Source organism: Chrysemys picta, chromosome 3 (assembly GCF_011386835.1).
Source record: "Chrysemys picta bellii isolate R12L10 chromosome 3, ASM1138683v2, whole genome shotgun sequence".
Lineage (NCBI taxonomy): Eukaryota > Metazoa > Chordata > Testudines > Emydidae > Chrysemys > Chrysemys picta.
Window position 1 is genome coordinate 201,227,776 of NC_088793.1, and position 72,089 is coordinate 201,299,864.

The following is a 72,089-nucleotide window of genomic DNA, read 5'->3' on the forward strand; positions in this document are numbered from 1 at the left end:
GGCCCTGTAGGGTTGTTTCCTTTAGGAGGAGAAATGGATGATACAAGTCAGATATATATTTTTGTCCAATCCTGTTTATTTACAAAGAACAAAGTCCTGTTTGCCTGAACACAGTAGAAACAAGCAACAACAGAAAGTTTCCTTGCTCACTATTTCCAAGTCCAGCCCTCCAGTCAGTCCTGTGCCCTAAGGAGCTCTGTCTCTCTCATCCCTCTTGGGGCCACACTCATGACTGCTTCTCTCACTGCCTGCTGGCTCTCCTTCCTTTTTTTGCCCCTCTCACACATACAGCTGGCCAAACAGTTCCCTAGTTTCGGCATTTGCAATCAGGGAATTCCTCCACCCCAAGGTTTAGCTGCTGAACAGGCCTTGCCATGCAGCTCATTGCTTTGGGCAGTGGCTTCTTTGTTTCTGACTATCTCACTGCATCAAGGGGCTTAACTGCTCCTGCCATTTAGCCTGAAAGAGGGTACTTAGCACACCCATCTTGTAGGTTAAAGTTAACTTCTCCAGCAGTGCCACAGTAGATAACTATTAGGTAGGGATTTTCAAAGCTGCCTAGAAGATTTGAACTCTGTAATTGATTTGAATATGAAATGAATATCCTGTTTTGAAAATCTCAGCCTCAGTTATCATGATTGTTTGTACTACATTAGAAACCCCAGCCCCATTGTGCTAGGCACTGTGCATGCATATAGAAGGGGACAGACCCAGCCCAAAACATCTACAATCTAAGTAGACAAGACAGACAATGTAGTAGAAAGAATGTATTATTGCCGATGGAGATATAGATTGTTTACTAGAGAAGTCTCTGTTCCAATAGCCAAAGGGGCATTCTAAGACAGTGGAAATCAGAAGGTGTGAAATATAAAGATTCATCATTAGAGGACCCCGAGAACGCGGTTAGTATTGCCTTACTTGGCGAAACTACTGACCAACTACAGCTAATTCTGGAAAAGCTGCGCAAATTCTGGAAAAACTGCCGAATGCATGGGACTTAAGATCAATGGTGCTAAAAGCCACGCTATGCACACCGCCTATACAATGGAAGTGAATGGCCTGCTGGTGCTGCATGCAGATGCCAATGCATTGAATTGGTGAATAGTTTTATGTATGTGGGTAGTCAGTTCACAGCAGCAGGTTCTATAACCAAAGAAGTTCACACATCGGATTGGTCCTGCATCAACGACATCTTTAAAGGCCTGTGGTGGGCGGCGGGATGTCTGTGTGACAACTGGGATATCAGTGTTTAATGCAGTCATGATGACAATTCTGTTACATGGAATAGAACCATGGCTGTTAGAAACAGCGGAGGAGAGGAAACTAAACAGTTTTTTTTTCAGTGTCAAAAGTTACAGCATATTCTTAACATCCATTGATTTGACATTGTCACAAATGAGGAGATACTTAGACAGTCCTGGAAAGCTGCAGTCTTGCTCCAGTTGAGAACAAGTGATTGCCATGGTGGGGTCATGTCCAACGTGCAGAAGGTACGCTTCTACAGAAGGTTTATACAACTGAGTTTGAAGGAAGTCGCTCAGAAGGCCGACCACGAATGAGGTTGGAAGATGCAATTTTGAGGGAATTAAAGCAGCCTAAATCCTCCCAAGCTGACTTTTGCTGTAGGAAGAAGACTTGCGAGTGACCATTCAAGATAGAAGTCCATTCTGTGCAGCACCACTGCTACATCGTAGCTACGTGAATCTGCTGCTAATGAACAAGCGTTCATATTAACCATATCAGAATAGATTCAAACCCAGGTAAGCAAGTTCTTTTAGTACCCTCCTCTCCACAGCCATCTTTATAACTGATGAGGTTCAACAAGGACAAGTGCAGAGTCCTGCACTTAGGACGGAAGAATCCCATGAACTGCTACAGACTAGGGACTGAGTGGTTAGGCAGCAGTTCTAAAGAAAAGGACCTAGGGGTTACAGTGGACGAGAAGCTGGATATAAGTCAACAGTGTGCCCCTGTTGACAAGAAGGCTAATGGCATTTTGGGCTGTATAAGTAGGAGCATTGCCAGCAGATCGAGGGACATGATCGTTCCCCTCTATTTGGCATTGGTGAGGCCTCATCTGGAGTACTGTGTCCAGTTTTGGGCCCCACTCTACCAGAAGGATGTGGAAAAATTAGAAAGAGTCCAGCAGAGGGCAATAAAAATGATTAGGGGGCTGAAGCACATGACTTATGAGGAGAGGCTGAGGGAACTGGGATTATTTAGTCTGCAGAAGAGAAGAATGAGGGGGGATTTGATAGTTGCTTTCAGCTACCTGAAGGGGAGTTCCAAAGAGGATGGATCTAGACTGTTCTCAGTGGTAGCAGATGACAGAACAAGGAGTAATGGTCTCAAGTTGCTGTGGGGGAGGTTTAGGTTGGATATTAGGAAAAACTTTTTCACTAGGAGGGTGGTGAAGCACTGGAATGGGTTGCCTAGGGAGGTGGTGGAATCTCCTTCCTTAGAGGTTTTTAAGGTCAGGCTTGACAAAGCCCGGGCTGGGATGATTTAATTGGGGATTGGTCCTGCTTTGAGCAGGGGGTTGGACTAGATGACCTCCTGAGGTCCCTTCCAACCCTGGTATTCTATGATTCTATGAGCTGCACCCTGCCTAAGGCCCACTGACTTTCATCAGCTGACAGTCTCAAAAGAAAAAGTGGGCTTGTGGCTAAAGCAGAGGTTAGTGCTTGCAAGTTCCGCCCCAACTCTATCAGAAATAGGGGGTGTGATCTTGCGCTAGTTGCTTAGCAGCCCCATGCCTCAGTTTCCCAATGTCTATGATGGATTTAGTATGCCTGGCAGGGATGTTGATGCTCCGTTTATATTTGCAAAGGACTTTGGGAACCTCAAAAGGTGATATGGAAGCACAACATAATATTATTTTGTAGATTAGCTCCAAGTGGAAGATGAAATTATGCTTTTTGTGATTATATTTATGAAAAGTGAGATTCATTCTGTCCTGAACAGTTAATGAGAAAGCTTGATGTAATGAATGTGGTGAAGAAGCGAACCTGAGAAGCACTCTCTCAGTGCTTTGTGGGCTGTCTAATTTTCTTCTCAAAACCACTGAATTTTGCAGCGTTCCAACCAATACTTTTGGAAAAAGCCGCCTGGAGGAAATGGAATATACCGCAGCTAGATTTGCCGGGTATGAGATAATATGAAAATAACATTGCTTTGAGGGTACAAGAGGGTTTATTGGCACCCTGTTCAATAGTAACAATACTTTGCATTTATAGAGCATTATATACTATACTTCATGCTGACAGGGAGCCTGATTCTCTGTTATGTTATGGCTGCTTTACACGGCTCGGCCGCATAAAGGAGTCTTCAAGTGGGAATAAATTACGTTTACACTCACTACCAGAGTGGTGAAAAGGGGCCTTAATGTAAACGAAGAGTAGCTTCCTTAGCTGATCAATCACCACAACACCCTGTGAGGTGGATGGCTAAGCCACAGATGGGAAAACTGAGGCAGAGAGGTGAAATTACTCACCTAAGGCCATACAGCAAGGTCGTGGCAGCAGCTTGGGGCCTCCTGATTCTCAAATCTGACTCACTCCCCCAAAAGAAGTTTTTTTTTCTCATAACACAAGAACTAGGGGGTCACCAAATGAAATTAATAAGCAGCAGGTTTAAAACAAACAAACGGAAGTATTTCTTCACACAACGCACAGTCAAGCTGTGGAACTCTTTGCCAGAGGATGTTGTGAAGGGTTAAAAAAAGAACTAGATAAATTCATGGAGGATAGGTCCATCAATGGCTATGAGCCAGGATGGGCAGGGATGGTGTCTCTAGCCTCTGTTTGCCAGAAGCTGGGAATGAGCGACAGGGGATGGATCACTTGATCACCTGTTCTTTTCATTCCCTCTGAGGCATTGGCCACTATCGGAAGACAGGATACTGGGCTAGATTGCTAGTGTATTGCCCTCTGACTCCAACCACTCTTCCCCTTGGCCACTCCCCCAGCCCATTCAGGAAAACCCCCTGGCTTTACGCTGCCTGTGGATTCCCTCCTGCAACAAGTGAACCACCAGCTGTTGTTTTAGGGCAGCTTTCTATGTCCTTTTGCCAAAGGAACCGACCAGAGGAGCTAGCTAACAGAGGAATTTTGTGAGGAAGTTTAGAGGGGGAATGGGAGGGGGGGGCTAGATATACTTCATTAACACTCTTTAAACTTAAGGAAATAAACACCCCCTGATAAAAACAAAACAACAACAAAGGAAAGAGTTGTGGGAGTAAAAAGAGAATGCAGGCAGAAGTCCAGCAACAGAGCAGGGGCTATCCAGGTTATTGCACTGAATTCAGCATGTATGATTACCTGCCTTATGGGTTTGTGTGCATTCAGTACAAGGAGCTCCTGGCCCTCAGAGACCATGTATGGGCTTTGGAGACCAGAGTGGCTGAACTGGAGGAGCCAAGGGAGACAGAGAGGTACAAAGATGAAACTTTCCGGGACACAGTAGAACGGTCCCACCCTCGGTCTGACAGCCTCTGTGCTGTTGAAGAGGATGAAAGTCTCAGGGAAGGAGACCATCAAACTGGAGCAGAGAGAAACCATCCCATAGTTGGGACCCTTCTTCCAGATGACCATCAGGTATCCTCTTGCACTGAGGATACCTCCCAGGGGAGGGAACTCCAGTTATTAGGAAGAGAGAGGTGTTAATGGGGGATTCGATCATTAGAAACATAGCTGGGTTTGCGATGACTGGGAGAACGGCATGGTGACTTGCCTGCCTGGTGTGAAGGTTGCAGATCTCTCAAAACATCTAGACAGACTTATGTGTGGTCCTGGGGAGGAGCCAGTAGTCGTGGTGCATGTAGGTACCAATGACATAGGGAAGGATAGAAGAGAGGCCAAATTTAGGCTGCTAGGTAAGAGATTGAAATCCAGGACCTCCATGGTAGCATTCTCTGAAATGCTTCCAGTTCATGCGCAGGGCCAGACAGACAGGCAGAACTGCAGAGTCTCAAGGCATGATGAGACGATGGAGTGAGGAAGAGAGGTTTAGATTTATTAGGAACTGGGGAACTTTTGGGGAAAGGGGGAGCCTATACAGGAAGGATGGGCTTCACCTAACCCAAAATGGAACTGGGTTGCTGGCATGTAAAATTAAAAAGGTCATAGAGTAGTTTTTAAACTAAGGGCCATTTCTTTTACACCTCATGACTTGTACTCACTTAAAATCTCTCTCTTTGTAGATGATAAACGTGTTTTATTGTTTTATCTAATCAAGTTGAAGTGTCTGGCTAATTCCATTTGGGGTAACAAGTTGTGTGTATATTATTCTCTTAAAGGAATAACGGACTCGGTATATCCGCACTGTCCAGAGGAGGGCTGGACAGCACAGGACATACGTTTCTGCAGGAAAATTTGGGACTAGGAGTGGGTTGGGGTCACCCTGTGATAATTGTGAAGGCTGGTAAGAGCCAAGGTGTGGCTGTCTGGCTGCAACACACACAGACATAGCTGGGAGTGACTTACATGCTGGAGGCTGCTCATGAGCTATCCAGCAGGAAAATCGCAAGCTGGAGTTGTTAGAAGCCGGCAATGTCAGGGCATGACAGAGAAAAGACAAGAGGAAGAGGGTGTTTCAAGGGAGACTACAGCAACACCGAGCCTAGAGACTATATCGTACTAGAGGAGGGCGGATTGTTAAAAGACATTCACCAGAAGATCCAGACTCAATGAAACATAAAACATGATGGCAGTGGGAATCTCCTCCTAGACAGCAGGAGAGACCATTCAGAGCTGCACTACAGAGATAAGGACACTTCTGTCAGTACACAGTTTGTTTTACAAGACAGGGCTGATAACAGAAAATGGAGGGGCTGAAGTCTCCAGGCACATGAAACCTGCAGGTTAAGTGTGGAAGAGCTGGAAAGAGGAATTTAACCTCTAGTAGATATCGCTATGGCAGATAAAGGAGATGCTGTGAAAATAAAACGTTTTTGGTACCCGACTGGAGAAAGGGGGAGAGAGATAAGTGAGCCTCTGTGCATAGAAATTCCCCAAGCTCAATGCACCTTAGCAAATGGCCTGTTTTGATACTCACTGTAACCCCAGGAAGAATGAACTGGTGGAAAGATACAATTTCTTTACTTGGGATCAAACAGCTGGGGAGAGTATAGCTCAGCAGAGCACCAACTTAAAAGCGCTGGCAGCCAGCTGCAATTTTGGAAATATTAAAGATAGGAGACTGGATAGTGTGTGGGATGTGAGCTTTGCAAAGCCAAGAGTGGTTGCCGAGGGAAGCTGACTTCACTTTGGAGAAAAGCTTGGAGATATGCAGGCCTGCAGAGCTGTCCAAAGAGAGGCCTAGACGTGTGGAAGGGAAGTCAGCGGAAACGGTCCATGCAATACATAAGAGAAGTCAAAACCAGATACAACATCAGTAGATGGCAACAGTGCGGACACATGCAATTACTGTGGGAGAAGACATAAGATAGAAAGAGAAGTGCCTGGCTTATGGGGGGAAATGCCATATCTGTGACAAATTTAATCATTTTGCAACCAAGTATTTGTCCAGAAGGAAGAAAAACAAATTCAAGGTACACACAGTAACCAAAGAGAGCAACAGTGAGTATGAGGACATTATGTGGGTGACTGAATAGTGGTAAACACAGCACAAGAAGACCCTAGGAAGCACTAGAAACTGTTATATGCAGCCATGTTACTTGGGAGGAAAGTGATACGATTTCAATTAGATTGTGGAGCAAAGTTGTAACATTATCCTGATCAGTCCAGTGAACCCAGACATACAGTTGGAAGAGACTAACCTGCTGTAAACAATGTAGAAGCTTACCGCTTTAACGCCGATGGGGGAAATGTAAAATTAAATTAAGAAATCCAAGGTATAGAAGAAATAAAAACTGGACTTTGTGGTCAAAGATGATGAGACAGCAGTCCTGCTTCTGGACAGCAAGACTGCCCCAGCCATGAACGTGATAGAAGTACAGTTCCAGAACATAATGAAAGTGGATAGCAGGGTGACACATTGGATGAAATTACCTGGGATCAGGAGATGATATGGAGGGAGTATAGAGATGTGCTTCAGAGAGACAAACGGCTAGACTGTGTTTATAAAATAGAGATTGACACCAGTGTAAATTGCGAAAAAGTACCCATTGCATTACTACAGCCACTGAAAGACAAACTGCAGAGCCTACAGAATCATGGAATTATACCGCCTATTGAGAAGATCACAGACTGGATAAGCAGCCTTGCGGTGGTAAGAAAGCCATCCAGAAAATTGAGAATATGTATAGACAACAAAACTTTGAAATGGAACCATTTCCCTCTGCCTCCAATTGAGGACATATTACCAGGTCCGTCTAAAGCGAAACTCATTACAGTGTGCAATGTAAAAAATGGATTCTGGGACATGGAACTGGAGGAAGAGTCCAGTTACTTGACAACCTTTGCAACTCCATTTGGGAGATACCGATGATTAAGGATGCCAATGAGAATCAGTCTGGCACCAGAACAGATTGCCCCAAGCGCTGGAGGGCCTGATGGGGATCCGGGCAATCGCAAACGAGGTGCTGATATTGGGAGAGAGGGATGCTCCAGAACAAGCACAACAAAATCACGACTACAAATCACTACAAGTTTTGCAAAGAAAAGAACGTTCAATTGAACTTGGAGAAGTTCCCATTGAGATTAACCAAGGTGCCATATGGGCTATTCCAGGTACAGTCCTGACAAACGAGTACCTGTGTCATCTCTGCCCTGTAACCTGGGGTTCCCTTCACAGTGCTTTGTATACAGCACCTGGCTAGCCAATTATCTAGTATCGCTGTTGGGGCAGCACTTCATCCACCTACAGGGGTGAAGATCTATTCCCCGAGGCCTGGGATTCATTCTGATAAGTTGCAAAGCAGTAGGATCTGTATTCATGGTGCAATGGGCTAGTGCTGCCCATTTCTAACTGCACCACTTCCCAGTTTGAAAACCCTTTGTGATTAATATGGACAATTCATGCATGATTTGGTCACCTGGACTGAAAGCGCATGAGCATGTGGGGAAGTTGACCCTTCTTACAGTATCTTGCAAGAGAGATCATCACTCCCATTGCTGCTCAACTCAGATCCACTCACTGGAGGAGGGCAGGTTGTAGCCTTAAGACAGGGCAAAATTACAGATGGTCATAAAAAAGTTTGGGGGTCTTTTTTTACCTATGGCAGAGCTTTTCCCTAATGATAGCAGTGATTCAGACAGAAGTTCCCCCATGCATTCTTCTCATGTGTATGATTATGAGGCATAAAGGGAAAATGCTTTCTGTACACAAAGTGGCAAAGATCAAGATAACGATTTAGCCAGCTGTAGATTTTTGTTCAATTGCCGCTATTTACAACATCCCTCTGCAAAGTCTGAAGAGATAATCCTGCAATAAACACGGCTGTGTTTACACATAGGCTTTAATATGCATAATTAATACATGGTTCCCCACCCTACCCCCCAGGCATTGCTAAGACAGTGAAGCTTGATGATTCACACTCTTCCTGGGACAAGGAACAAGCTGGAATCCACCCTTCATCCTGAACTTGTCAATGAGCATTCAAGCAGCGGTAATGAACGCAGTTGGAGAATGAGCATAGGCATCTTTATTTGTAATGCAAAAGGTGAAAATCAAGCAGGACTGCTGACAAACACGTATTTTCATGTTTGTCCTGATTCGGGTGAAAACAAATGGCGAAATATCAGAATTTCCCAATTTTCAACCCGCTGTATTAATGCCATTTCTTTCTCTCAGCCAAAACCATGGGCCAAATTCTGCTCTTAAGAACGTCCTTGCCACCCATTGACTTCACTAGGGCAGCAGGGATGAAACTGAAAACAAAGTTTGGTCTCATGTTTGAAGAATCCCTTCCTACATTCTCGGCAATGCCCCAAGTTGTTAAAAGTGAAATTCCTTTAAAAAAAGTTTTTTCCCCATCAGCACTGTATATTTGTGTTTATTGTGTGTTTACCTCCATGCACTTTGTTCAGCTTGTGCAGTGAAACTAGGCCATGCTATTTCCAATCATGTTCATGTCTGGCATTGCATAGTAACACAGGGATTGCCAGACTGCATCAGACCCAAAGTCCAGCTGGTCCAATGTCTGTGTCCGACAGTCAGGGGTGAAAGTGAGCCCGTATGGGCCAGTACTCCGTACCGGTAAGAACCCGCACCGGCCCATACCCAGCCCACGCAGCGCTTTAATGTCCCTGCCCCTTTTGCCCCCTCCGGCGCTGAGAGAGCAGCTGCCCTGGGGCCAGCGATTCAAAGGGGCCCGGGGCTCTGGACGCCGCTGCCGCTGCCAGAGCAGCGGTGTCCGGAGCTCTGGCCTCTTTAAATCAACACGGGAGCCCCAGGTGGCGTGGGTCAAGGGCTGGCTGGGGGATGCTGACCCCAACCCCGCCCCTTCTGCCCGAGGCCACGCCCCTTCCGGGGGCCGGAGCCACCCTCACCCCATGCCAGTAGGTGTCGCCAGTTACTTTCACCCCTGCTGACAGTGGCCAGATGAAGCAGCTCTGTAGCAGACAGTTATGGGGGTACCCTGCGCCCTGGGAAAGTTTCCTCCCAACTCTCAATAGTTACAGGTTGGTGTCATAGGTGCTGGAACTGCGGGTGCTGCTGCACCCCCTGGCTTGAAGTGGGATCCATTATACACAGGGTTTCCAGTTTGGTTCAGCGGCTCTCAGCACCCCCACTATACACATTGTTCCAGCCCCCCTGGTCGGCTTATGCCCTGAAGAATGAAAGTTTATATCCCTTCTAAAACTCTTGTTTATTTTTTAAAATATTTACTGTTATTCCTCTGGATTTTCTTGTGCTCCATAAAAACGTATCTATCTCTTAACCATTCCTGCTAAGCTCTTGGCCTCAGTGCGATCGTATGACAGTGAATTCCGCAGTCTAATTCTGTGTGGTAGGACAAAGCATTTCATTGTGTTGAATGTCCCCTCGTTCTTGCCATATGAGAATGGGAATGCCTATTCAGCCTATCTACCTTCTCTACCCTAGTCATTATTTTATATGTTTTTATGTTATCACCTTTTATTCCTCTCCTTTCTAAGGTCGTGTCTACACTAGAAAGTTGTATTGCTTTAACTAACCTCTTATGTGGCTGCAGTTACACTGGTTTAAAAGTGCATTGAAGCACCATACAGAATAAGCTATGTTGATATAAGCTCTTTTATATTGGTGTAAGGGCATAGATCTTTCAGTGGTATAACTCTTCATGTAAAAAAAAAAAAACCACCCTAACCAAAATAGTAACAGCAAAACTTTTAAATGAGGACCAAGCTTAAGGCAAGTCCCAAGTCTTTTTGTTCTCTCTTCATATGACAATTTTCCCAAGACCCTAATACTTCTTATCACCCATCTCCAAACCCCTCCTGTTTCTGCTATCGCTGTGTTTGTACAGTGCGGCAGTTTAGGCTGTAAACGGGGGAACATTTTAGTCCAAAAACTATTTTATAGAAATATGACTAGTGGAAATGTATTTTAGGTTTTGTCAAACCATTCTTTTTAGAGAAACCTCCTATTTATGCTTGAACCGGTAATGAGCCATCAATTTTATTTGTAATAAACAGCTTGCTACCTTTTATTTGTGAAGGGAAGGTTTATATGTGTATATGTATACCTTTTAAAAGTTTATAAGAAGGTACATACATACAGAAGCCCTGCCTCTGGAGACTAACAGAAGCAAAAATCTAGAGCTAAAGAAATGTACAAAAACAGCTATCCGCAATTAACACTATCACTGATGACCAGACTTCTTAATAAAGCCCTGAAGTGTCCACAACTTAGAGGAGTTACTAATGAACCTTATCTTTCCGTCTGATAATGATAAGGAGCCAAAGGAGGAGGTGGAGGGGAATTTGACCACCCACAGAAAGAATACCATTATCAAAGTGCAACTTACGCCCCGAAGCTAGCTTACTTTCAGGAGTGGCACGTCTTGGCACTTTGTCTGCTGTGCTCAGGTAAAGAGAAGGGAAGGAGGAGGAGGAGAATATACCAGCTGACATTTCAAGCAAGCAAATAAGCACATTTGTGCTGCCAAGCCTCTTCAGGATGTCAGGTTGTATAATGCTTCCACTCTAACATGTCATCCAAATGTCACTTGTATCTTTAGTAGCGCCTGGACCCCCAGGAGACTGAAGTGCTCACGGCTTTTTCTTTTCTTTTCTTTTTTAAAGGAAGAGTAAGTCACATCAAAGCAGGAGCTCACCTGGAAATTCTCCTTTAAGGTTCTATAGACAGGTCATGCACAATAGAATTGAAAGAATGCTAGCTGGGGGCTTTAGTGAAGGCAGACCGAGGAGGGGCTTAGGCAGTGGAGGAAGTGAGTCATCAGCCTTGTCAGTTTCTATTTAACCAAAACAGAGGAATGGCAGAAAAAGCTACTTAATTCCCACTCAAGGTGCCATCGGTTTCATCTGCCTCGTAGAACATCAAGTAAGCTAAATCGAGTGAAAAAGCGAACACATCCTTGCTTAGCAAAAGGCCAGAACTCAACCATCCATGACTTGCTCTTGCATAACAAGAGAAGTCAGTGTTAAGAACTTGCTAGGTGCTTCTGAGGGAGGGTGGGAGGAAAGCATGAACAATGCTTGGAGAGCATGTACAATTGAGAAGGCCAGTAAACCTATTAGTACCTGCCTAGGAATCCCCTAATATCTTACATCATCTCTTGGGGGGAACTGACACTGTTATGAAGCATTATAGTCAAAGCTGTGATAACTTTAGCTATAACAACATGCAACAATGGACAAGTCTGATGGTAAAACTTTGCATGGTCCTCAAAGCATTGACTGTACGAGCATTGATACAGCTTGCTTCTCCTATAGAAATTACTAATGGCCAATGTTCTCTTGCTGTGTGGTCTCTAGCTAGCTCACACCGTATAGGCCCATGTTTTGAGCCCCAAGTTGCCACAAGAAACTGTGTGGGAAAAGAACAATCCCAAAGAAAAGCAATGAGATCAATATTATATGCTAACTTAAGCAAATAGTCATTTCAGTGAAGAAGAAAAGACCTGCTGCAGACACGGGAGCTAAGGAATATAAAGTAGGACTCATGCATGAAAACATCTAGGGGTAAGTTTTCAACTGGGTACATGGGAATTAAACTGTATGCCTCCAGTTAAGACCAGCATAGCTGAATCCCAGTGTTTTCTGCCCAAAGCATCATAGTACTATTGCTGCTTACCTAATTTCAGCTAAAACAGCATCCAGAGAAGGGTAGGAAATTTGATAGCACCTCAGCAGTGGAGAAGAGGGAAAGTAATTCCTCAGGCCTTCAGCCAAGTCTGAAAAAGGATTTTGTTCTAGACGGCTAAACAGCCAAAGGGTGAGTCGAAACAGGCATGAAGTAACTTACCTAAGGTCACGCAGGAACAGAACCCACGTCTCCTTATTCCTAGCTCAGTGCTCTGTCTATTAGATCCTGCCATCTTCAATCTTGTGTGAAATGTAGATTCATAGAGTCTAAGGCCAGAAGGGACCATTATGATCATCCCGTCTGATCTCCTGTATAACACAGGTCCTAGAACTTCCTAGAGCAGATCTTTTAGAAGAACATCCATGTAATGATGTCATGACAAATGGGAGGGCATCTTAGCAAACAACACATCAGCAGAGCTAGCTGAAATAATCCTTGTGAACATTGTCCATTACAAATGGAGCCCCTTTTGTTGATTAGTGAATTCTTCATGAACCCATCCTTATTCAAGTAAACATATTTGTTATTTGAAGATCAGAAATAATCGGCTTAGCCTCTTACTGAAGCATATTTCAACATTAGAGTGGGTCAAAATTGCCAACTTGTGGGAAATTGTTCTTTTTAATTATATTTTTCAGCATTTCCCAAGATATTTTCCCCAATATTTTATGACACCCATTCCCCTCATCTCCCCATTTTGATAAAACTTTTTGGGGTTATGGCAAAAATTTCAACCAAAATGGAAATGTTCCATGCAAATGTTCAATTTTTTTTTAAACTGCTTTGTTTTAAAAGTTTCAATGAAAGTTTTTTGATTAACTTCACACACTGAGAGGTCAGAGAGTTTCCCACCTAGGCATCTATTAATAATTTTAGGCAAAAGAGAAATTGAGAATATTTTGTGCATTTTAGTGTGTCAAGTTTTACTCTTAGACAAAGGACACCAATGTATCAAAAGCATTATTCAGAAGTACCTAGTGAAAAGAGTATACTAATTAGTGCACAAAAAGGATGACCAGGAAATAAGAATCGTGATGAAAATTCCTGTAGAAGAAATACCTAGTCCAGAGGAAGATTATATCTTGCTGCTAACATTTTTGAAAACTTTAATGAATGGGCGGTCAGTTAGAGGGGGAAACAAACTTAATTTGTTATGTCTATTAGATCCTTTATAGACCTCCGCAAACCCAGCAGTTGTGAGTATATTGCAGGTCAAAAGAAAATACATTTTTCACTGGTCTACTTTCAAGTTAATCTAATCCCAAAGGAAAATGCACTTATTGCATTTCTGTAATTCTTCACCCTTAAGAAACGTCGGTGAAAATGGAACGAAACTCTGCTTCATCTCTCTAATTAACATCTTATGACCAAACCAGAAAAAGGAACAGAGAAGGGTGGGAGTTGAAATACCCAACCTAGCCAGGTAATTGCCAACCATCAAGAAACCTGCACCCAGTAATTGAAAAACTGTAGGCTGAAGGCTTTCGACCTGAAGAAATTATCTAAACACAGCTGCCTGGGGCTTGACCAAGAATGAACTCATCAGCATTCTACAGCACTGGACAAGGATGTAGGAGAACAATTGCATTCCCGTGCGGAAACATGGGACCGAAGGAAGATGAAAGGAATTGACGAGATAAGGAAAAGACTTAATTGTACTGTGCAAATGAAAGTAGGGCCAGGGGGCCCTTGTGTTGCCCACAGGGATACCCATCCGGAAAATCCAACTCTCAATATGGAACCCATGCGAACACAGAGTGACTCTAAAGGCCATGTAATAGGCGCATGTTCTTAAACAGTAGAAGTTCACACTTTTAGACCCACAGGCCCAGACAAGCTGAGAAGATCCATTATTACAAGTGATAGCACATGCAGGAATTTTAACTGCTGTGGACCTCTGATGCTCAGTAGAAGCTTCCAAGCCAGGGTGTATGTATAACCCATGCTATCACACAGTGCTTATTAGTCTCTCTTTAGTGGCTTGAGAATTTAAGGGATTCATGGATCCGTTATTGCCTTCGCGCTATTGGACCTGATCTACCTGTCACAAGAGACAAACATGACAGATGATGTTCAGGGCCAGGACTCAGTAATAATAATAATAATAATAATAAATAATTAATAGCACTAACAAGAAAAGAAGCAGGGAATTGTTAGAGGGATGTGCAAGGGATATGCCAAGGGAATTACCTTGTTAAAGAAATGACTGTGGATGTTTGGCTGATCTGAGTGGATCATTCAATTTTTTCCAAACAACTCAATTCAGTCTTTCAGACTGGGAACAATATTCTGATCAGGTGTAAATCTGGAGTCATTCTGTTGATTCACGGGAGTTATTCTGAATTGACACCATTTTGAACGAGATCAGAACCTGAACCTTAGTTTATATTTTTTCCTGTTTAGATATCTTCCTTTTTCCATTGTACCTAAAATCTATGACCAGCTCAAGGAATATGATGGAGCACACAACTAGCCAAAGATTGAGACCAGGGCCGGTGGAAGGCCCCCCGTGGCAGCTCCCCACCCCCCAATCAGCTTAGGCGCCGCAAGCCTGGGAGGCGGGAGAAGTGAAGCAGCCACGGCGTACTCGGGGAGAGGCGGGACAGGGGTGAGCCGGGGCAGGGAGTTGCCCTGCGTGCCGCCCCCCCCCACTTGCTGCAGGCAGCCCTCCCCGCGCTCCACTGCCCCAGCTCCCTCCGCCTAAATGCCGGCGGCGACCGGGGCGGCTGAAGATCTGGCCGCCGCGGTCGCTGCCGAAGAAAACGGCGCCCCCCAAATCCTAGTGCCCTAGGCGACCGCCCAGGTTACCTAAATGGTTGCACCGGCCCTGATGGAGACTATCGCTTTTACAGCAGTTGTGTAAATGCCAAGGTTAAGCCAAAACCTGAATCTGCCCATGGTACCACCATCAGTTTGCCCTATCAATTCAGATACTTGGCTGAGCTATGCAGACAATAGTGCGGGGAAATAACACGCTCCTTTAGATTTAGGGCATGTCTCCACTTACTGGTGATCGAAGCTGCGGCAATCGATTCCGGGGGGTCAATTTAGCGGGTCTAGTGAAGACCCGCTAAATCGACTGCAGATCACTCTCCTGTCGACTCTAGTACTCCCCTGGAACAAGAAGTGTAAGGTAAGTCGATGGGAGAGCGTCTCCCGTCGACCCAGCGCGGTGTAGACACTGCAGTAAGTGCACTTAAGCTATGTCAACTCTGGCTACGTTATTCACATAGCTGGAGTTGCATAACTTAGGTCGACTTACCCCCGTAGTGTAGACTTAATTTTTGTTTTCTGTCTGTCACTCAGAAACTGGAAGGAGATGTTGTCATTCTGCATTTTACATACTGCAGATTGTACATACTGTTTCATCTACATATTGTTAGATGAAATTCTCTGCCTGGTGCAGGAGCAGATGGGAAGCTAGTCACTATGTAGCTGCTTCATAGAGACTTTATTTTTGTTCGTTCTTTGTTGTGTTCCTTAATCAGCGGAGCCAGGTTCTCCAGTATCCTGCCAGTTGTGTAGTTAATTACACCACTGCAAATCTTCTTCCCTTTTTCCAAGTGAGCTGGTCTGAAGTTGCCAGATCAGTCTTTTGCAGGCTTGCTGTTCCAATCCTTGCTCCATATCCATTCCATCGTCCCGTACACACTCTACCCACCATTTTCATGGCCATCCTTTTGTTCTCTACTTGTGAATTCTAGTCTCAAGTGCCTCCTAAACAGGATATCTATCCTTCATACCTGCCCATACCATCACAGCATCTCCTCTTGCAGTTTCTCTCTAGCACCACAGACCTTGGTCTCACTCCTGGTGACATCATTCCACATGTGTTCCAGACATGTCACCCCCTCACTGCCATCAAACAGCTAATTTCCATGGCTTCAAGTCTTTGGCTGCCCATATCTCTGACCCGTAGAAAGAACTGGTCTTACCATGGTTTTGTATACTTGTCCTTTAAGCAGTCCAGGCATATATTTATCATAAACTACTGCACTTATCTTGCGCCAGACTTTCCCCCATGCTCAGCAGCCTTGCTCACCATTCTCTACAAAGTTTCTCCATTTGCTGCTAACCATTCTCCAAAATATTTAAATGCAGAAAGCTGATTTAGCCGCTGACCCTCAATGTGCCTCGGTTTCACACGCATCGCCTACAACGTCAATCTTTTCTTTATTCATTTTAAATCCCCAAAATGTCAACACCTTTGTTTTTCTGTTCTCGGACCATCTCTGTGTGTCTTTTGATTTTGTGCTTGCCAAAATTGTATTTGGAGTAAGTGGCTGTGGTGGGGCAACATTAGATGGTATTTGATCACTAAGGGCTTGACTCTGCAAGGTACTCTGGGGCACCCTAGCCCACACTGAGCGTAGCACTTAAACATTTGCTTTACATTAAGCATGGGAATGTGCATAAAGTTAAGCACGTGCTTAAGCACTTTGCAGGATTGGGGTCAGAGTGCAGATCTTGTAGATGCAGACCTTGCATTATCAAGTGAGATCACTTCCACTGAGAGTGCAGAAAAGAAAAAACACTTCTCACCCCATGAAGCACTCGGTCTTCAGATAGGTAGACACGTCTAATCTCTTGCCCAAATCAACAACGTAGCTAAATACATATTGTGTTTTTGTAGCTGTTTCAATCCATTCAATATTTCTGACTTGTAAATAAAGACAGTGATCTTTGCTGCAACAAAAAGGCAATAAGGAATCAAAAGCAAAAGCACTTTCTCTCGGTGTTATTGTTGCAAGTAAAAAGCAATTTCACATACAATTTGCAATAGGTGCTCTGCATGTCTCAAAGCTATTTCGCTGACTCATTACCTACAGGTTTCCTTTAAAGTTAAACAAGGCAGAACTAACACTGGTGACTCAGAAACATTAAGTTAGTTACTTTAAGTACTGCAAAGGTATTTTCCCTCTGGATTTTCCAGCATTGAGAGAACGTTTTGACTGCTTCTTTGTCTGGCAACATTAACCTGCACGAATAGCATAACAGCTAATGATTGTTTGCTTTGATGTGCAAAGATTTGTCACTCACATTAACAGGGTGGTGATATTTTTAAGCAATTTATAATAATATGCACCTAAGGCTCAGTTGATCAAAGAAATTGAGTATGTGCTTAAATCCATGTCTTTGTACAGCGCCTAGCACAAGCGGGTCTTGGTCCATAACGAGGGCTCCTAAGCACTACAATAATACAAATAAATCATCAGCAGCAGCATAATATTTAAGCACTTGCTTAACTTTAAGCACCCATTTAAATGCTTTGATGAATCTGGCCATAAAGCAGTGGGACTGTATTTTGTTGCTTATGTTTGTTTGAATGGCTTAGAAATACTCCCTGGAACCATATCCTGGGGCTGATATCTTTAATATTTACATGCCCTGTGCTACAGTGGCCACACATTCCCCCCACTCCTGAAAGCCTTTCTGCAGAAGACTGCTGCCTGATGTCAGAGCTGGGCAAAATGACCGGTGTGTATTTGCCTGCGAAAACATTCCTGTTTCCATTAAAAATGGAATCTGGGAAAAATCAATCAATCAAAGGAACATTTAAGCCGCAGGGAGAATTTGTATAATGCATTTCTACCCAACCTTTCAGTGTAAGTTATTGTTATGAGTCATTAAGTTTTCTGCACTGTTTTCACACCCCTAAAAATAACCTGTTCATTTGTTTGTGAAGCTCTTGGCACACCCTTGTAGGATAATAATAATGTTCCCATAGCTAAATGGAAAGTCAATAGCATGATCTAGAGGGGAGAGAGCGGGCACTAGCCAGGGACTCTGGAGATCTAGGTTCTATTCCCATCCTTGTGCCTGGCCTGCTGGCTGACCTTAGGTGAGCCACTTCACTGCCTTGTGCTGCAGTTTCCCCATCTGTAATATACTGATCTCCCTTGTAAAGCACTCTGATGGGAAGTGCTATATGAGCTAGGTATTATTATTTACAGAGGACGCAATGTGCAATTTATGGAGGAGTGCAAAGTCCTAGGAAAATCCCCTCCAGATGCCTGACCTGGCCTTTGGAAAAGGCACGGAAGAAACTCCTTCTTTATAAATCAGTTAACTGTGCCTAAAGTTAACCAGTTCGTCCAAAAAATGCAAGTTCTGTCATTACAATGACCAGTAAAATCATCATCATAATTGCAACGGGCAAAGCGATACAAAAATCCTATTCATTTCCAGCAGATTTCCACATTCATTGCACTATTCAGACATGACATGCTCATCACATCATGTGAATACGAACTAGTACAAACTAATAATAGTGCTGCATTTGTGTAACATTTTTTCAGCCAGAAGCATTGAATCTGTACATAAAAAGCTACTTACCCTTCTCACTCCTCTTCCACACTAACCATTTCCTCAAACGTTATAGTAACCATCAGAAATGCAGTGGGGGGAATGCCCTGGTCTCTTTAATTTCCAGCTCTAGAGAAGAATGAAAGGGACTTCAGTTTAATATGGCCCCTAAAGAACAAGTCACCTGGCAGCGTGCAGTATTTGGGGGGAGGGATAGCTCAGTGGTTTGAGCATTGGCCTGCTAAACCCAGGGTTGTGAGTTCAATCCTTGAGGGGGCCATTTGGAGATCTGGGGCAAAAATCTTTCTGGGGATTGGTCCTGCTTTGAGCAGGGGGTTGGACTAGATGACCTCCTGAGGTCCCTTCCAACCCTGATATTCTATGATCTTACCTAGGAATGCACTGCAAGATCAGCACTGACAGTCAAAAAACATACACAGGCATTGCCTACTACCAGATTCATGAATGGCCACTTCTTACACTGTGGGCATTCTTCTTTATTTCCGATTGCTAATCACGCGGGCTATATTTTCACTGCAAACAAAGGCATATTCTTACATTGACTTAACTAACTTGGGCTAGCTCTCTTGATGTAAAATCCTACTGGAGACAGGGCACTGTTGTTTTTACCTTGATGTAGATAGCTGAGGTCAGGCCCAGGTGATGGCGTATAGGATTGAGGTAGACTAGCTGCAGCCATGTCAAAACTACTGGCACAGGGAGGACAAAGCCCGTGACTCCTTTATTTGCCTTGCCCGTGGTAAGATAAACGCAAAATATAAGAGAAAGCCACACAGCCAGTAACCCCCAACCCATCCACATATGATTGTCATCAGCTATCATTAATATAAACACATGAATTCACACATATTCATACTCATAAAGTTTACCCAACCAAACATGCTTTCAAAGTAAGCCCGCGGGACCTCAGCACAACAGCGTATTTCAGTGTAAAGTACGGACATCTGCTGCAGACAGATGAAACCTACAACCGCGTTTTGTTTTAGCCGGAGCTCTTCAAGGCTTTGGCAAGACCAGCTGGCCTACAAATATAAAGGGAATTGGATGGGATCTTGTGGGACTGATGTAAAATCGTTTGCAATTAATCTTCTATAGACTACTTCAGTGACGCCTTTTCCAGCTTTATAGGCTTATTCTAATCCAAATGGAGAGTGTATCTCATGCCATAGATTGAATGTTGTCTGTAACACCTGTAAGCATTCCCTGCCAAGATCAAAAGAGTTCCCTGGTGTCAGTAAAATGGGTGATATCGTTCTCTCTTGCCAAAATCAACTGAGAAGCGAAGCTTTGCAGTCTCTGGAGAAAGGATGCTTTGGGGATAGTCTAACTACAAAAAAGGAGAGCCCATCTCACATGTCAAAATATGCAGAGAGAGAGAAAGGTGCTAATGTGGTTTGGGGGCAGATTAATTTAATCTGAATCTCCACTGCTGGAGAGACAGGCCCATAGAGAAGAAGCCAGATGAAAGTGTGATTAGGATAGCTACAGGTTTGCATTGCATTAACTTCTGCCCCTGCCTCTACTGTATTTATAGAGCCCTACAAATTTGCTGATACCTGCTTGATATCTGTGGACCATGTTTGCAGAGCGCGGCTTGGAGGCGGATACACATTTTATATCCATGCAGGGCTCTCTGTATTTATTCTCCTGCCTACCTTGCTGCCATAGAATAGGGATATATACAGTGACGGTTCTTCTCACTCCCAGACTTTGATCCCACCGGGCTGCTCAGGCCTTTGGTAATTCCACATATTTGATAACTATCCATGGTTACTTTTGAGCAAATACTGGATGAAGGCTAGGGAGGGGTTCTTTAGATGCCAGAAACTGAAGGAAGGAAGGAATTTGTCAGACATTCAAAGGAAGCGTGCTCTTTCTAAAGGAAGATCTTGCTGGACGTTCTGCTGGTTCATTGGCTGAAACAAGCGACAACATATAAACCCATTCTGGGTGGATATGAATAGCATTTTTAATAAATATATAGCAGCTTGCTATAGTGTCCTGCGCAAGTGTAAAATTTGACGGGACTCATCTGAAGTGTGAGCACCTAAAGACTTGATTTATCTCTATAGATAATTAATGTGCCCCTTAAATTTTAGTTTAGTTTTCCGTAAGTGATCTCTAAGAGGCACTTTCTACCTTAGGTACATATATGGCGCCCATCACCATAGCATCTCCCAATTCCCCTGTGAGGTGGGGCAGTGCTGTTATCCCCATTGCACAGGTGGGAAACTGAGACTTGCTCAATGTCACACAGGAAGTTTGTGATAGAGCAGGGAACTGAAGACAAGTTCCAGCTAGAGCCCTAACCACTGGACAATCCTGCCTCTCAGAGGGCCCAGGTTTCTACTACCTCCTGGCAGGAGGTGATGGTGCTTGGCCAATGTAGTTATCATTTCATATGGAGAGTAAGTGGGAAAATACCCATAACCTCTGGAGGTTGGAAATATTCCTTAGTAAAAGTCAAGGGGAGTATATTCACTGGTGGCAGGAATGGAGCCAGGTCAGGGTGTATTGACTTGGGTCAGTTGCGGGTTTGGGACAGAGCTCAGTGAGGCTGGGCTCGGCTGGGCCACGGGGCATGTTTGGGCTTGAGGATTTTGAGTGTTTTATTAAGGTCCCGTTCTGCTGCTTGGGAAAATGCTGCTGCCCCTTTAATTAGGTTTAGTTGTATGTGGTGTGTTTTTAAACTCATACTTCTGGTAATGGCTGTGGAGGGAGAACCTACAATCTTTACGGATCTGATCTGAAGCCAGTTAAAGTCAATAGAAGTCTTTCCTTTGACTTCAACGGATTTAGGATTGGGCCCTAGATTCACAGATTTTAAGCCCAGAAGGGGCCATTATGAGAATCTAATCTCATCTCCTGAACAACGCAGACCACAGAATTTCTCCCAGTGATTCCTGCACCAAGCCTATGGCTGGAATGGTGACTTTGTTGGCTTGGCCCTTCTGTCTGGCTTTGAGCTTCTGCTAGCTTCCTGGACAGTCCTATATCCTGTAATGTGGGAACTAAAGGTGAGCATAAGTAAACTCAGGTTATTCTGATAGTAGAGGATGTGTTCAGGTACTATAATAATGGTTGTAGGAAAAAGGTTGATAGACAGAATCTATCTGGTCCAGGGAATTGAGTACCACCCACAAGAAAAAACATTGTGTGAGTTTTAGAGTGTTCTTTTTATTATAATGATTATTGCTGCTGTTGTCATTGTAGGTGGAATTTTTAAAAGCTCTCAGGGTCAGCCTAACTTTGTTCCCAGTAGGAGTTTTACCGCTTTCTTCTGGGGGCTCAGAGTAATTCCCACCCATAATGCCTAGAGGCTCCGACTGGTGCTCAGGACCCCATTGTGCTCGGTGTTGTACAAATAAATAAAACAAAGGCAGTCCTTTCCACAGAGAGACCCTCTACGAGGATTATGACAAAAGACATCAGGAGGATAGAAGACAAGCGGAGGCAGAGTGGGGTGAACAGGTAGTAGTAAAGTCAGGTAGGTTTCCATAAATGCTTAGTCTCCGTGGTCACAACTGTCCACCAGCCTAAGCAATGCACGCAGTAGGGATCTGCATATTTGCCCCACTACGCTGCATGTATGTTCATCAGTATAATACTCCTTGCCCCAGAAATGTATCGGAACAACTTGTTTGCCCCAACCAAAGTCATGAGCAAACACACTAGGTCACCTTCATTAGTGAAAACAAAAAACATGCTATTTTGCCACAGGTGATTCTTACAGAGGTTTATACACAATGTACAGCATCTTCTGTTTGCTTGTAATGGCTTGGGGACTTTAGAGGGGTGTTTTAATGTGGGGCAAGCCCATGGCGGGATAGCTCAGTGATTTAAGCATTGGCCTGCTAAACCCAAGCTTGTGAGTTTGATCCTTGAAGGGGCTATTTAGGGATCTGAGGGGGAAAAAAAAGGGGGGGGGATTGGTCCTGCTTTGAGCAGGGGGTTGGACTAGATGACCTCCTGAGGTCCCTTCCAATCCTGATATTCTATGTATATGGAACCAAGAGATTCCATTTTCTCTGGCATGGTGACTACAGTGAGAGGTTGAAGATATAATGCTGCCCATAGAAAAGATACACCCTCCTTGCACCATTGCACGAATATGAGCCCCTCCTCTGCTGGTATAAATCTTCATACGTCCATGGGCTGTGATGGAGCGTCACCTATTTACACCAGTTGAGGATCTTGGCCCATGTGCTGTACGGAATGTATTGCCGTTTTGCACAAGCACTGCAAAACCTCTTTCTTCCACTAGAATTACTCACTTAAGACAACATGTGATGTCCTAGGACCTGACTAATTTGGCCCCAGTGGCTTCTGCTTCAGTCTCTCTCCCGCCAGGACCTTCATATTATCAATTGCTTTCATTCCTACAGCGAGCTGATCGGGTCTGCTAGAACAGATGGCTAAAGTCCCAAACAATGGCCGGGCAGAACAATTAACGACAACCGTACAGCTCCATACCGGGCATGGGCCAGGGATGATGCTAGCTCCAGATGGTTGCTGACAATAACACAAAACCTCTCCTTTCACAATGTCCTCAAAGAGAGAGAAGATACTGTACTGTAAGAGGAAAGCAATCATCACAAAATGACATCAGTTATAGAAAAGCTGCCCCGATTGAATGGGCTGTGTTGATACCTTGGTTGGGTTCTTTGCATGGCTCCTAGTGACAAGTCTCGTTCTTGGCAGCAGTGGCTCCCTTACCCCAGTTCTTTCATCAGTTTTTGACTCGCGAAATTACATTGAATAATATGCTTATTCAGGTCTTTATATCCAGGCACCTATTTTATTACCTTTTGTAATGCTCTCAGAGCCGGATCAGCTTGCAGCAGAACAAAGCTAATGACACCGTTCATTACCTAAATATAGCCTAATGACAGAGTGTCATTCAAGTGTGGCATTGAGCTGAGAAACCTCCTGGCAGGCCACGACAATGACAGAGGTTATTCCGCTCCATCCGAATTGCTGCCGCTGTTGCCGCTACAGCAAGAGTGATGCGGGGTCAATAGACAGGTCACGGCACAAATGACAGTATCGTGGTGAATTCGGGAGGTGGCAACTCTGCTCTTTTGCACTCGGCTGTGTGTTGTTTTCCTGTCTACGTTGTCATAAACAACTTTGCCCGCATTTAATTATAGGGCCTGGGAATAAAACCGCCTAGTTCGAGAGACTGAAGAACCTTAAAAAGTTGGGGGGAGGGATAGCTCAGTGGTTTGAGCATTGGCCTCCTAAACCCAGGGTTGTGAGCTCAATCCTTGAGGGGGCCAGTTAGGGATCTGGGGCAAAAACAGTACTTGGTCCTGCTAGTGAAGGCAGGGGGCTGGACTTGATGACCTTTCAAGGTCCATTCTAGGAGATAGGATATCTCTATTAATTTAATTTATTTAAAGGGCCATGTGGGGCAACATAGGACCAGGTCATTCAGAAGAGTTTCGGAAGCTCCAGCCATGTTGTAGCCTGGGTTTAAGCATAGTTATTGCTAGTGGAGCTTTTGTATAAGTCCACAGACAGCATCGGCGCCGACTTCCCCTCTGGCTGCGGGGTGCTCAACTCCCCACTCCGCTCCAGGCCCAGCCCCCCCACTCCACCCCTTCCCCCAAGTCCCCGCCCCGTCCCGCCTCCTTCCCCAAGCGCGCCTCCTTCCTGCTCCACCCCCTCTCTCATGGAGCTTCCTGCATGCCATGAAACAGCGGGCAGGAGGTGCTGGGAGGGAGGGGGGAGAGTTGGTCAGCGGGGCCATCGGCAGGTGAGAGACACTGGGGGGTGGAGGGAGCTTGGATGCTGCTGAGCAGCACCCGCTAAATTTTCTCTATGGGTGCTCCAAATTGAACTTTCACCCTTTAGTGGTTAGCTAACTAGGTGCAGTTGAAAAACACGTACACAAAGGAGGCAGTGTCGCCCAGCGGCTAGAACATTGGCTTGGCACTTGGGAGACCTGGGTTCTCTTCCTGGGTGACCAAGTCACTTGACGTTTCTGTACCTCATTGGCCCCATCCATAAAACGGGGGTAATTATACTGCCCACCTTTGTAAAGTGCTTTGAGAGCTATGGATGAAAAAGTGCTGTATAAGCCCTAGGCATTTGTGAATAATACTTATCATTACTATGGTCAGGGACCGTCACACCTCACTCTGTGTTCGTGGAGCATCTAGAACACTGGAGTCCCAATTTCTAGTGAAATAATCCATTTCAGCTTCTTGATTTTGGTTATGGCCTCTCGCTGTTACTGTAATAGAACATAAGAACGGCCATATTGGGTCAGACCAAAGGTCTGTCTAGCCCAGTATCCTGTCTTCTGACAGTGGCCAATGCCAGGTGCCCCAGAGGGAATGAACAGAACAGGTAATCATCAAGTGATCCATCCCCCGTCGTCCATTCCCAGCTTCTGGCAAACAGAGGCTAGGGACACTTCAGAGCATGGTTTTGCATCCCTGCCCATCCTGGCTAATAGCCATTGATGGGCCTATCGTCCATGAACTTATCTAGTTCTTTTTTGAACCCTGCTATAGTCTACAGTGATTATTTTACTAATAATCTAACAGCAATGGAATGTGATCATGTATAAACCCCATCATATGGTAAAGATGGGTTGAAACGAAAAGCCCCACTAGTTGAATAGTAACCCCTGAACGTACTGAATTCATGCCGAAAGGAGAAATGGGGCAGAAAACTTATATCCACATCATACTCAAGCTCATTTTAGTGTTCAGATAGTTACTGTCATTGTGTGAAATTCTGACCCCATTGAAATCAGTGGGCGTTTTGCAATTGTCTTCAATGAGGCCAGGACTTCACCCGTTGTCTTTGTATCTCCACTGCTTGCCCTTAAGGTCCATTGCTAACATGAAAAATATTTTGCTTCTAATTTCCATTTTTAAAATGTCTTTTAACAGCAATAAAAGACTTCACATTCTTCTAATGTACCGTAAGGGTAAAAGCTGGGGCTGGGCAAAACTTTTCCTTCAAAACTTTTTTTTTTTTGATGGAAAATTGAGTTTCCGACCAAATGAAGCATTTCCCAGAAAGGGTCAGTTCTCCTTGAAAACTTTCCATTTTGTATTAGAAAAAAATGGAAAGTCTGAAAAGTAAACTTTTTCAGCTGAAATGTTTTCAGTTTTTAGCGGAAAGGTTTTCAGTTTTGGAAGTTTTCTGCTGAAAACTTTTGGGGTTTGGCCAAGAATGTTCAGTGTTTTTCTGGGGGGGGAGAGAGGTGAGTAAAAATGAAATTTTCCATGGGAACCCTTCCCCATTTTCCACCCAGCTCCAGTGAAAGCCATTGTTGGGCTGTGATTTTATTATATCACTACAGCTTACCTGAAAAACCTTCGACCCACAACCCATTAGTGGGAGGAAGAATTAGACCTTGGAAAATTTTCCAGCTACTAAGGAAGATGACATAGCGCTCACCCCTTTAAGAACATAGTGAACCTGGAGAGAAAATAGGGCCAAATGTATTTTTTATGTGCTTGGGCAGAAAGAAGTATGCCTGTTTCTGAGAGTTGTGAAGGGATGTTGTAATTAAAATGGAATAAATTATTATTTGGGTTTACATTTTAGTTTTTTCATAATTGCTATTGTTAACATCAAAGTCGCCCACCCAGTATATTGGCCTGACCCTGCATTCCTCGTGTACCAGTCACTCCCATACGGGGGCAGTGGAAGCTGCCTGACAGTGGGGAGGGGACACCGGTGCCCAAACCATGGCCTCACTCCCCCACACAGTCCCTTCTCCCCCCAAACACTTGCACCAAGCCTCCACCCTTGCGCCACCTCTTCCCCTCAACCCCCCGTCCTGTGCTGCCTCTTCCCCCCAAGACCCCTCCCCCCTCACTTTTCCTTACTGACCATAAAAAGTAGGGGGGCCTGGCCCCCTGTTCCCCCCTGTTCTAGCATCCCTGTGCCCATCCACTTCAGTGGGGATTTTGATTGAGCACTCGGCGTCCAGTGAAATCAACGTCTCTGAGGATCTGGGCCTTAACTATTCTTGAATTGTCCTGTTTTCGTCTTTCCTTTCCCATCTTCCTGGCTTCTTTTATACCACCTCTAGGCATGGAATTCCATTCTTATTGTCTCCAGGCAACCCTCACCACCAAGAAGGATTTGGCCCAATGGATGAAATGCACCCCTTTGTTCTTAATAAATTAACTAACTCCCATATGTTTGGGACCAGCTCCAAAGGCCATTGACATCAATGGAAAGCCTTCTAGTAACTTCAGTGGGCTTTAGATCAGGACCATAGGCTGCAGAGACCAGAATAAAGGGAATATATTTGACAGAAGCGATGTTCAAAGACTTCCTGTGGGGTAGGAGGAACTCTAGAATTCCAGCCCCAAAGTTGCAAGCCCCAACAGCCATAAAAGAACACTTTTTCCTGCGTTGGCTGGCACATATAAGGTGGCCATGGGAGGTGAAATAGCAGAATGTTCCTGAGAGCAGCTATTACACAAGAGTTTCCTAGGGACTACCCATGTACTTATATGGTTTTATTTCTAGTAACTGAACACCGCATATTCTTTAATATATTTAACTTCACAACATCCCAGTGAGCACTGGACGTGCTATTGCTCTGATTTAACTGTAGCTCAGAGAGGTTAAGGACTAGAGCCACAAGGGGGATTTAGGCACTGCCGTACCTGGTGTTCTGCCTCCCGTGGACTTCACAGCTCCAAGTTAGTCACCCAGACTCCCTCTACTATGCACAGGGAGAGTTAGGCACCTAGGAAAGGGCTTCTCAGACCCCAGCACAGTGAGCGGGAAGTCACCTAAGCTAGCTGAAAGTGAAATGCTGAGGGAAGGGGCAGGGCTCAGGACCCAGATCCAGAAAGGTTCTTAGGTGCCTAATTCCCATGGATCTGGGCTTTAGGTGCTTGACTGACAGTATGGCGGAAGGTGCCTATCTCCACTTGGCAGTCTCAGCCATGAACCTTCTCCTGGAGTTGGGCCCTATCTGCCAACAAACCTGGAGAGAAAAGGGGGGGGAAGAGAGAGACCCTCCACACTAGCCCAGTGGTTAAGTCACTCACATGGGATGTGGAGGATGTGTTTTCAGATCCTTGTAGTGCCTGATTTGGAGCAGGAACTTGACCCCGGGTCTCCCACCTCTCAAGAAAGGGCCCTAACCATGAGGCTATTGGGTACTCTGGGATATGTACGCCCTCTGGACCTGCTTGCCCCTAGCTGTGTGAATTATGCATACTCTGAACATGCCTGGTTTGAGCATCCCACCATGGCCTCGGCATGAGCCAGGGCTCCAAACAGTTTGTGAGCTGGTGCCAGGACTTAGGTGGTTTTGCACATGTCCCCCAGCAGAAACTTAGATGCCCATAGAGTTAGGTGGTTTTGTGAACGTCAGCAGTACCTGAATGTTGGATTTAGGCACCCAGCTCCCTTTGTGAATCTGGCCCTAAGTGACTTGGACAAGGTGATACAGGCCACTCGGGGCAGAGCAAGGAATTGAACCCACGTTTCCAAGTTCAGTGACTAGTCCCCTAAGCGCTGGCCCGTCATTGGAGAAGATGCCAGGTCTGAATTTGGATCACTGCCACTGATCAGATTCAGATTAGTGCCCCACAAAAGCTAGCTGAAGGCCAGACATACTGGGCCTGCCCATTTCTATTTTTTGTGTTACGATCAGTAGCGTGCACAACGTCTTACGTTTGTTCAGTCCAAAGTCAATGCCAAGGTAGACTCACTTATAGAACTAGAGGTAAATCCATATACGTTATCTCCTCTTTGATTGCACTTTGAAAATGATTATTATTTTTTCATTCACCTCTGTGCTTCCTGAGTTCAGCTAAGAACAGAGCTGACATATGTAATCTCCATCGTGTCAACTTTTGAAACAGAGTTAGAGGCCTCCTGGCATAAAATCCAAAACTGCTCAGGAACAACCAAAATATTAATCATCGTGACTTAAGTCTGTACAGTCTACAATGTTATAATGAAATAATTGGGTCAAGATCTCCCTGCTATAACTCCATGAAATTCAGTGGAGAGACACCAGTGGAGCCTGGCCCTGTGTGTTAATGTCTTACACATGCCGGGATTCTCTGGGGGATGGATTATAGTCAGGGGTTGTGGATTTTTCTCCCCCTTCTGTTTAAGGGACCGGGTATTTAGAAGATCCAGCAAAGACAGGGCTTTATTATTTAAGGGCCCCATTCAGTGTCCATGGAAGGCAATAAAAACACTCTCATTGGTTCCAGTATGCATTGGATAGAGAGGCCCTTTCCCGTCCCCATTTCAAACCATGACTTACTTTGTATTCACTGAGGTGGAAGGCTCGCTAGGTCAGGGAATGCTGGTGGGTTTGGCAGGTTTTCACACTCACTTGCTGAGCCTTAAATCAGCAAGGGAAGTCCCAGCGGTTCTGCAAACACACACACTTTTTATGTGCGTGCGCGTCTACAAAAACCTTCCACCCTCCTTTTTTCATTTCCCTTTCTCCTTTCATCTTTATCTCGCACGACTGTTGTAGCTACATCCTCTGGTGATGACAAGAATGACCCCCTGATGTGACCTCGCCTGCGGCTTTCCAACCCGGTACATTCACAACTGGAAGATTATTACATTAGCTGTAAATTTTGAGCTTGGTCCAGCCAATGCAGCAGGGATACAAACGCCCATCCTTTAAGTGCAGTAGGATTAGTGCCTTGGAGCATAAAGTAGGTTAAACCACTCAACGCACACCAATGGCTGTACCTTTCTCTGCATATCTTTCTATTTGCCCCTTTAAGGCTACTTGGGGAATAGATCTGTGCTATTTATGTGGAGGTGGTAAAGGGGGAGGAAAAGGCAGCATTCATGACAAGCGGGCAGAACTGCATTAAATAAAGCCCACATCTTTCATTCTTAAGCTCAGCTCTGGGTCCTTGATGAAGACAGATTTTTCAATTAGACAGGCAATGTTTGGTCTAATATTTTATATATGAACCGTTCAGCTGACATCTTATCCAGATTTATGAAGGAAACTGAATACAAATGGGAGTTTTAATAGAAATTTATTATTCAAATTTATCACATATTTCCGCAAATAAAAATTATGGCTGCCTCAGAGAACACATTTTAAAAAAAGAAGTTGATAAAGTTTCTTTCCGCGCTGTGAATAACAATATTGTAAGCTAAGAAAGATCTGTCATAATATAAATTATAACACACATGGAATACATTTCCCACTGAAGACAATATTTCTTTCTTATACAAATGTTGCACTCCTTCATTGAAGGGAAAGGAAGTTCAGGAAGGTTGGCAAAACAAAGTAGCCCATTTTTAACACGGTAGAGAACAAAGTGTATTTTGCTGCCAATTACCCTTAACTGAAAATGACTACAGCGTCTATGGGACATAGCCAAGGGTCATGGGCAGTATGTGAGCCCCACCAGGAAAAAAAAGGCAAAGTGACATTGACACTTCAACTACTTAAGGGAAAAGATGAGGAGAATTACGAATAAAAGCGGGAGGAAAGCTGAACATCCACGGATGGGGAAATTATTATAACTGATGCTCGCTCCGCTTGTAATGCTTTGTGGGGTCACTTTTCTATGCTCTACCTGCACCCCCCTACAACCAAGTAAAGAAAATGCATTCATCATTTACCATCGTGCCCTAATTTATTCTTATTTACAGCTGTTTGGGAAATGGGATTCGCAAGCCATGGGAAATTTTAATATAGTTCAACATTTGTTTTCATCCTGAATCAGGATGAAAACTAGAGGTATCAAAACTTTTCATGAAATGACATGTGCAGATGATATGTGTGTGTCATTTTGATTTTTGGACATTGAAAAAAAATGGCTTTCCAATTCAGTTTTTGGATTTGTTTTTGACTTTTCCACACTGGAAAATCCCACTTTCCCATATGTTGCCTGTTTCCCATAATTTGGCCAGCTGAAAAATAGCAAAAGGCGTGAAACACGAGCAAAATACTTTATCACACTTTGGGTTTTTTATACCTTCCCCACATTTTCCAGTGGAAAAGGGGCTAAAAGCCTGGAAAATCCCCAAACCAAATTAGAAAACAGAAATTTTTCGGTTTCCAAAAATAGTGACGTTTTCCCATTGGAAAAAAAAAAGGTTGAAATCCACACATTTCTGTGGACATTTTTAGGGATTCACAAAATCACAGGCTGAATGAAGGGGTTAAGAACTATGTGCTGTGCAAGGCTACTCATTTGAATGGCTTGCATGAAGCTCATTAGCACTGAAGGTCTGGCTAATTAACCCATAAACATTCTTGTTTAGTAGATAAATTACTCTGGCCTTCTCGTGCTCAATGTAAAAAGCAGTTCTGTACACTTATATCAGTCAGAGCAGTATTTTTATGACCGGGATTGAACTAAGGCTGAACTGTGCGGAGAAATACATTGCACTGTAAATACAGACCATTTTACTGTCCAAAGAATTTTAACCTAGCTCAGTGCGTTAGTGTCTGCCTAAACCATCGAATTTTCCTTACTCCCTATCCCAAACGAGCAGAGGGTAGACTGACAAAGTATATCCAGAAACAGTAATATACGATCCGCATGCACAGTCTGGGAGATGCTGAGGTTATTTTATATCCTGTGGGGACAATAGCTGCCTAGGAGATTGCTGAAATTTAGAAAGTATTGCTGAGTTCGTAATGGAGCACATATACTTTTTAATAGACCTGGTTGGGGGGCGGTGGGAACGGTGATGTAATTTTCACAAACGCTGTGTTCCGTTAAAACAATGATGAAAAATTTTGTCCAAATTTTCAACTCTGATGTCTTTTCAACTGGTTTTCTAGCTGGTCAAAAAATGGAATGAATTGTGGGTCAAAAAAGTTTGCCAAAATTTCAAAGGCTGAACATTTTCAACCAACCCTAGTTTCGCAATGGTTTGTAATATTCTGAATGGAGAAGAAAAAACAGAAATGTAAAAAAATCCAGGCCTTAGATGGAGTTTAAATGAGATATCAAGGGCCTGATCCGAGAGCTCTCTGTCAGTAACTGATCAGCCGAGATTCAGTGGATATATTGTGAAGTGACTGAGTTAGGCCTCCTCATTTATTGCACTCATTATGAACAAGTACAATCACTCTATAGCTAGATTAGTCACACACAGGCTCGTGTGTAGTGTACCTACCTTCTCTCCAAACAAAGTGCTTAGGAAAAAGACACTCCAATGATAAGAAGAAGAAAGAGGAGGAGAAGTAACTGCCAGACACAGCACTAGAATACGCAGCTGTTGGATTTGTAGCTAGCGCTCATCATGCTAGAATACAATGTCTTCTAGCAAATGCCTGAACCTAATGCCACCCCAAAAATACAGCTAATAATGATAGTGTGTATTCATTAATGGATCTCAACGTGCTTGGAGGTTGCTAGTAGATTTGGTCAAAAAATGGCTTTTCCGCCCTGCGAAAATTTCAAGGTTTCAGAAGAAAAAATTCATCCCAAATCTGGACAATGAGCCGAAATTTTTCATGGAATAAAATTCTGGAAAAAAAAAGTATTTGGGAGTTAGTTAAGTGTTATGATCCTCATTTGATAGATTAAGTGATTTGCCCAATCCAGGGCCTTAAACACGGGATCATTATGCTGTGTTTGTTCCTCTTCTATCCTTTAGTGGAACAAGCATGTGGTTTCCCAAGGCTGATAACTCAGCCCAGGGTGGCTGGATTTTTCATAAGGACACTAAAAGACATCTCTAGCCTCAGGACTATCTTTTTGCCAAGTAAGGGGATGTTTTGGTGGGTGAGGTATTGTTCTGGGACTCGGGAGATCTGGTTTTAGTTCTTCACTCTGCCACAGACTTCCTTGAGTAAGTCACTTAGGCCCAAATCCTCAAAAGTATTTAGGTGCCTTACTCCCATTTGGAGCCTAAATATCTTTGAGAATCTGGATCTTAATCTCTCTGTGCCTAAGTTTCCCCATCTGTAAGATGTCAATAACAACACTTTCTTTGTCATGTCTACTTAGCCTCTTAAAGGCAAGGACTAGAACAATGAGGCCCTGATCTTTTTTGCGGTGTCTAGGGGCTACTATAAAGCTAATAAACAATATCTTTACTCAAAATTGCTTGATGGCTCCATTTGTTTGTTTTTGTTTTAATTATTATTACTTTAAAAGGTTGCAAAATGTAATGTATAGCAACATTCGTGCTTTTTTTCACTCTCGGCGTTTTTGAAAATAGCTCATCGCTTATTTTCTCAAAGTTCCCCCCAGAATTCACTCCAGACATAGAGCAAGCATGGAAAATTTCAGTGAAGGGGGAAAAAATCACTTCTGAGAAGAACAGGGTTATCGTGGTAAGTTTTGGGTAACGTTAATATAGCTGTCATAACAGCTTTAGCTCTAACACTGGTAGATGGGTTTTGGGTTTCTTGGGAGGAGGGTGTTTGCAATCATAAGGAGCACATATATATCTAGGATGACTTGTGATCACCCAAAACCTGTTATCAGAATACGAACATGCAAGTGGCCATGGTTAAGGTCAGTGGAATAGCTGTATGGTGCAAGTGTGCAGTTGCGCCAGGGCCCACGAGGTCATGGGGGCCCAACCAGCCAGACCAGCACTCCAGCCCTTCATGTGGTGCACAAGGTTGCAACACCACTCACTCAAATTTGGCCCCGCTGCCCCTCCATCAGATGGAGGGGCAGTGGGGCCAAACTTGTGTGGCTTTGCAACAAAGTCCGTGGGGGGTCACAGCCCCATTCAGTTTTGGAGGGGCAGCTGGGCCAAACCTGAGTGGGGCTGAGACCCCATGTGCTAGGTTGTAATGCCAATAATCACTCAAATTTTGCCCATGCCATTTGAGTGCAGGGTGGGTACAAGTGGAGCTGCTGGGTGACCAGGATTGGGAGGGGCTGCCCTTGCCCAGAACAAGAGAGGAGCACAGAGTTGGGAGGGAGAGGTGATGGTGAGTGGCCAGAAAGGTCCTGGGGGTGGTGGGTGAGGGGGACCAGTTGTTGTTGGGCTAAGAGGTGAGTGAGGAGTTTTGGGGGGGTTGTGGGGTGAGCAGTGATAGGGAATGGGGGATGTTGGGGGCAGTGGGTAAGTTGTGGGGGCCGTCTCATTGCGGGTAAGCAAAATTTTAGATTTTGCAATCAAGAACGGGGACCCTAACCTGTTCTTGCACCAGAGTCCACACTAGGCCATTGGTTAAGGTTGTGCATTGAACCTTACTCTTTGCATTTCCTGTATGTTTAATACTTCTCTGTGCTCCCTTGACATTGCTTTAAAACGGTGGTTTTGCATTTGCTTACCTGAAGGGAAAAAAGTGGAACACCCTCCCCCTAAAAAAAGAAAAGAAAAGCAAGATCCCAACTCTGAGTTGAAGGCATTTCCCCAGATGTCTTAGGCGACTGAATAGACAAGGTTTACAAAATCCTAGCACTTGTAAAGGCAAATACTTTATTTCTTACATAAACAGCCATTTTTGCTAAAGTGGTATAGCGCCTGAATCGACTTCCAGTGAAATTACTGTTTTTTTCCATTGACTTCAGTGGGAGATGGACTGACCCCATAACGAACATATGATTATTCATTCTTGTTTGTAGGGAGCAGGATCTTTCAAAGGACCATTAATTGACTCTAGTGCTTTCCAGCCTTTGTTTGGATTAAGGCAAAGACAATACCCCAGAACGGTTGTGTAACAATGTATTGCGTGGCTACATGAATTGTTGTGTTTTTATTATTTTCCCCCCTTCACATCTCTCTTTGTCCTTTGTGTCTCTTCCATCTATTTTTCAGATTGCATCATATTGTCAAAACAGACATATTTAATTATTGGAGATATCCTATCTCCTAGAACTGGAAGAGACCTTGAAAGGTCACCAAGTCCAGCCCCCTACCTTCACTAGCAGGACCAAGTACTGATTTTTGCCCCAGATCCCTAAGTGGCCCCCTCAAGGATTGAGCTCACAACCCTGGGTTTATGAAGCTAATGCTCAAACCACTGAGCTATCCCTGTGATGATGAGTCACATGCAGTGATTAAGTATATTTGTTTTCAGAAGGCTGCATCGACATCCCACATGTGGAGTAATCCCACATCCTCAAATAACAGAGTAGTTCTAAATTCTCAAATGTCTCTCTCCCAGTTCAGGTTTGTGCGACACATTTCTGGGGAGTCCTTCAATCGCTCACCTCATTCCTGTTTCCCCGAGCTGCCTGTGTTAGGGTGAAAGCAAGCATTTTCAGCCTTCTAAAAGACGTATTACTGCTGTAGAGGTTCACTGAGCATTGCTAATGGCTGCAGTCCTGACACGGTTTGGGATTGTGATTGGAGCACTACCCTGAAATCCTAAAACGTAATGGGCATTGGGCAAGATCCTGGTGCCACTGAAATCAATGAGAGTTTTGCCATTGACTTCAGCGGGGCCAGGATTTCATTCATTATAGTTCACAACTCCCTGGCAGGTCTGTACCTAAAGCCAGATTCTCATCTTAGCGACACCATGTAAATCTGGAGTGACTTTGCTGACTGAAGAAATTACTCTGCATTGATACTAGTGAGACTGATGGGCAAATCCCGCCTTACGTGCATGGTGGGGAGCAACCCCTGGCCGTTGAACCAACATGGTTCCAATGCACGTACAGAGGGTGGATTTGGAGGCTGTGCAGAGGGCATATACTCCTTGCAGAATGGCCAGCCCATTGGAGACATCACTTCCATTGACTTTAGTGGGACCCCAGCACTGACGTGCAGAATACAGACTTAGAATGAGTTAACTCTTTCAACACGCATGCTTTAGCTACTTTTTCTAGAGATGGGGCTTTGAGCCAGAAAATTCAGATCCAGCTCTGGCGTTTGCACACACCAATATGTGAAAGTGTCCAGATCTGGGGGTTTGGTCCAGACTGTTATCTAGAGGTAATGACTAACTGCATGATTTATGTATGAGTCTGGATTCCAGATGTTTCTCAAACGTTCAGTGATGAGGTCTAGGGGTGCAGTTCAAGCCCACCACTAGATTTTCTTTCATGATCATAATCAGATCATTAGAAATTATTCAGCTACAAACGTTTGTTACATCGACCAACAAACTGGAACCAACTAAACCAACAAAAGCAGGAAAATTTGCTCTGAGTCTCTGGGATGACAGCCAGTTCTCAGCCACATGCTGTAACTTTTTGTTATGTATGTCCTTATTTATTTATTGTTTGTATTACATTAGCACCTAGAGGTCCCAACACAAGATTGGGGCCCCGTTGTTTGGGGCATTGTAAAACTGATTAGAGACAGTCCCCGCCCTGAAGACTTTATGAGAAACAACACACACAAAGGAAACATTATTCTTCCCATTTTACAGAGGGGGAACTGACACACAGAGAGATGAATTGACATATGCCAGGAGTCTAAGGCAGGGCTGGGAACTAAACCCAGGTCTCCTGAGTCCCAGATTAATGCCTTACCTACAACAACAGCAGCAATAACAGTGCACTGCTCTCAAAGCACTTTACAAAAGTGGCATGACTATTGCTGACAGATGGAGAAACTGAGGCATGAAGCTAGTGGAAATTGTGGCACTGGTAATTTGTCCAGCATCCTCCTACAGGACAGTAGCAGAGCTAGGACTAGATTAATAGGGCTCATACGTCTCAGCCCAGTATCCTAGCCACCATGCCACACAGAACCATCCCTCTGTTTTCCCATCATCCTCAGTAGCAGCGCCCCCACCACCACAGTGGAGGAGTTAAAGAGAAGACAGCGCCCCAATTTGGATTCTTAGCTTTTATTCTGGGTTTCCCTGATTTGATGGGGTTTAAATGTGAATCTTAATGTTACGGACAAATAGTTTTTGTTTGAATTGAATTTATTTCAGCCCAACTTAACATAAGAATAGATAGACACTGACTATTGTGGATTCCATTTTGGAATCAAGTTCCCTATTCTCACGTAACTTCCCTGTGATTTCATTTTCCCTCCAAGGCTTTCTGTCTCTTTCATTCTGCACTCCTAAGGTATGAACTCAGTTTCCCCTAACTATGAAACACAACACTAAATTGGGAAGCTTCTTTAAAGCCTCACAGGGGAAGTGCACCAACATCTGGTTGACATTTAATCTAGTAATGTCAGGCCTCAGCATTTCCAACTCAGGCTGACAGTTCTTTGGGTCGAACACCAAAACATGCTTATTGAAAAAATATAGGGGAGAGGTAGATCAGAGATCAAATATTAAATTAAAAAAATATTTGTAAAAAAAGTGAACACTACGAAAACCATGTGCCTTCTTGATTTTAATCAGCATATCATGGAAGGAAGGCAGTTGCTATTACTGGTAAGAACTCTGGGTTCTGTCTTCTTTTGTGGCGCACTTTTGTAAAGTGGGGGAGTGTTCCATTATTATCTAGTTGTGTCGAGGCTCACAGTTGCTGGTCAGATCAGACCCGAGGATATAACAGATAGTGGAAGATCCCAAAATCATGTCTGCTGTAAATATTACAGCGTGCTGCTATCCCATTGTAGTGGGGCAGTTACCCCGCTCTGGTGGAAAAAAGCTAGGCTGATTGGGGAAGCAGTCATAGCTGGGGCCACGCCCCAATCAGGCCACACCTGGCCCTGTTATAAGGACTCAGGGAGGGGCTGGGTCAGTCTTTCTCTAGCTGTGGGGAGAGAAGCACTTAGCTGTCTGGGAATAGGGTACGCAGAGCAGAGCAGGGCTGGGCTGGGGAAAGGCAGGAGTTGCTGGGGAGCTCTAGCCTGACAATTCCCCAGGCTGAGGCCTTGGGTAAGGCCAAAGCAGTTACTTGGGCTACAGAGGTGTAGCCTGGGGGGGCAGGCCGAGGCAACTGGTGCTACCCCCTTGCCAGTGATGAGTGGCTATTATGGACTGCAGTCTGCCCCAGAGAATGGGAACTAGATGAGGACTGGCAGTAGCCACTGAGGGAAGGTGGGGATAGAGGGTTGGGGGTTCCCCTGGGAGGGGAGACTCAGAGCATGGGGACTTCTGGGGGGTGGGGCAGAACCCCAAGGTAAAGGGCACCAGGGTCTGGGAGGAACATGCCTGCCCGAGGCAGGTGAGACACTGGCCAACAGAGGGTGCTCTGAGATCTAGAAAAGTGCTAATTCCCAAGACAACCAGCAGGAGGCACTGCACTGGTGAGTCTTGACCTTGCTACACCCATAAACTATAAGATCTGCAGTAGGCCTGGATTTAGCAATGCATTTAGTGGGAAATTTTAGGTACCTAAATCCCATTGTCTCTCAAAGGAGTTAGGCACCTCTTTGTACATTTGGAAATCTCCTCCTTAACCTAAGGGCCTTAGGGAGATTTTGCAAATGGACCTAAGGGAATTAGGCATGAGACATTCCGAGAGGCATGAATTCAATGGGAATTAAGCATATACCCAGGGTTAACTGCATGCTTAATTGCTTTACTGACTAGGACTGGACTTCTGAATCAGAGCCTTAAGGCCTGATCCAAAACCTCACTGAAATCAATGAGCTTTCTGCTAACTTCAGTAGGGTCAGGCCCTTAAAAAGCTCTTTTCAGACCTAGAATTGTTACCGATTCTAGCCATATTCCCCATTTTAGGGACAGGAAATATCTCTGAAACCAAAAATATCCCTAAAACTTTCTGGTGTTCTGATGAAAAACTGAATTTTTTTTTTACCTTTTTGTTTCAATTTTTAAACAGAAAAAAATTGAGAGCAATGAACATTTTCTTTATTTTTTTTCTTGAAGAAAAAGGTCATGTTTCATTGAAAAAATTAAAGCAATTTAGAACCAAAAAAGTCTCACGGCTTTTTTTTCATTCTATGATCTATTTCTTTCATATCCCCTCCTCTCTGCTCTTAACTTAGAAGTCCCAGTCTTCTCACTCTCTCATTATATGGAGCTCTTCCTGTGTTCCTAATAGGTTTTACTAACTGTTGTAGACCCTTGTCTACTTCTCATTAGGAAATGATTCCCAGAAATGAGCATTATTCCAAGTCAGGATATACCACTGGATTTATGTAATAATATATTCAGTATTGTTTTCTATCCTGTTCTTTATACAGTCTAACATTTCCTTTGCTTTTGTTCGCTGTTGAGGCACATGGAGCAAAATTTTTCATTGAGCTGTCCACAATGATGCCTGCCTCATTTTCCTAAGTCATTACAGCTAACTCAGAACCACCATTGTGTATGAGTAACTCAAATTAGTCTTTCCAGTGTGCATTATCAACACTTCTTGACAACAAATTTCATCTGCCGTTAAGTTGCCCATTCACCTAACTTTCTTTGGTCTTTCTAAGGTTCCTCACTGTCTTCTCTAGTCTTGAATTTTGCTTTCCATATGAAGTTCACCTCTGCCCTGTTCACCCCCTTAACCAAATCATTGATAAATATGCTAAATAACACTAGTCGTAGTATGGAACCTTGGTGTATCCTGCAGCTAATCCATCTCCACAATGCAAATGGACTGTCTTCTGAATTTTAAGATGGGGAGGATGTATTCTGTATGTGACATTCACATATAAAACTTGATCTGGCTTTTACTGCAGTCAGTTGCCAAACTCCCATTGACTTCAGTGGAACAGAATCAGACCTACATTCTCTAATTGGTTCATGATTCAGTAGGACTCAGGGTATTGTGTTTACACTGCAGAATGCACCGGGTTAACACAAAGGTCATTGGAACATGTCCCCAAGAGGCCAAGACCTGTTTAAATATACATTAAGGGATGTCATGTTTGAGGGAAGTGTAGTTAAACTTAACAAATCTGATAGGAGGCAAGTCACCATGGCTTTAAAGGGATGTCTCAGCTATGCTGAACCTTTGTTTGTTGTTGGCCAATCAATATATGGGGTTGTTTGTTCTGTAGCAGAGAAGGGGAGTGGGAATCAAACCAGTTCATTTCAGGAAGCATTTACTTGTAAGCTCAGCTTGTAATAACCACATATTGAAACATTCACATGACTGGGAGGCAAAATTCTGTGACTCTGTGCCCAGTGGAAAATGAGTGCTGTTTGCAGTGGGAGCAAAACCCAACCGGTGGCCGGAGGATTAGCTGGTGGCAGAAATAAGAGTACACTCCATACTCCCCAGAATACTAGAGCGGATTTTTGTTTTTTTTTAATGAATTGCCATCATCCTTCCTCTCCGCAAGTCTGTTGTAAATTACAGGGGGAGATACTGCTGAGGCTTATGCAGTGGTGCAATGTTTTTCACTGTTATCAGAGGCCGGGTAGTTTAAGGGGGAGACATCTCATGAAAAAAGCAACTCTAATGCAAGCCATCAACAGCTCAGAGTTTGCCTTTCTGGGCTGCACAACCACATCCACAGAAAACCATGGTCCAAACTATAGAAATAGATCAATTCTCAGCACTATGGGGCAGAGGCGTTATGGTAATATGAATGAATAATAATAATAATAATAATGACTATTTTTATTATTCCTGCCTCTCCTGCAGAGATGGCGGGGTCTCTGTAGGTGCAACTGGTGCCGGATGGCTCTGCGAGCAGAGATGGGTGTGGGGGAGGTCAGAATTTCAAGGCCTGTGAAGAGGTAGAACAATCTCTGTGTGGAATTGATCTCTGATCCATAGGGGCTTCCATCGTGACAGAGTATAAAGAGAAGAAAAGAGCTAAGGGAATGAGGATGTGGGGCTGGAAAGTGAAGCTACCAGATGTCTCCACCCCCTTGCAGGAGGTATTGTTTAATGGGATGCAGCGGCTGCTCCAGGTTAAAGCGGGTCGAAACATTTTTGTCAGAAAAATGTTTGACCAAAAAATGGCTTTTCAGCCGAAACAAACATTTTTCACAGAAAATGTTGGGTTAAAAGTTTCAGGTCTCATTTAAAATGTTTGTTTTTCAGTTCAATTTTCAGTACGAAATTTTGTTTTTTGAAAACTTTTTTAAAACCAAAACAAATGTTTTTGTTGTTGGAAACTGTTTGAAACGGTTCAAATTTTGTTTTGGTTTCAAGAATATATTAAAAAAAAAAAATCCAGTGCAAAGCACTTGGCTTTTCCAACCAGCTGTAATCCAACCACTGGGTTGGAACCACCCTTTATGTAGCACCTCTACTGCAAGTCCAAGGCTTGGTATGGGGTGGGTATTTCTCTCCTCACGCCCCAAACTTGATGCATCTACTCATTCAGGACTTGACTCATAAAACAGAGAGGTCCAAGTTGCAAAGCTTGAATCTAATCCAGACTGTCTCAGAGCTTGGGGCATGTTTAGAAGGGGAATTGGGTTCTGAACAAACTCTAATTAAAACTAACACCTGTCATATGGAAATGCTCACAGATGACTGTCCAGTAACGTGGATTTCCATTGCAACTACAAATAAATGGGAACTTCTGAGTGCACAGCATGTGTGAAAATCTGGCTACTTATATAAAGGAAAGATTTTAGGGTTTAGAATAAAGGCACAAAGAAGAATTTGGCACCCACTTCCTCCAGAAAGTCAACTGAAGCTGGGAATCTACCAGCCCTTTACACCTTTGCAAATTTCTCCCTATGTGCTTGAATATGCCTCCAGGAGTTTAACTATTCACACACATTTCTGAAAATCTTGGCCTGGCCCAGTGATCATAATGAAATCAAAGCACATACTGCGACAGTACCAATGGATATAGCTGGAGAAGGGGCTAGCAAGGCGTCACCACAAATCCAGTATATCAGCAGGCACTATATTCATATCTAAGAGGACAGTTTTAACGTACATCACCCTCATTTGTCCCACACAAAGTTACTCTATATTCCTGTAACTTATCAACCCCAGAAATACAAACTCAGACAATAGTTGTTATAGAAAAACGTCCTTGTTAAGAAAAGACTCGCACGTTATACCCAGCTTTGTCCTCTATTATTTTTAATTATGTAATTCACACTGGGGCTTTCTTGCATTATAAATGCTAGTGACGTACATCTGCGTCGTAGAGGGCACAGAGATACGAGGATGTCCAAAAAAGGAAGAAAAAGATGGTGTTCGCTTACATAAACCATTCATATTTCGGGAGCCTCCCCCCTGCTCTGTCCTCCCACCAGAATGCTGGTTTGGTCAATGGCTCTTTATACAAATACTGGTTTAAATGACTGTAGAAAAGTGAAGTCAATAGTAACATACTTAGGACTTGAGTCTGCTTGTAAATCGGGAATCGCATCACTGAAGTCAATGGGCCGAATCCACAGAGGGTACAAATCAGCAAAGGCAATCTACACCAGCTGAGGAACTGGTCCATGAGAGTGAGTCCTGTGGCAGGCTGGTGTAGGTGAAATCAGAATAATGCCATTATGGCTAAATCCTGTTCTGAGATTCAGGGCTGCATCTCTCGCTGAGCTCTACGGAAGTGACAAAGAATCCGGCTCAGTGTTTAGTTGTGAGAAATGCACATCCCTGCACAGAAGCCGCTGTTTAGCGAGAAAGCTCCCCACATGTTGTCTCTCAATGGAGTTTCAAATCTGCGCCCCCCCCCCCCAACTATGAGGCTCACGCTGTTTGAAAATACCCCCACGCGCTGTATCACTGTGGACTGTGCAGGATGCATCCAGGGACGAAGCTTGTGTCTGGTGGAATGTATTTAATCATTTTCCCAAAGATAGAGCTGCGATATGAATGGTAACAGGATGTTTATAACAGAGATAAGGCCAGGATGAAATCTGAGCCCACTCTGGGAGCTAATAAAAGCAAAGTTTTGGAATTAAGCATCACTTTCTCCTCGCTGCACATGAATGAGGAAATGGGGGTCGAAAGGGCAAGCTGCAACATTGTAGGCACTTTATCTAAAACATAAACATTACTAGAGTGCATTCAGGCCAAATTAACTCTCTCAGATCTGTGATGGTAGCATTCCTGTCCTACTTAAGCATGCCAGCTTTACTACTCCTCTGACTGAGGGCTGAAACCCAAGTTGGGGTTGACACTTGCAAACAGGCTCCTATCAGGGAGAGCCCGGAGAACCCTCTTGCAATTAAGCATCCGTCAAAAAAACTTCTTTGGAGGAAAAAAAAATCATCCCAAATGCAAGGAGAGAAATAAGATCTCTTCCATTTGACATATGCACCAAAAAGTAACCGATGATCTCTTCCATTTGACAGATGCACCACTGAAAAGTAAAGCTTTCTTTGCAAAGGCAGTGGAAATATTAGTGTTTGCTCTGCTACTGTTCACTGCAGAAAAACTTGGACCAGAGAGTCTTGTGGTAAACTTCAGGCCCCACTGAAGTCCATGGAAAAACGCCCATTGACTTCAACGGGGACAAGTTTTCACCCTTGGTGTTATAAGCCTTCCAAAGTACAGCACTAAAAGCCAGATTCAGGTGCCGAACTCCCCCTGAAATCAATCAGTATTAGGGGCCTAAATACCTTTTAAAAGCTGGCCCTAACAGCCTCCTGTGAGCAGGGCTGGACCTTTAAGTCATAAAAAGTGGCTGCCTTGTTGATGCTGTCCTACAGCTCTGCTAAAGAAAATTAAAGTGACGGATATTTGGGAAGTTTCCAAAAAGGCATCTTATTATTCCTCTCTCAGCCCCAACCAAGGCCAGGGCCCCATGAGGCTGGGTGCTGCACACACGTGTTGTGAGCGACAGGCCAGACCAGGAAGACTTTGCAATCTAAATACACCATGCAAGGTGGACAAAAGAATCACTATTTAATACTGGGGAGCAGAGGCCCAGAGAGATTAAGGGCTAGATTGTAGCATTAAAAGTCTGCCCTGAGGAAGGGGGGTGGGGGGTGGGCACATAACTGCACTTCCCCAAGAGCCGGCAGGGAAGAAATTGTGACTTGGAGAGTCTCAGTTACTGCTTTGCTCTGGGGAGGGGGCCAGTAAGTTACCTCACACCTTAACATGGGGCAACTTGCCTCCTGCAAGAGTCACCCACTCTGGCTGGTGAGGGAAGGTATGGGCCAAATTCAGGATTCCTTCCACATCCACAGCAGTTTCTCACATGGCTGAGTAAGCGATGTGTTAATCTACGTTAATAGCCCTACGTAACCGAGGGAATCTGAGATAGAGCCAACCCACATCTCCAGAGCCGCAGTCCAGTGCTTCAGCCACACGGACATCCTTCCTCCTAGACCCTTCCTGGGAACCCCTGGAATGTGCACCTCTCTTGTTATTTGCACACAAAGTCATTTGAATCCTTATAGTCCATCCTTATCTGTGGCAAGGAGCAGCGTAAATACCCGTCCGCTCTTCTGGAAACAGTCCGTCCTTTTGAGTTCTCGGCGTTCTCGGTTTTTGACAGGGAAGTTATCGGAACAGGTTTTACGCAGCCGTGAATAAAAGAACCAAGCAGCCCCTTTGCAAAGCGATGGCCATCTTTGACCTCAGAACCTCGCTGCTCATGGAGCTCACCAGTTGGAGCATTGAAGTGCCATTGTAAGACATATTGGCAGGAAGGTAGGGGTGGTGGTAATCGCCTTGAAATCTGAACTTTCCAGGACCAACGCTGTAAATTACAGGGGAGTGTTGACTCCAGCAAGAGCTGCCAAAGAGTATCTCTGCCAGTTTCCTCTTTTCCTCATTTTGTTTCTCACTGACCCAGCCTGGAAATGCTTCCAACTGGATCCAGGCCCTGCGAAGAAGGGAGGAGCTATAAGTCCATGATTTGCTAGAAAATATAAGGTGTCTGGGAAAAATGAGAGTCCTGCAAATAATATGGAGCTTGTGCAAAGTGGCATATCTCCACTGCAAGGACTGGGCTCAGATAGAATCGCTCGTCTATCCCTTTCCCCTGGCTGTTCCTTCCAGTATATCCTCAAATGCTCTGACGCCAATTCAGGCAGGTCAATTACACCAGCCTTTTATTTTTCAATACGCACATCAAGTCTCTAGGTACAAAACCATAGAGCAGTATTACAAAGCTTCTTCAAACTAGCCATATAACAAAGCTGTTAGTATTCAGCAGAGATTGCAAACAGCGTGTTAATCCCCTACAGTCACAGGGATCCTATTAGGTAAGACCTGTTTTCTTTCCAGTAGGTTCCCTTTCAGTTTTCTTTTCAAACCACAGTCAAAACTCGCTCATATTTTGTTGGAGATTTAAAACAGCTAGGGCTTCTTTGAGTTCACATAAAGGGCTCGTTGTGTGTTGGAATGTATAGCTGTGAAATGACTGAGGGCCGAGATCGCCCCTTCTTATGCTGGAACCCCTGACAAGAGGATTTTCCACTACATCCTTCCGCCAAAGGAGAGACGTGGTGTTGACTTCACCATCCTTGGAAAGAGCTATGGGACTGCCCTGTGTATCCAGGGGCTCCGTCGCAGGCTAGAGCCAGCTACATCCAGGTGCTTCTGCATGGGCTGTGTCACCAGGACTTCTATTGCTCTAACAGCGGCAGTCTCATGAACCCCATGACTGCCCCGCTTCCTACTGATGCAGGAGCCATGGAGAAGTTGCTCCTGCCCGGGGGAAATCTGCTAGGTGGGGAGGGGACAGTGCATGTTCCACTGGGCCCACTCCTATCCTAACTAGTCCCCTTTCTCCAGGGGACCCCCGGGAGGGAGTGATGGAGCTGCAAAGAGGGCTGAACCATTTACTCCGGCAACCCTTATCCATATGTGGCACTCAGGGCCCAAGCTGCCCCTGTGTTACTTTGTGCTGGGCCAATTTATCCCATCTGGTGTGTGAGGTGCATCTGGGGGATAGGGTCCAAGTTACACCCAACCCTTCTTACACCAAAACAAAGCTGGCATTGTGCAACATCAGAAAAGGGACGTGCTGTACGTCACCTGGTTTGCTGGTTACTTCTGTGGACAATGGACTAAATCCTTTCCCCAGTACCCTTTAGCACCAGGCATGGAGGGGACTCTGCACTTGAGTCTCCCCTGGGTGGAAGGGGAGCTTAAATATCCCAGCCAACTCCTTCTGGATTTTGTGTGGCGACGGGGCAGGGAGAAGCAGCGGGGCTGTGGCAGCACCAGGAACACCATCCCCCCGCCACATCCTGAAGAAATTGTCAAAGACGCCAATACAGCCTGGCTCTGTTCAGATGGAAAGTGATGGTCCATGCAGGAAATTATCACACTGGAGAGAAGTAAATAGCGGGGGAACCCAAGGAGCTGCATTAGGACCAGGCCTGTTCAACAGATTCATAAATGATCTAGAAAAGGGGGTAAGCAGGGAGCTGGCAAAGTTTGCAGACGATACAAAATTACTCAAGCTAGTGATGTCCAAAGCAGACTGGGAAGCATTACAAAGGGATCTCACAAAACTGGGTGACTGGGCAGCAAAATGGCAAATGAACTTCAGCACTGTGCAATGCAAAGTAGTGCACATTGGAAAACAGAATCCCAACTATACATATAAAATGATGGTCTAAATTAGCTGTTACCACTCAAAAAGCTCTTGGTGTCATTGTGGAGAGTTCTCTGAAAACATCTGTTCCATGTCCAACAGCAGCCAAAAAAAGCTAACCGAATGTTAGGAACCATTAGGAAAGGGATAGATACTAAGACTGTAAATACCATAATGCCAATATACAAATCCATGGTACGCCCACACCTTGAATACTGCATGCAGGTCACCTCCATCTCAAAAAAGATGCATTAGAATTGGAAAAGGTTCAGAATAGGGCAACAACAATGATTAGGGGTACGGAAAAGCTTCCATACCTGGTGCACAGCCTGGCGACTCAGCTGTGACCGGAGACAGGATTTGCCCCTGTGCGGAGGGCAAAACCTTCAAACCTAGTTGCCTAAATGTCCATATAGATCGCTAAATAGGCAGCCAGGCTGCCAGGGCTGAGATATGGAGATGCTCCAGAATGTAATGGGGCAGCTAGTGTACCTGAGAGGAGAATTTGCCCCCCAAAGGGCTATGTACATTTTAGGGGGAACAATCATTATTTTACTTCTCATCCTGAAAATGGACAGCTGCTGCTTTCGTCTTCCGCGGGAGGAAGATGGTGGTTGTAACGGGATTGGCAGTCAGGAGCCCCGGCTTCAATTGCCATCTCTGCCTTAGGCTTCCGCCGTGTCCTCGGGCAAATGTCTTGAGGACAAATTTTCAAACGCTCAGGGCTAGATCGTCAAGTGCTCAGCCCCCACCTTAATCTCCCTTTTCCTCACTTCTCCACGTGCCAACTGGGGCTAATCACATTTCATTTCTCCCACCCCTTGTCTATTTAGATTGTAAAATCTTTGGGGAAGCAGCTGCCTCTGACATCGTGTTTGTACACCACCTAACCCAATAAGGGACTGATCACAGTTGAGGCGTTACTGTTATTAATTCTTCTCATATGCGCTGTACTCTCAGACCAATGAAATGTGATTGCTCCCTTCTAGTTCGCTTTCTAAAGCATTTAATACTTTGACTGAAAAAAAAAATCATAAATATAAACGGTGCTGTTTTGGGCCCATCGTTTTTCTTTTCTTTACCCAAATATACATTCATCTGGAAACAAAATAATGCAGTTAAGTTATTCCAAAATACTGAAGTGTGATCCTACCAAAATGTGCTATAAACGTTTCCCTCCTACTCTCAAAGGAACCCTTTCAACTTGGACTTCAGAGCAGGTAAAACTTCCCAGAAAATATCATAGTCAATGAATTTTTACATCACAGGGTCTCTCTTCCCCTCCTTTCCTGGATTTTTTTTTCCTTTTGAAGTGGAAACAGGATTCATTTTCAAAGCAGATCTGTGCAGTCAGCAATGATGAAAATGAAGGTAGCTGTCAAAAATTCTGCCAAAAGGAATTTCTCTGCTTTAATTTCTGCTTACATTATGAAGACAAGTAAATTATCTTTTCATGGAATGTTTCCGTTTTTTTCTGGAAACACTGCTGATAAATGATGTAATATTCTAGGGTCTTTCTCCGCAGCTGTCGGAGGCCCAGAAAAATTCTCTCCCCTACACCAAAGTAGACAGAGATGCCAAGCAAAACTTGAGGCTGACTTTCATGATTAAATGTTATGGTATCACAGAGGGAAATAAAGAATCTACAAATATTATTTTGAAAGCGTTAGCTTGATTGACCTTTTTTCTTTCACTGTTGTCGTAACAGGGATTAGGAAAAAGCCAAATGACGTTGCTGAAATAGTAGCTAAGATGAACGGTGCCTAATGCAAAGTGGCAATACTGGCTTATAGCAAACTTGACAGAAATAAGTTATAACTATGATGGCAGAGAGGACGCTTGTATTTTGATTCAGTGAAACCGTAACCCATTTGCGTGGAGGGATTTATTGCTTTTGCTACGTTCAAATTGTCACTGCCATTTCCAAAAAATCAGACTGGAGTGGGGGGGGGGGGGGGAGGTGGGGGGGGGGGGGGGCAGGACTGGCATCGCTGAAAAAAGACAAATAGCTCACCCATAAACTCCTGGAGCCTGGCAGCGCAATGTAAGCCATGTTTTGAAAAAGCAGCCAACTGAAATCCTACTGCTAAAGGCCTCTTTTACTCCACAAGTAAAATAAATTAGGCCCCTTCTTGACATATTAGTTCAAGTAGCTTATCTTAGGGGTAATGGCTGCTTAACCTATTGCAAGGAGAAATGGACCCCCCTCCCTCCCCAACATAAACACTCCATAGAGTATCTAAACATTGTTTGGGAAGCATGCTTGACATCTGACATCATGCAATTTACTATTCTGCAGGGAGAACAGGTCTGTCACATATGACCCATACCACTTCCAGGCAAATATTTGCCTGTGGCCCAGACTCTGACACCCTTACGTATGGGAAGTAGTACTTTCCTCCACAAATACTCCTGTGGACTTCATGGGGAATGCTCACAGCGAGTAGGGACTTCTATTTGTAGTTCTGTAAATGCATCGCACTGGGAGAGAATGCTGAGGGTGAAAGCCATACCTGACCCTACTGAAGGCAACAGGAGTTTTTCCATAAACTTCAGTGGGGCCAGGAATTTACCCTAAATTTGCCGACTGTACCTGCACAAGGGAGTCTGATTTCCCTTTAGATCTCATAAACGGGCTACCCTGACCTTGGATCTAGGTGTGTAGGAGTCGGCAGACATTGCATGCCTGCTTACTCCCTCCCCAGAGTAGGTAGGCCGGGAGAGGGTATGGAGGGGTGAGGAATGGGTGGAGTCTAGCTGGTCAGCTGAGCCAGCTAGTGGGGGAATGTCATAATTTGCTACTAGTATAGGTCAAAGTCTAGGGAAAGCTGGCAAGGAATTGTGCCTCTGAGGGGTGCATCCCAGTCTGAGGTGGCACAGCTAAGGTTGCAATTTACCCCCTGTTGTTTCTCTGTAGTTAGCGGGTTTGTAAGGCGTGCTGTATACAAGTGGAGCTCTGCAACTGGGTTACGTGTAGCTAAGTGATGTAATGAAATGCCCACACTGATGAGACTAGAGAAGTCAGTGAGATATTTTAAACAAGGACCAGGGCCTTGTTTAAACAAACGGGCTAGGGCCGGATATGCAAAGAAAGTGGCAATGGGTGCATCCGTTAATGTGTGCATGCACGACCCAGCATTGGCCACAGTATGTGGAAAAGCATCCTATCGGTGTCTGCCTGGGCAATGATGGCCTCCTTTCAACAACGTTGGGCTGTTTAGGCCCAGTCCGTCGTTCAAGTAGTGCAAAGCCATGCTCCCCTAGGGGCGCTCAGTGAGGACCGGTGCAGGAGCTCCATCCTTTAGAACGCCGTACCCTTCTCCCCCTTGGTGTGCCCAGCCTACGGGATGGCCCGGTACAGAGGGGAACTCTCCTTCTCTGACTTTGGGACAATGGCCATCCCCAGGGAAGGGAGAAGTCCCTTCAGTCCTCAGGATTGTGATGGACACTAGAGCAGTTGTGCAAGGTGAGGAAAGACTCTTTGCATCCTTAATATTAAATTACACACACACACACACACCATTATTAAAGTTCAAGATCAAATGCCCAAACTTGCTCTTACGGTTGCCTGTGCAACTGTTATCTGCTTCTCTCCCCCCTCACCAGTCCCAGTGTCCCCACTGTCTCCTTGTCCAATTCCAGTCTTTGTCCCACCCCCTGGCTCCCCGTTCCCCTCATTTCCATCCCAGGCCCAGTCTCCTTGTCCCAGTCTACTCCCCACACACTCACTTCCCCCCACGTCAGGCTCTTGTCCCCTCTGCATTTGAATCAGGCAGCTTCCTCCTCACTGCCTGGGCATCAGCAGGGGAGTCACTGAGCACACAGGAGAGACAATGCTCACATTTCCAGTGCCTGGTCTGCAGCAGCCCGTAGCTGCAATTGCAGGGCAAGTCCTATTCGGTCCCAGGCTGAAGAATGCTCATCAAGGAGGAACTCGTTGGAGAATTTAGCTGCAAAACCCTAGCAAGCCTCTAATGAACATGTGCAAACTGCACTTTTTAAAAGTCTTATGACTTGGCCAAATTTGGTCACAAGAACGTTTTTAACATGGGCAAAACACTGTATTTTCCCCCTAGCTTTGTTCTCAGAAAGAGCTGATCTCTTTGGGCTGAAATTTTCCAAAAGATTCAGCCTGTGGTAGACATTGCAAAAACTGCAGCCCCGATGGTTAATATCCGGTAAAGTTATAAGAAACTGAAAAGTGGAACTCATAATGAGACACGTCAAACAACCTTAACCGGCAATCCTACTGGTCCCATCCAGACCATAATGGATCAAATGCATCCCTGGTGAACTCCACTGAAGTGAAGGGAGTTGCAACAGGAATGTACACTTTATATGAAGGGTACATTTATAAAGTGTTAGTAAGTGACTAGTGGACATTATAAGTGCATTACAGACATGAATAGCATGGGTTATGGTTGGTTATAAGAACATCAGTAGAAGTTATTATTAGAGCTGGGCAGAAAATGGAGGTTTAGTCCATGAAACTTTTCAACGTTTTAAGTGAAAAACTGAAACTTTTAATCTGAAAACCAAAATTCCAATTGGGACATGTTTCCACATTACCTCACAACTCCATTCTCCTCTATGGGCCAGGCTTCCTGGCCAGACTACGTGTCCCATCCCCCCCTCTCCCCTTGGAGAACTGCCATGGTGCATTCTGGCAGTCTCTGGCTATGATGCATCATGGGAGATGAAGTCTGATCTGGGAATCCTACTCTTCGAGGATAACAGGAACATGAGGTAGCCAAACTACCAAATCCCATGAGGCAGTGTGGTAGCATCTCTGGATCAAAATATTTAGTTTTTTTGGCCATATTTTTCAGTTTTTCATAGTTTAGTTTATTGAGCATGCTCAGGGTTTGTCTCAACACCAGTTCCTGGAGTTTGTTTTCTATAGAAGGCAGCCAGGTGGGACTAGGGTGACCAGATGTCCCCATTTATAGGGACAGTCCTGATTTTGGGGGCTTTCTCTTATATAGGCACCTATTACCACCCACCCCACACCAATTTTTCCACTTGCTATCTGGTCACCCTAGGTGGGACAGAGTCCCTGGAAAAGGGGAAGACTAGAGTGGCTATGAAAGCTGAATTCAGGCAATTTCCAAAAGAGACCATCCCCCCCATCTGAACTGAGAGCAACCTGCATATCAGAAGATCCTTTCCAGAGGAGAAGCTGCAGAGGCAGATTGGGTCTGATAGAATCCCTGTATTAATACGGTCGCCCTGGTTCTGGGTTTCACGTTCAGGGATGCTTTGTTCTCCTCCACCAGCAGCAGATCCAGCCCCCAGAAGAGGTACCTTGTACAAGGGGTTCTCACATGGCATAGAGCTGCCAGAGTGGCTTCTACAGCACCCTCCCTCATGGTTGCTAGGGAAGTCCCAGGACTCCTTTGCACCCTGGTTACTACAACAGCCCCTGGGACTGCAGATAGCTGGCACCGAATAACATTGCCATTAAAAGAACCTGGCACTGAGCATCTCAAACCCTGCTGTTCAGCAAAAAATAGGGGTTGGGGGGTATATGAAAAACGTCAAGACTTATTTTAAGTTATTTCAATCAAAATATTGGTTAAAATGGTAAAAATATTGCAGAAAAGTTCAAAAATGAAGCTTTTCACCAAAAAGTGCAGACATTTTTTTAAAAGGGTCATTTTTGCACAAGCAACGTTTAGCTAAAACATTCTGGCCAGCTGTGATAATATTTTATGGAGCCCTTTTACGAAAGGTTGATGCCCCCTTTTGTTTAGCAAATGGTCTCACCAGACTTCATTACCATTGCCCAGAATATTTCTGTGTTTTCGCTTAGATCTGGCTTTTCAATAGCCTCGTACGGATCCTGACATGTAACAGCTGATGCTTAAACAACACTTGACCCAGGTGGAAGGTTGTAAGTGATGCACTGAAAATGGTCGGAGATTCCAGTGGCATTGGCCTTTGACATTGTGCAGCATGGCCATGGACAGTGAGAGAGGTGACCTCTCAGACAGACAGGTCCCAGCCATTAAGGGATTGCCACTTAAACTGGTAAGCTATAGGCAGCCAGCGCAACTCACAAGGCAGTGACATCATGTGCCCACGGTGCTCGACCAGCAGGCTCTATGCAGGCCCTTTGCACAGGGATGAGTGACACCCCCAGCTACTTAGGCACTGAACCTGCACCCCTGAATTCAGTGGGTGTTTTGATGTTGGCTTGAAAGGGAGCAGGATCAGACCTCTATTTTACGTCCAGTCCTGCGGTCATTACACCGCCAACCCATTGCTGAAATTCAGTGGGAGTTTCGCCTGATTAATGACAGCAGGAGCTGACTGTACATGCAGGTGCACCACAGTTTTGTTTCCGAAATGGATGGCGACAGCTCCTTAGTTGGGGCAAAGATTCAGACCTGATTTACAGCAGATAAGCAGTTAGCCCAGGAACTCTGTTATTTCTCTATTTACAGCGGTGGCAGCAATTTGCAGACGTTTACTAGGAACGGGGCCCAATATTGCAGAGGAAATTATGGAATATCCTCAGCAGACCCTAAATGAGTTGTTTTTTAAGTTACAGGAGCGTAAAATCATAGCATCTGACACCAAACACTCCCTTAAAACTGTAGCAGGCCCGTGCCAAACCAATTGTTTCCAAATTCCGTCAAAAATATTGTCCTTGGGCAGCGAGCTTGGATGCTAAATCTCAACCCAGAAGGATTTTTATGGCTGAGTGACAAACTGCTTGAAAAAGGGATTTATTATGAACACAACTTTAACTAGCGTAGTGTGAACGGTGCTGCAAATCTCATTAGCTGAGTGTCCTGTCCTCCCCTTCTCTTTTCCCCCCCCAGAGAATTTCAGTGGGTGTGGCTGGCTGTAGGAAGTAGCCAGCGTCTGTGGACACTTCTGTCCTAGCAGGGAGGGAACTCAACAACTGAGTTACCCCTCCCCACCTTTCATCTATGGAGATCTGGCTGGGTTCAAAGAGTGTCCCGAGTTGGAAGCTAGAGGAGGTTTTCATGTAGTGATCATGTGCATGGGCAGCTTGTGAGGCTGCGTTTTATGACCAGAAGGTGAGGTTTACAGCCCCCCAAAGTGGACTTTTACCCTGCTATGTAATGAATTTTAGTCACTGGGGGACAAGGGCAGAGCTTATGATTTGAAAGCAAGGCTTGCCAAATGGGGAGGCAGGAAGACCAGAAGGGAATGTATCTGCCAGACTCATTTTCTTCTTCTGCCAAATTTCGTTTTTTAGATGATAGGTAACATAACAAGACTCTGCTCTGTATCTATCAAACACCGGGTGAACAGGCTCGGGAAGTGGCAGTGGAGGGCTGGTTGGAGGATTCCGTTTGTGTGCATAAAGTTTGCCTGACTTTTGTTTACCAGGGACAGTGGGTGCTTTCAAAAAGTTTCTACTGTTTGAAGAGGTATTACGGGTTATTCTGGTGTCCCCCAGCTTAAGTAGAAATAATCTGAATATGGCACAACCTTTCAAAGCAGGCGATACTTTTAAAGTGTGACCATTATTAGTGTGACAAATATTTATATTATGATAGCATCAGTAGGCCCCCTATTTTGCTGGACGCTGCCCAAACACAGAAAAGAGACAATCCCTGACTCGAAGGATTTACAGTGTAATGATCACACCAAGTATTCACCATAAAAGCTTTACCGTAGGGCGTGAGATTGTGCTGTTGACAACTATATTGGAAACTGAAATCCAGGAAGAGGCCCCCAAATAAAAAGTGAATTGAGCAGTCTGCTGGATCACCCCAACATTGTCTTCTGAGTTTTCAAGGTGGCGGATGTGGGATTAGTGCCCAGATCGTCATACGGCTGGAATGAAGATCTTTTAAGAACCCTTTCCATAATTGTTTTTTCCCTTGGCCTGCACTGTCCCGAACCACAGTCATAACAACCACACACAATGTGCATGAATGATGTTTGAGGGATGAGCAATTTCCGCTCCATCCTATCCCAGTGTAGAAGATGCAGAATGGGAGTGGAGAGTTTTGGCATACCTACGTTGGAACCAACGACGACTGCCTACACACAGAGCTATTGCCACGTCACCTTCTTCATCTCTAATGCTGATCACATTCATTCAAGATTAGGAGACAGAGAAATGAAACAAACAAACAGATAACCCCAACTACTGTGGCTTCTGGTGCCTGTTCTTTGCAACAGTTGTTCTGAGAGGTTTTCTACAGCAGCTGACACCATGGCTGTAAGCATGGTGCTTTCATCTTGTTTCTAATGTTCTCTTCTTGTAAAGTACCTTCTGGCAACTACCTTAGCACTAAATATGGATGAACCTCACTGACCACGAATGGTGGTGACTCAAGGTTTGATCAAAAAGAAGAAGCTCTTTGAACAGGAAGCAGTGATGTTTCATCAAGCGGCCTTTGGTACACACTCCTTTAGAAATGTTGAGGTTAGCAGGAGATTTCTGCTGGTGTGCATTTTGCAATTCTGGACAGGTTGCAGATATTCTGCAGTCACGTAGTTAATATCTGTCTGTGCAGTCCTACTTTACTGATGCAATGAAGAAGCTTCTTGCAGGTGGTTGGGAAATTGCTTCGTGCAACTAAATGTGCCCAAGGAAACATTGCCTCTCAGCAGTGCTGCAAAAATTGAACAAATTCCATAAGCCAGTAAAACCTTGTGAACTATTCACAGCCTACGAAGTGTTTTTCCTATTGGGAATTGTCATCTAACATATGCAGCAATTGCTAGGTTTTCAGCAATGTTATGCATAATCTGGGCACAACCCAGCATTTTTGAATTTATGGGTGTAACTGGTGACCCCAGTTTGAATCATAATAAGCCCAGTCTCAAAGAAAATATCTGTCAGATTAAAGACAGCAGTTATACCTACAGTGTCTGGCTCTATATTCCTGCCTTCTTTTTCCATCAGATCTTACAGAAGTGGTGTGATTTAGTCCAAAGAAACAGTCAGATCAAGACAATCCAGAATAAAATAAAGGCAACACACATCACAAGGTTTACAAGTTGCCGCTGTCCTGCGATACTATCAGATGTGAAGAAGAAGAAGAAGAAGAACTTCAAAGCAGTTTATAATAAGATGGGTGATGAACAACAATTAGACCAACCCCTGCAGGAAGACATCTGCTTGAAAGAAACAATGACTTCACAAAGCTTTGATATCCATTCAACACCTTCTCTTCTGTCAACAGCATGTGACAAACCTGCAGCTAGGCCCTGATTCAAAAAAGCACTTAAGGATGTGCTTCAACCTCTCCCTATTCAGGACAGCTCCACTTTGTGTTTTTATGTGTTGTGATGAGCACAATGCTTTTCTGAATCGGGGCCCTGCTTTGCATAGATGTGCCTTTCTGCCATTGCAAAAGAAAAAAAAAAAGAGCGAGCGAGCTAGACTCTCTTTTGCTTTTAGTTTTTGCACTATATTGCACAGTGCACTTGGAAAAATGAATAGTGACCCTATTGGGCAAAATTCATCCCCCCTGTGCAGCCGGCCAGAAAAACGCCTCTGCCCACCAAAGTCTCTAAAATGGGGCTTATGTGGGACAGAAGTGCTGCACAGAATTTTTGCTGGTCCTCTGCGTAGGGATGAATTTCATCTATTGCACAATAAATATAAATACAATAGAATCCAGCTGAAAATAGGAACAAAAATATAAAAAGTGCCAGGTTTATTTATGATCAATAGAGCATGACACTTCACAGGCTGAAACGTTCAAAGCTGTCTATTGTTTAAGGCCATAGGACAACCAATTTCCAACTAAAATTAATGGGAATTAGCATCCAAATTGCTACGGCAGCTTTGAAAACCTCATCCAGAAATTGCAATGTCCCTTCCCAGAAGACCTTAATTCAGAGAGTGGAAAACAATTCCACCATGGAAGGGTGTGATTATCAGGATTGAAATGTTTAGTGAAAGAAATGGGGTTTGAGGAGGGAGCTGAGGATAAAAGGAGTCACTTGGTACATGACCAGAAGACAAGGTGTGAAAGCAAAGAGAGGATGAACAGAAAGAGAATGGTTTTGAGAGAAGTTTGAGGGGAGTATAGTGAGCAAGGACTGTGGGAAGAAGAAGCCAATGAAGATTATCTGACTTGGGGATCAGTCCATGGTGCAGAAGAGGATGCAAAGGGGCTATTACAATTCTACAGAATTTGCTCAAAGAAACATTGCCGATGCAGATCTCTCTGTTCACACCTTGCACAACTTCTGCACCATACACCTGCTACACTTCACAAGTTTGCCTCATGTCAGGGAGAGGGAGAATGGTGAAGAATGGTGGAAGTCATGGCCAGGTCTCCTTACTCGCAAACTGAGCCCCCAAACTCCAGCAGGTAGCAGCAATTTTGGCCAAACCCAGTTACTCCTCTTGAACTTCAGAAGAAATGAAAGCACTTGAACCAGCTGGTGGTCAATGGGAAGGCTACCACTTGCTCATTTTCCTCCATTTTGGGGCCACACAGGATTTCACCCTGCATTAGGTGTGACATCAAATTAGAGAGGAAAGTGTCGATATCTGTTCCATCATGGAGCATTTCATTCTTGGTGTCTTCATGAGTAGACTTAGCAAACTAACCAGGCTAACGAAATCACAATCTTCAGGCCCCAATATGTACTAACACTGGTATAATGGCAACATGACTCCAGTTTTGCCTGAATCTCTTAATTGGGAACCTGATCCAACACGCACCGGGATTTTGGTCAGGGACTTGTTGCCTCCATTACTTGGGTAGACTGATAGAAGAAATGGTTTTCTATGTTACTTTCTCTTTATCACAATTAAAAATATAAATCCCCTACAATCAGCTTGATATTTAAGCATCAGGATAATTATAATCCCCTACTGGTATCCCAAATAAAATCCTTATGAAAGGTCTAGTAGGGTCTTTTTTATCGTCATTTAATTTACAGTTTGGATTAGAAAGTGGCCTTGTTATTCGTTGATGATTGTAAACAGTTCTGAAGACCTTTCCATTATTTAAAAATCTAATCAAGCACTTAAAAAAATAGTGGCTACCAACAAAAGTAGGCAATTGGAAAAGCCACGAGTTGCTCTCTTCTAATTTACAAAAGTAAATTCAAATATAGGTGCTTTTTTATTTAAAAAAAAACCCTAAATCATTAATTCATCAAATGCATATCAAATGCAGAGCTACTATAAACTTGAGTAATAAGTCCCAACAATGAAGTTAAGTTACAGCCGAAAACCATGTTTTATCAATCAACTGCTACTTTAAAGCCTGACAGCTTTTGTAAGCAGGAAAATGTCAATTACATAAGATATTTGAACCTGTGGAAATAACCCATGGAAACACAAAATGTCTGTTCACACATCAAAATGATCCAGACTAAGAGGAAGTTAAAAACCAAAATGCACTAAGGAATTATCTGATGGAAAAATGGAAACTTTGTAATCAATTTTCAAGAAATAGTGGCTAATTAATTTCTTTGATGAGTTTATAAGGATATTTAGGGCTGGAGAAAATGAGGTAACTTCCCTATTTTTCCTGATGTGTAACAGCTATGGAAACACTTTCAAATGAGTGTCCCGTTGTTATGAATCCGTTTGCTAATCCTTGAATAACAATGATCATAAATAAAATGCCTCATAACAAAATTAAATGACAAAAATCTTTTAAAAAAAAAGAGCATTTTTCACTGAAAGCTCAAACCTGGAAAATTAATTTTTGTGATGTAGGAAGTGTGATACTTTTAGGCTAAGAAATACACTGTAATGAACAACCCCAATTTATTACTGCATGTATAAAATCCCTAGTAACTTGGCTTACAAAGTTCTATCAAATGCACTTGATTTAGGAACTCAGCACCTACTGGAAGTCAATGGGATTTAGGTACCTGAAGTGAGATCTGCAGAGCCTAGGACAGATAATACTCCCACCGGGCCACTGGGGGGCATGCAGAGACACAGCCAGGGACACCACAGGAAGTACTGCCCAAGAGACCCAGAGTGACAGTACCCTGTGGCCTTCTGATGGTCAAGTGCCCCTATTTAACCCCAGGGGTTGGCCTAGGAAGTTGTCTGGGCGACCACACAGACTTTGGCCTGCCGCAAGACCAAACTTCACCTGATCTCCGGTCTCTGACGCCAGCCTGACTTCGACCCCAATTCTGGCTTCTCAGTTCTAGCCCAGAACTGCCTCTGGTCTTCTGTCTCTGATCCCGGCCTGCCTCCGACCCTGACTCTTGTTTATGGGAACTGGCCTTGCAATTCCTCCAACTCCTGCCTGGCAATTCCTCTAACACCTGCCCAGCGACGCCGTCCCTGGTGGGCAGGCCTCAGCCCAGCTGTGACTGCTAGGCCAGACCACCTATGTCATGGTCCCTTACACATATGTCCTTTGGAAAGACCCAGCCATCAGGAGGACAAAGTATGAATAGTTTTACATTTTCCTAATTTATAAACTGATGAGCCCTGTAGAAACACTTGTTAATAAATAGCATATAAATATGTCACATTGTATCTACCAGAGTGTCTCTGAGATCACAAGCTCTGAAACACTAGAGGCATAAATTGGCATTTTGAATCTGGGTGCCTAACTCACTTAGGCTCTGTATGTGGCCAAATTAATCCCTGATGTAACTTCATTAAAGTCAATGGATTTAAACCAGAGAGGAATATTGTGAGCAATATAGCCCATTGCTTATCAGCAGAGCTGGTCAGAAAATATCTCTTTTCCATGGAAAATTTCATCTTTTGGTTTAAACAAAAAAGTGAAAAGTTTTTGCCTGAAAATCAAAATTCAATTTCTGGCTGGGATGTTTCAGTTTTGGACTGAAAAATGATTTTTTTCATTTTTGGCCCAAACCTTTTCAGCTTATTGGGGTTTTCTTAAACAAAAAGTTGAAATTTTCCCCATAAAGCAGACACTTGCTGCAAAAGTTTTTGTTTAATCAAAATCCCAATTTTCTGTCAAAACAAAACAAAACAAAACAAAAAACTGTTTTGATGGAGAATTTCCAGCCAGCCGAACCTTTTAGATTAATTCTTGACAACGTTACTTCGTCTTGTAGGGTAAAGTACTGTAATCTCAGGAAACATCTCAAGTGCCCACTATGATAACTGTTAAATGGTGGAAAATACACTTACATTGATGACCCTTATACTGATTGTCTCTCTTCCAATGGAACATTGCTACCTAAAAGAAATCCTTCGCAATCCCATGCAGCCCAGATCTGTGACAGTGACCCAAAGCGAAGGAGTTAAAAAGAGCATTTTTTGAAAGCCAAACATGATATATCAAGTAGGGCATGAAATCCTGATGATTTTGTTGGGTTTGGTCCTATTTTGAGCAACGGGTTGTACTAGATGACCTCCTGAGGTCTCTTCTAACCCTAATCTTCTATGATTCTGTGATCCTTAAAGTGAAATCCGTAATTGCCTGGTTGTTCACTGTACAATTTTTTCCCTATTAAGCTGATCTCAGTGTGATATACGCCAGCCATTAACTCATGGAGTCAGATCCTCACCACCAGCACAGCTTGGGTAGGTGGCACCCACAGCCACAATTCTGACTTCCTGGTCCTCAGGCTGCCAGGATAAGCAGCCTGTAAATTGTACCAGTTGCAATAATCCTCATAGAGCCATTTCAGCAGCAGGGGATTACCAGCGTGCAGAAATTCTCCAGCCACACCCTCTGCAATGGCTGAGGGTGGAGAGGTGGCATTGAGCCAGCATTCTCGCTATGCGACCCGGAGGTTCACATGCACCAGAGAACTCCCCAGGTAGCTGGGTAAGGCTGCTTTGTGCCACCAGAGCAGTGCAAAGTAACCTGGCCCACAATATGTTGATGTCAAAAATGACTTTGATTTCTCAAAGTAGCCAGTGGGCACAAGCAAGATGTCATGCAGCTTTGAGACTGAGAAAGAAGTTTATTTAATTCCTGACAGCTCACCTGAATATGAGTTTCCTTAGTATAGCCATAGACGGCTACCTGAGTGGCATTACATGCATACTTGAGTGTTTTGCTAGAGCAGGGCCACATGACCATATTCCAGCATCCTCACTTCCATGGGTAATCTTCACTTGCATGACCAGTCCCACCGAGTTCAATGGATTCCTGGTGTTCGTGAGGAGTGACACCTATCAGATTATGAAAGATGCTCATCATGGAATCATAGCAATGTAGAGCTGGAAGGGGCATCCAGGGGTGATTTAATCCATCTCCCTGCACTGAGGGAAGATTGAGGAAATTTAGACCATCACTGACAGGTGTTTGTCTAACCTCTTCTTAGAAACCTTCAGTGATGGAGATTCCATAACCTCCCTAGCTGACCTCTTCCGGAGCTTAACGATCCTTATAGTTAGAAAGCTTTTCCTAATCGTTAACTTAAATCTCCCTTGCTGCAAATTAAGCCCATTACTTCATGTTCTTCCCTCTGCGGACATGGAGAACAATTGATCACTGTCCTCTTTATAAAAACCTTTAACCTATTTGAAGTCTCTTATCATGTCGCCCTCAGTCTTCTCTTCTCTAGACTAAACATTCAGTTCTTTCCATCTTTCCTCATAGGTCAGGGTTTTTAAACACTTTATCATTTTTGTTGCTTTTTCCAATTTAGCCACATCTTCCTTGTTCACAATGGAGTGAACTAACTCACACTATATCTTCTAGATTAATGTTCTGTGATCCCCGATTGCTGGCTCTGATGGTCATCTTAAAACAAATTCCCACCAAGCTGCCTGACATCACTGGATATGATTGCTGACACCTGTTTAGTAAATAATAAAATTACTTCAGATCTTTTCAGCACCAGGCTGTTAAGAGGGGGCACCAGCACAGACGTACCCTTCAGCATGAATAGGAGAATTCATTAAGCATTGTGGTCTTTAAACTCATCTGGGTTAAGCTACAATTTACCTCACACTATAACTGTTAGCAAGTGATTTAGTGACAAGAAGTAGATGGGGTACATTTCCCCAGACGGCACAATAAATACGTATTTTTTTTTCATCCTGAAGCATTTGCTCAGCATGTTTATGCATTCAGCTAGTCAAAGTGAATTCATTTCCAGTAGCTTGACAGGGGACTTTTATTCAGCAACCGATGAAAAACTTGAGTGAGTGCATCTCTTTTTACAGTATGATTTGATGAGGTTTTCCGATATGATCTAATTTTGCACTGGAAAATTAAATAAAAGTTTACTGGTAAACAGGAATGAATTCACTAGCACATTCAACTGGACTCCTGGTTTAAGACAATGCCCTTAACATTTTGGAAAGTGTCATCTTTTTTAATTTCTGATGCTAATATGATAACATCCTGTAGAGCACTAACCAGTGTTACTTCAAGTGTTGGGCAGACCCTGCTAAGAGGGTCACAGATAGGATTCTCAGATCGTCTCTAGAGTCTCAGAGTTCATTTTAAATAAAAATGGAGTCTCCAGATATTACGGTTGTGAAGAACAAGTTCAAACACAAAGCATGTGAAACTAATACCTGGAACAGTTGCTCTGAAGTATAAACAGCTCATTCATTTCAATGTGTGCTAACTTAGATGCCAGGAATTATATCACCCAGTATGCACCTGCAGCCATGTGACTCCCCTAATGTATCATGCCATGTGAGATGTACTCCGGCCAAGGAGCCCAACCCATAGAAGAGAGATTTGTAGTTCAGCTAATGCCCGCTTCCATGAGGCAATGCGCCACTATAGATAAATGTAGTTTAATACTGAACTGGCTCAAAATGAAGTGTTTCGGTCAGTTCAATGAACCAAAGTATTTTGGTTAAGTTTGAACCTATCTAAAATGAAATATTTTGGTTTAGTTTTCCTGGCTGAAAACTGAAAAAATTTGGCAAAATTGAAATTTTCCCCACAGTTTTGCAGCAACTGCATGTTGCATTGCAAAATCATTCCAACAGAAAACTCCCAACCAGCTCTAGTCGTTAAGAACTGGCTTAAGCTAACCCTGTGTAGCACTAATGCTTAGAAAGGCCTTAGAATATTGTGCACCCTATGGTAAAAGGAATACACTGGAAAGTGGAGAGGTCTTTTGCTACAGTGATTTGCCTTAAGGCATTTGCAGGATCTCTACTCAATATTAACAACCAGTCTTCAGAGGGCTAGTCCTGTCAGCGTGATTTCCCCCACCTGGCCATTCTCCGCAGTGACTCTTTAAATCCCTTAATGAAGAGGATATGATTTTGCTCCCCGTTTCTGTTTATTTTTGGTGTGATTAACATTTACCACAGTCTCTGCAGAAAGTAGAGTCATGCCTCTTCTCAGATTGGATATTAAGCACTTAGTGTTTTCCTTTCACTTTGATGGCTTTGGATCAGGCCTGTAGCTCTAAGCAAACGGTCCGTTACATTTAATTATGCTCATAGATATTAAATAGAAGGATAAAAAAAAAGGTTGAGGGACAGTTTTGTCCATCTTGAATCACCAAAAAAACATATTACACTGCAGTTTGCTGAAGGAATTAACTAGTGAAACCTCATTGGGGCATTTCACCCTCCAGCAACCTGCATAGAATTGGAGGGAGGAACACAGGTTGCAAGACAGAAGAGTTTGGAGAAGGCACCGGGAAGCCAGTCTGGGTGCACATGGCTGGAATGCTAGCTAGATTTGCAGTCTCTCTATTAAATTAAATTAAATTAATGGAGATATCCCATCTCCTAGAACTGGAAGGGACCTTGAAAGGTCATTGAGTCTAGCCCCCTGCCTTCACTAGCAAGACCAAGTACTGATTTTGCCCAGATCCCTAAGTGGCCCCCTCAAGGATTGAACTCACAACCCTGGGTTTTGCAGGCCAATGCTCAAACCACTGAGCTATCCCTCCCCCCGCCTCTCTCTTAAAGAGACTGTTTTGTTTTAGAAACATGAGTCCTCTCATGCTGTTACCCAGCATGCAGTACACGAAACACATCCATCCTGAATATCTCCATTTTTGTAAAGTGGGGACTGTGCCATATTATCGGGTCAAAATGGACTGAAGTTTCTCATTCTTACTGGAACTGTTCACAAACACTAATCAGTAATGTTCACATTTATTTACAGAATACATTTCCCATTCATGCACAGAGTTTTGCATGGAAGCCCATCCAATGCTGAGTCTTAGGAGATGTTTCATGTTTTTGATGGACAAAGAGGCTTGTGTTTTAGTTGCATCTTATAGTCTTGGGAAGTTTTCCACTTCATAAAGAGGTATTTCTGCCTCCTTATTGTTCTTAATAGTGTTACTGCAAATCCAGGCTCTACTACCTTTTCCCCCTTAGCTGGTAGTATGCATATGGCATTCCTGTGTAGCTTTCAGGTCAGTTGCCCATGTAGTTTGAGCGAGTGTCCTGTTGTTATGTTTGGAATTTGAATATGGTAGTGGATCATAGGATTTCACTTTCCCCTGTGAAAGTAACTGAGACATACTAACTAGTCAACTTGGAACCTTTTGTCTTAGCCATTTATGAGCCTAACTCCCATTGGCTTTCAATGCAACGTCAGCTCTTAAGTGCTTTTGAAAGCTTTACTCCAACTCACTTTTAAAAATTAGGAGTTAGGCTCCCAAGCCACTGGGGCACTTCTGAAAATTTTACTCTAATTCATGATGTAAAGCTGTTGCAGGAGTAGCTCATGCTTTGGTTTGCGGTCACACTGCTGGGTATATTCAGAGAGTTTCAGCCTTTTATTTAGGGCAGGGGTCGGCAACCTTTCAGAAGTGGTGTGCGGAGTCTTCATTTATTCACTCTAATTTAAGGTTTCACGTGCCAGTCATACATTTTAACGTTTTTAGAAGGTCTCTTTCTATAAGTCTATAATATATAATTAAACTATTGTTGTATGTAAACTAAATATGGTTTTTAAAATGTTTAAGAAGCTTCATTTAAAATTAAATTAAAATGCAGAGCCCCCGGACCGGTGGCCAGGACCCGGGCAGTGTGAGTGCCACTGAAAATCAGCTCACGTGCCGCCTTCGGCACACGTGCCATAGGTTGCCCGTGATTTAGGGTATGTCTACACTGCATCGTAAACCCCAGCTCAGACTCAGGTTTAAGATCAACCTCCCCTCCCATCCACACACAAACCCAACTGGGGTCAGCAAGGGGAGTGGGGTGGATCTGAGCCCAAATCCCACTGAGATGAGGGTCCAAGCCCTGTCATTTTGCAGTGCGGCTCAAGCTGCAGACCTGAGTCAGAAGGTCTGGGTGGTGCAGCATGGACACATTAGAATGGTTGTGAGATCTGGTCCAGCAATTGTAAACCCAGGTTTACAATGTCATGTGGATGCTCAAGCGCAGGCTTGGTAGCACAAAGTCCACATGCATGGGTCCCGCAACCCCAGGTTTACAACACAGTACAGACATACCTTATCTGATCATCACTTCTTACTTTCATTAGCAGCTATAGCTTTCCAAACAACATGCCCATTATATAGAGCTGCAAGCCTGAAAGACATTGTTATCTGAGATAGCACAGGACAGGGCTTTTCCTGCGCTGGTGGATGGTTGGAAGTGTCTTGAATACTTTTCTTGCTTCTGCAAGTCTGCTAAAGAGAGATTCTCTCTTTGCACTGGAGAGAGAGAAAATTCTACTTTAATTCCTGCAGCCTCTCTCAGATGCACACATGTCCCAACAACCAGTGTGCGCTCTCATTTCCAGAACTGATGGGAGGTGTACACAAGCCGGGAATCAGCAAAAACAAGAGCTTTTTGAGACCAGCAGAAAGACACCATACACACACACACACACACAAAATTAATGTCTATCTAACTCCCACAAGGAAAGGGTGCATCACGTTCTAATCCCAAATTGATTCTATCAGCCTAATCGTGGTCACACTGCCAACATTATTTGCCCAGGAAATTTTTTTGCACATGCAGAAAAAAAGCAGCAAAAAAACAAGGGAACCCAATTTCCCTTTGTTATTCAGCATGATAAAGGTTTAGTAACTTATCCCGAGAGTTAGAAGTGTTAAACTACATGTTCTGGCCAAATCTGTGCTAGGCTAACTTTTCCTTTTGCAAAAACTAAAGCGGAGCTTTTCAAAAGTACCCAAAGGGTTTAAAAGCACAACCCTCCTTTGAATTTTAATAGGATTTATGAGCCTAAATCTTATAGATGTTTTTGAAAAGCTCTCCCTAAATATGGCTGAATGCTGCAAAAAAAAGAGTGTTTGCAAGTATTAATTCAAATTCCAAACAGCTGTTCTGTTCCACCACATTTGTGCCTCATTTTATTCACTATTTATGAATGGGTTTCTGAATGCCTGGGGAACTGTTATTCTTTATATGAGAACAAGAATGTCTATTAATAACTTTGGTGACCTCACAAATAACTAACAAATAGTGACTAGCCAAAGTGACCCATTCACCAACATCCCATAACCTGCAAGCAGCTCGGCCAAAATATTTGAAAAATATTTATAAATACAGCAGGTTGAAATGTTTCTAATTGCAAAATTGGAAAGAAAAAATGGGAACAATTTAAAGGAATTTCCTGCAATTCCCATGCCTCCCCCTGCTCAGATATTTCATCTAACGACACAGCTGGATGGATTGTTTTTAAACTTTTGAATTCTGAAAATCTGAATTTAAAAAAGGGCTCAATTATTTTTTTATTTTTGCAAATTTCCCCCTTCCTCCCCCCAATCCGCTCTACTTATAAAGAAATAGGTTTATAGAAATCTAAATAATTTCACAGACATTTCATCTGATCAATTATTTATCATGAATAATTCAGCTAGCTTTACTGAAAATAATTTCCCAGGAAAAGCAGTTTCCACCAGAGGATTTATCATTCCCTTCCACTGGAACATGAATCTGGATACACTTCATAATACAGGTAACTTAACTACAGGGCTTTTACACTTTATTTAGCAGGTAGTTACAGTTTAGTTTCTGTTACATGTAAGTACCACTAATCCATACAACTGGAAGATCCACTACAATGACTGAATGACTTAATCTCCTGCTAAATATGTACATTTTTAGAATCCTGGTAATATTAATTACATGGCAACCAGACTAATTACATTGTAATTATAGAGTAAGTATGCTGTAGTTAATGTACCTGTATTATGAAGTGTATCCAGAATTCTTTTGTTAGCAGCTGATAGGATATGGGTATTGTGTTTCAGGGCTGCATCACAAGGTGATGAATGAGTGCTCCCACTTGTTTCGGTTGCTATTGCACTGGCAAAGGTAAATTTTGACCTAGGGTTACATATGGGTGTAACGAACCGAAGAATTGATAAAGGGCCACATTCTGCTCTCAGTCCCGTTTGTGCAACTCCAGTGACTTTCAAGGGGGTAAATGAGGATAGAATTTCAACCGCAGTCTGCAGATTTTTTTTTTTTGTAAAGGATGAAAAATACAACGGCAGTGTGACATTATTATTGGCAGAGTTACATTTTGGGAGCCAGATGCTGTGTTCTTTGCACACTTGAAATGCCTATTGACTATACCGTGAGCATTCATGGAGTACAGGATTGGGACCACAGAGATAGGGACCTCTGCTTTGCCTATGGGAGGGGTTCTCAAACTGGGAGTCGGGACCCTTCAGGGGATGGCGAGGTTATTACATGGGGGTCGCGAGCTGTCAGCCTCCACCCCAAACTCCGCTTTGCCTCCAGCATTTATAATGGTGTTAAATATATAAAAAAGTCTTTTTAATTTATAAGGGGGGGTCGCACTCAGAGGCTTCCTATGTGAAAGGCGTCACCGGTACAAAAGTTTGAGAACCACTAGCCTATGGGGAACCTAAGTTACATCTGACATGCCTTCTTTTTAATGGAGGATCCATGTAAAACCTTGGTTTAATATAGCTAGGTTTGACGGTGGGTTGTTTTTTTTTTAAGGATGCAGAAATTCAGTCATAAACAGTTTTTGATCACTGCTGGTTACAGCTACGCTCAAGCCTTTCCCTAGCAATTGGATACGCTGCTGCTTCGTGCTTTTTATATCACACCACCGAGGGTTAGAACTGGCAAGGGTTCTGCTGGGTCCGTTTTTCATTTTTATTTATTTATTAATTCGTTTTAAAGAAAGATTTTTTTTATGAGTGCTCTGGAGAAACCAACCCAACACGCTGCTGTGAGTTTTGTTAGCTGAACCCATAAAAAATGAAATACATTTATGAATTTTTTAATAAGAGAGCAAGCCCAGTTTCTCACTAGATTTTATGTTGTTCCGTTGTATATGTGCAACATGATAGCCATGTGTTAAGGTGGGGGTAGAGGGAGTGGAAAACCCCATGTTTGGGGATAGTTTCAAGGATTTTGCTCATTTTCATAAGTGAAAATTCATTCATTCATTCATGCTTTTTTCATTGTGTAAGTGACTCTCTTTTCACCATGATAGCCTTGATTCAGCAGAGTACTTAAGCACACGCTTATGTCTGGCTGAAGTTCTATGGCAGTATTCATCAATGCATCCTGCACCCTGACCCAGACAGGGCCAGAGTGTGCCCAGTCCTGCATGGAGAGGAGAGGTGACGATGCCAGGAGAATTCCCTTATATCACTGCACAGGAAATGGGCACAGACTGTTTCTTCACTGCACTGGCCACCTCCAGGGGGACAGGAAGCAGTCAAGTGAAGGTGGTGCATTAGCCTCACTTTCCATCTCCTGGAGCTGCCAACAAATCTGAACCCGGGGAGTGTGTGCTGCACCCGTTCAGCGCGGTGGAGCCGCCATTAAATAGAGGATTGCTCCTGACTCAGCGCTCAATAGCCCCCTTCCTGACATGAGCTTTTCTGAGACTCAGAAGTCCTTCTGGCTGGGTCAGATGCAATTCCTAGGATGGCTCCCTCTGTTATCCAGGGGCATGGCAGCTAGATCTCTTCGTAATAAGGGACAAGCAGCATCCGGAAGTGTGTTCTTGGTGAGGCCCCCAGGTCTCTGGAGATTGTTCTTTTCTTGGTCTGAAATAACCTGAATTCGGTAAATGTCTTTGGCAGCATGCTCAGAAATTCAGTAGGGTTTTTGGCAAGGCTCAAGGTATGTTCCTGGGTCAATGAAGGGATGGAAAGAAGCTTTTCTGCAGGTGACTGGCTGAGTTCCTGTCAGAATGATTGTTATTTTCATGGGGTTATGTTGCAATATTCATGAAAGTGATATTAAGTCCAAGACTGTCAACACTGACTAGAGATTTTGGGTGCCCAACCGTAGCGGGGTCAGATATTCAGAAGGTACACGCTCAGCATTTGCTAAAACTCAGGACCTTATAAGGTGTCTCTAATCCAATATCCAAAGTCACTATCACTTTTGAAAATCTTGGCCTTAAATTCTTTATGAAGAGTTACAGCATAGGCTCAGAACATATAACCGCCTCCCTGCTTACCACATTTCGTTTCCAATCCAAACTCTAAGCTAGAATTCATGAAGATACAGTCCTTTTGTCTCTCTCAAGGTTGTGATTTTTCCCCTTTCACGGAGATAAAGAAAAATTTAAAGAAAATATATTTTGGCTATGATTCTAGTCAGCCAAACCTGAACATAAAGTAGATTTTGTGATGGAAAAAGATGCACATGGTAATACATTTGATAAAATTGTATTTTAATGTGAATTTCCTGCTTGTGTAAGATGGCAGACTGATGCTCCAAAGAATGGCATCCTCTGTTTGTTCACAGAAAAAAACAAAACAACTGTGTACATCCTTGGAAATATATATAGAAGCATGCTTGGGTATAGCGGTATGGAGAAGGGTTAACTCACCACTGGTCTGTCCCCTCGTGGCTGGGTGTTGTAGCAGCGCATCCTTCTCTAGCGCCCCCGATTGATGGTCACTCCAGGCCTGGAATGGTCTGTCTCTTTTCATGACTCAGACTCCGGCCGGGCACATTTTAGTTCCATTCCTTCTGGGGTAAGAGAAAGACCAACACAAAAGCCAATGTCCTTACATCTGGCCCTCAGCTCCAACTCTCAGACCCATTGTCCTCATACCCTTGTCTCAGGATTTTACATCATCCTGCTCTCCTTGTGTCAGGCATGGGGAAAGGGGGGGCGTGTTCACATTACCTTCCCAGTGGCTGATAGGAAAGCCCAAGTCTACACTGGGCTCCAGTTTGGGGACCCCAGGACAAGCAGCCACCGTCTGCTCCATCAGACGCCTTGCAGCTGCCTCCTTGAACTTCCTCCCACAGGCTTTTCCCCCAGCCCCTTGCTGGACTCTTTGTAACAACCAGCACCTCCCAGGGCTTCTCCCCAGAAGTCTGGCTCTTGTGTCAGGGTCAACCACAGCAGCCTGCTCCAATCCTGTGCCTTCCAGGTGTCTTCCCACGAGCCTTATTCCTCAGCCTGTAGGCACCTTTCTGTTTCCCTCAGACCTCTTCACTCTGTGCTACCCAGAGAGTGACTGGAATGTTCATTCCCCTCCCCGTGTCTCTATGGCCCCCTTCTGCTCCAGACTGTCTCACAATGCACAAACCACCCAGCTCCTCCCCCAGCTGGGCTTCATCTTTAATCACTCCTGGAGCAACCAGGTGGGTTAATTGGCATCTCAGGCCTACATTAACCCTTTACAACCTGTGTGGGGTAGCTACCCCATCACAACATATATGTGTGAGTGTGAATAGTGACTATATATATAGTATGCATATATACGTGTGTATATGTATATGTTTTTATGCATAAACACACACCCAGTTATTGAATAGGATTAGTAGGGTTAAGGAGTGAAAATAGTAGGACACATTGCTTGCAAAAAATATAAGAACATAAGAATGGCCCTACTGGGTCAGACCAAAGGTCCATATAGCCCAGTATCCTGTCTACTGACAGTGGCCAGTGCCAGGTGCCCCAGAGGGAATGAACAGAACAGGTAATCATCAAGTGAACCATTCCCTGTCGCTCATTCCCAGTTTCTGGCAAACAGAGGCTAGGGTCACCATTCCTGCCCACCCTGGCTAATTCTGTTGGGCAAGAATATTGCATCAAAATGAGCAGCCTTTGGCAGAATGAGTTTTCTAATCATTGCTTAACATTTGTTAATGTCTACTAGCTTCAAACATCAATTAACACCTCACGCCAAAATCTCTGTTGTTCTTTCACCAAACCATCCTCCCCAGGAAGTCTCCCTGAAAATAAAGAGATGCATGAAATGTAAGTGAAACATGCGACTTCTGTCAGCCACTCAGGGCTTGTCTACACGTGAAAGGCTGTGCTGCTTTAGTGCTTAAGTGTAGACACTACCTACACTGAGGAGGGGTTCTCCTATTAGCATAGGTAATTCCTGTGAGAGGCAGGAACTAGGAAGAATTGTTCCATCAACCTAGCGCTGTCTACACAAGGACTTAAGGTCAGCTTAACTGACCTAATTTTCTAGTGGAGTCCAGGCCTTAGCAAGCAGAAGATAGAGTCTTCCAAAATTGGTCATTAGATATTCTGGCTGGTGTTACTCTTTTAGGCCCCAATCTTGTAGTAGGATGGGCTCATCTTCACTGGGACTCCAGGTGGGCATTATGGTGGCTCCATACCCATGGATCAGGATGCAGACTCAGAACTTTCATTCATGAAGATGTCTTGCACCTGTCTTCCAGACCTCAGGAAATCTCTTATACTCAAACCCAGACTACAATAACCACCTAGCATTATTCACTTCTCCAGCTTCCATTTGTGAAGATAACTCTAAAGCAAGAGGAGCTACTTTTCCCCCATGAGCTTCAGAGGGAGCAGAGAGACCTCGATGACATAATACAGATCAGGTTACATTCAGACCAGGCAGAGGCCAGTGCAGATCCATGAGTTGCAACCCCTTAAACCAAGTGCTGGCTTAGCCCATTGGTCAAATCCGTTCACTTTCCTCACGTGCATTGTCCCATTGATATCACGGGATCATTCCATTGAAGTAGCTGGGGGAGGCAGAAACGGCACTTCCGCATCCAGATCCCATTGATTTTTCAATGGGAATTAGTCTCCTAACTCTAAATCCCGTTTGTGCCTCCTGCTGGCAAAACTTTCATTGACATCCATGGGACGAGGTTACTGCCTATGGGTGTAATCCACTCCTGTGCAGAGGGCGAACTGGAGCCTATGTAACAGCTTAGTCCCCATGTGGGTTTAAGTGGACATAAGCGGTGAATAGTTCTTGCATTGGCCCATTGGAAGGGTGGCAGAATCAGGCCCTTTGAAATAATCCATTACAATTCGCACCTCCTAGCGCCTTATTTGGTGTGAGCAGAATTGCTACAAATGATCCTAAATTCAGATTCATAGTGACTTAGTGCAGTTTGGCTGGGGGTTGCAAAAAGAGTCTTAGGGTACATCTACACTACCCGCCGGATCGGCGGGCAGCAATCGATTCACCGGGGGTCGACCCCCCCGAGTGCTCTCCCGTCGACTCCTGTACTCCACTGCGGCAAGAGGCGCAGGTGGAGTCGACAGGGGAGCGGCAGCAGTTGACTCACCGCGGTGAAGACACCACGGTAAGTCGATCTAAGTACGTCCACTTCAGCTACGTTATTCACGTAACTACGTTGCGTAACTTAGATCGCTTTCCTCCCCCCCTCCTCCCCAAGTGTAGAGCAGGCCTTAGGGAGTTAGGTGCCCAAATTCCAGCAAAAATCCCATGGTAATGGGGTGCCTAAAGCCCATAGGTTCCATTGACAATCTCAGTCATTGATCTTACCGGAAAAGACTCATATATACTAAGGCTCTGTCACCCTGCTATGGCAGCATAAATGGGCCGACAGTGGATATAGACAATTTTTACAATGCCAGTCGTACTGTAGATGAAAGTTAAGCCTTCAGTCCCTTTCTGGTTGCTCCACTGATGAAAACCAGTAGTTTTGTCTCTTGGCCATAGACCTATATTACGCGTTGCTCGGTCGCCTTGATTCTACGGAGGGCACATCTTCCTCATCAGAAACCCCTTTACTGTAAGTCTCCTACCACTATGGCTGGTCTATTTTACAGTATAATTAGATTATAAGCCTGCATTGTGAGTAATGTCAAAGGTCCATGGAAAATGCGTGTTAAGTTTCAGGTTTGGAATAAACAATTAATGAAGCAGAATTTCTTGGCCCAAACCTCTGCTACATTAAAGGATCTGTAGTAGCTTGCCTCTGTGACAAAGCTTAAACTCGCTTACAATGCAGCAGCGTTTCTAGCATTTTAATGCTAATTTTATAGGCTGTAATTAAGCTATATACCAAATGTCTAGTTCTTTGAAACGTATTAATTTTGGGGATGTTCTCAAGCACCCAGTGGCTGAGGAACAATCATAAAAGAAAAGAAGGCTTGAATAATGATGACAGTGGCAAATAATGGGAATAACCTTTCCAGAACAAAAGGCTTAACGTTTTCCAAAAAGCATGTGCATTATGATTTGCGTGGATTTGCAATTTGTACTTGCCTTGAAGGGACTAACCTCAACTCTAAGCACTTTGGAATAATTGT